Source organism: Salvelinus namaycush, unplaced genomic scaffold, assembly GCF_016432855.1.
Source record: "Salvelinus namaycush isolate Seneca unplaced genomic scaffold, SaNama_1.0 Scaffold440, whole genome shotgun sequence".
Taxonomy (NCBI): Eukaryota; Metazoa; Chordata; class Actinopteri; order Salmoniformes; family Salmonidae; genus Salvelinus; species Salvelinus namaycush.
The window spans coordinates 60,325-132,413 of NW_024061132.1; the positions used below are offsets into that span (position 1 = coordinate 60,325).

The 72,089-nt window shown below is 47.3% G+C and overlaps 2 protein-coding genes across 2 annotated transcripts; both read right to left on the reverse strand.

Annotated features, from left to right (window-relative positions):
• Positions 1–25,323: 25,323 nt before the first annotated feature.
• Positions 25,324–26,921, reverse strand: LOC120041323 (small ubiquitin-related modifier 3-like). Its single transcript, XM_038986262.1, has 4 exons — positions 26,798–26,921; positions 25,833–25,961; positions 25,598–25,669; positions 25,324–25,478 (listed from the first exon to the last, which is right to left on the reverse strand). The coding sequence occupies exons 1-4, from the start codon at positions 26,816–26,818 to the stop codon at positions 25,371–25,373; spliced, it is 330 nt and encodes a 109-aa protein (XP_038842190.1). The 5' UTR covers positions 26,819–26,921; the 3' UTR covers positions 25,324–25,370.
• Positions 26,922–34,714: 7,793 nt separating this feature from the next.
• On the reverse strand, positions 34,715–57,259 carry LOC120041325 (unconventional myosin-X-like). Its single transcript, XM_038986263.1, has 8 exons — positions 57,057–57,259; positions 56,074–56,210; positions 46,813–46,936; positions 43,283–43,453; positions 40,963–41,088; positions 40,131–40,292; positions 38,828–39,019; positions 34,715–36,273 (listed from the first exon to the last, which is right to left on the reverse strand). Exons 1-8 carry the CDS (start codon positions 57,228–57,230, stop codon positions 36,169–36,171), a joined length of 1,191 nt encoding a protein of 396 aa, XP_038842191.1. The 5' UTR covers positions 57,231–57,259; the 3' UTR covers positions 34,715–36,168.
• Between the last annotated feature and the right edge of the window lie 14,830 nt (positions 57,260–72,089).

Here is a 72,089-nt window from a genome sequence, read left to right on the forward strand (position 1 = left end):
CAAAGAAGGGCCAGAAGTATACAGAATGGTGTCGTCTGCATAGAGGTGGATCAGAGACTCACCAGCAGCAAGAGCGACATCATTGATATATACAGAGAAAAGAGTCGGCCCGAGAATTGAACCCTGTGGCACCCCCATAGAGACTGCCAGAGGTCCGGACAACAGGCCCTCTGATTTGACACCCTGAACTCTAGTAGTTGGTGAACCAGGCGAGGCAGTCATTAGAGAAACCAAGGCTGTTGAGTCTGCCGATAAGAATACGGTGATAGACAGAGTTGAAAGCCTTAGCCAGGTCGATGAAGACGGCTGCACAGTACTGTCTTTTATCGATGGCGGTTATGATATCATTTAGGACCTTGAGCGTGGCTGAGGTGCACCCGTGACCAGCTCGGAAACCAGATTGCATTGCGGAGAAGATACGGTGGGAATCGAAATGGTCGGTAATCTGTTTGTTAACTTGGCTTTCGAAGACCTTAGAAAGGCAGGGTAGGATAGATATAGGTCTGTAGCAGTTTGGGTCTAGAGTGTCTCCCCCTTTGAACCCCCGACACGAAAGAGAGGTTGGACAGACTAGTAATAGGGGTTGCAACAATGGTGGCGGATAATTTTAGAAAGAGAGGGTCCAGATTGTCTAGCCTGGCTGATTTGTAGTGATCCAGATTTTGCAACTTTTTCAGAACATCTTCTGTCTGGATTTGAGTGAAGGGGGGGGGGTCGGGCAAGTTGCTGTGGGGAGCGCAGGGCTTTTGACCGGGGTAGGGGGAGCCAGGTGGATAGCATGGCCAGCCGTAGAAAAATGCTTATTGAAATTCTCAATTATCGTAGATTTATCGGTGGTGACAGTGTTTCCTATCCTCAGTGCAGTGTGCAGCTGGGAGGAGGTGCTCTTATTCTCCATGGACTTTACAGTGTCCCAGAACTTTCTGGAATTAGTGCTACAGGATGCAAATTTCAGTTTGAAAAAGCCTAACTGACTGTGTGTATTGGTTCCTAACTTCTCTGAAAAGTTTCATATCGCGGGGACTATTCGAAGCTAGTGCAGTACGCCACAGGGTGTTTTTGTGCTGGTCAAGGGCAGTCAAGTCTGGAGTGAACCAAGGGCTACATCTGTTCTTAGTTAAAAAAAATTTGGGGGGGGGGGCGCTGTAGTAGGGGGTGACAGAGCGAGACAGAGAGCGAGACAGAGAGCGAGACAGAGAGCGAGACAGAGAGCGAGACAGAGAGCGAGACAGACAGACAGACAGAGAGAGACGGGCTGGAGATTGGATTTCAATCTAAATCAGGGCCGCCCTGCTTCTGGTGAATCAAAGAGCCCGTCAGTTCTACCAGCCACCACCACAGACCACTGTAATACATCAGATCCCATCTACTCTGCTAGGCCATGGAGGGATAGAGCAAGAGTCTTCGTCCCAAATGGAACCCTATTCCCTATATAGGGCCCCTGGTCAAAAGTAGTACACTATATAGGGAATAGGGTTCCATTTGGGCCTCTCCCAGGGATAGTGATCTGTCCTCCCAGCAGCCAGCAGGCTGATAAAGTGCTTCCTGTTTGCAATGTGTTATCTTGTGGCTAGCCTCAATTTCCCCCTGAGCCCTCACCATGCCACATCACATGCCACAGGAGAGAAATGTTACAGTCGCAGATACACCATAGACTATCAGGGCTAAGGGGGGGCTGCCAGAAGATCCTGTTTTAACGCTTTCCCCTCGGACCACCCAGGCCTGAGCCATCCAGTACCTCACATCACAGTTCTCAGATATGGCGGAGAAGAGAAACGTCAACGTTACAGATGAAGCACAGAATAAAGGCCTCTGGGAGAAGATCTGGGCAGACGGTGGGTGAGGCAGTGGGGCTGACAAGAAGCGAGGGCTTTTAAAAGAGGCCCGCGGGGGTTTAATCTCTTTGATTATGCTTCTACTGCTGACTGGCAGTGTAGCAAAACAAAGCAACTGCTCATGTTCAACAACATACTAGAAGTATCACGTTCCAAGAGTCATTTTTACTGAATGGGATTCACACCTTAGAGGTTAACACCCAATATTGGATGTTTCAAACTGTCAGGATCTGGCCTTTGTGGGGGTGAAAAGCAAGGTAAGGTACAATGTCCCAGTCTATGCCCTACAGGGACACGTACTAAACACACACACATAGGCCTTCTCACAGTATCTAGCTGGCTCTCTGCCAGGACAGAACAATAGTGCCAGGTTAGTCTCTACTGTCTTACAAACACGTAAGAAACCTCAGAGTGGTGTCCAGGGACTGCCGGCCTCTAATTATCACAACCAACTCATCGTCAGACAAGCCACAGCAGAGGCACTAGTTACAGCACAGAACAGGGCTCTCCTCTCCACACCTGGGTTCAAATACTATTTGAAATCATTGACAATACTTTATCTGGGCTTGATTGAGCTTACCTGGCTTAGGAACCAATAACATTGTCAAAACACCACCCAATCTGGCACATTCATGCAGGCCAAAGCAAATGCCACAAGTATTTGAAGGATTTCAAACAGTATTTGAACCCAGATGTGGTGCTCTCTTCCCCCTGGGATCAGCACACCACCACCACTGATTATGTCCGCTCTCATATTGAGGTGTCCCAGCTATTAGCAGATATTAACAGGTATTAACAGGTATTAGCAGGTATTAACAGATATTGGCTGGGCAGAGCAGGTATTAACAGAGCAGGTATTAACAGAGCAGGTATTAACAGAGCAGGTATTAACAGGTATTAACAGAGCAGGTATTAACAGGACAGGTATTAACAGGTATGTGCAGAGCAGATATTAACAGGTATTAACGAGTATTAACAGAGCAGACAGCAGCAACAGAACAGAGGCTGTCGAGCCCTACGGGTTCTCTCTGGGTTCTCTATGGGTCCTGAGCTCCATGGGTTCTCTATGGGTCCTGAGCTCCATGGGTTCTCTATGGGTCCTGAGCTCCATGGGTTCTCCATGGGTCCTGAGCTCCATGGGTTCTCCATGGACCCTGAGCTCTCTGGGTTCTTTACGGACCCTGAGCTCCCTGGGTTCTCTACGGACCCTGAGCTCCCTGGGTTCTCTACGGACCCTGAGCTCCCTGGGTTCTCTACGGACCCTGAGCTCCCTGGGTTCTCTACGGACCCTGAGCTCCCTGGGTTCTCTACGGACCCTGAGCTCCCTGGGTTCTCTACGGACCCTGAGCTCCCTGGGTTCTCTACGGACCCTGAGCTCCCTGGGTTCTCTACGGACCCTGAGCTCCCTGGGTTCTCTACGGACCCTGAGCTCCCTGGGTTCTCTACGGGTCCTGAGCTCCCTGGGTTCTCTACGGGTCCTGAGCTCCCTGGGTTCTCTACGGGTCCTGAGCTCCCTGGGTTCTCTACGGGTCCTGAGCTCTCTGGGTTCTCTACGGGTCCTGAGCTCTCTGGGTTCTCTACGGGTCCTGAGCTCTCTGGGTTCTCTACGGGTCCTGAGCTCTCTGGGTTCTCTACGGGCCCTGAGCTCTCTGGGTTCTCTACGGGCCCTGAGCTCTCTGGGTTCTCTACGGGCCCTGAGCTCTCTGGGTTCTCTACGGGCCCTGAGCTCTCTGGGTTCTCTACGGGCCCTGAGCTCTCTGGGTTCTCTACGGGCCCTGAGCTCTCTGGGTTCTCTACGGGCCCTGAGCTCTCTGGGTTCTCTACGGGCCCTGAGCTCTCTGGGTTCTCTACGGGCCCTGAGCTCTCTGGGTTCTCTACGGGCCCTGAGCTCTCTGGGTTCTCTACGGGCCCTGAGCTCTCTGGGTTCTCTACGGGCCCTGAGCTCTCTGGGTTCTCTACGGGCCCTGAGCTCTCTGGGTTCTCTACGGGCCCTGAGCTCTCTGGGTTCTCTACGGGCCCTGAGCTCTCTGGGTTCTCTACGGGCCCTGAGCTCTCTGGGTTCTCTACGGGCCCTGAGCTCTCTGGGTTCTCTACGGGCCCTGAGCTCTCTGGGTTCTCTACGGGCCCTGAGCTCTCTGGGTTCTCTACGGGCCCTGAGCTCTCTGGGTTCTCTACGGGCCCTGAGCTCTCTGGGTTCTCTACGGGCCCTGAGCTCTCTGGGTTCTCTACGGGCCCTGAGCTCTCTGGGTTCTCTACGGGCCCTGAGCTCTCTGGGTTCTCTACGGGCCCTGAGCTCTCTGGGTTCTCTACGGGCCCTGAGCTCTCTGGGTTCTCTACGGGCCCTGAGCTCTCTGGGTTCTCTACGGGCCCTGAGCTCTCTGGGTTCTCTACGGGCCCTGAGCTCTCTGGGTTCTCTACGGGCCCTGAGCTCTCTGGGTTCTCTACGGGCCCTGAGCTCTCTGGGTTCTCTACGGGCCCTGAGCTCTCTGGGTTCTCTACGGGCCCTGAGCTCTCTGGGTTCTCTACGGGCCCTGAGCTCTCTGGGTTCTCTACGGGCCCTGAGCTCTCTGGGTTCTCTACGGGCCCTGAGCTCTCTGGGTTCTCTACGGGCCCTGAGCTCTCTGGGTTCTCTACGGGTCCTGAGCTCTCTGGGTTCTCTACGGGTCCTGAGCTCTCTGGGTTCTCTACGGGTCCTGAGCTCTCTGGGTTCTCTACGGGTCCTGAGCTCTCTGGGTTCTCTACGGGTCCTGAGCTCTCTGGGTTCTCTACGGGTCCTGAGCTCTCTGGGTTCTCTACGGGTCCTGAGCTCTCTGGGTTCTCTACGGACCCTGAGCTCTCTGGGTTCTCTACGGGCGCTGAGCTCTATGGGTTCTCTATGGGTCCTGAGCTCTCTGGGTTCTCTATGGGTCCTGAGCTCTCTGGGTTTTCTATGGGCGCTGAGCTCTATGGGTTCTCTACGGGTCCTGAGCTCTATGGGTTCTCTACGGGTCCTGAGCTCTCTGGGTTCTCTACGGGTCCTGAGCTCTCTGGGTTCTCTATGGGTCCTGAGCTCTCTGGGTTCTCTATGGGTCCTGAGCTCTCTGGGTTTTCTATGGGCGCTGAGCTCTATGGGTTCTCTATGGGTGCTGAGCTCTCTGGGTTCTCTACGGGTCCTGAGCTCTATGGGTTCTCTACGGGTCCTGAGCTCTCTGGGTTCTCTACGGGTCCTGAGCTCTATGGGTTCTCTACGGGTCCTGAGCTCTCTGGGTTTTCTATGGGCGCTGAGCTCTCTGGGTTCTCTATGGGTCCTGAGCTCTCTGGGTTTTCTATGGGCGCTGAGCTCTCTGGGTTCTCTATGGGTCCTGAGCTCTCTGGGTTCTCTATGGGTCCTGAGCTCTCTGGGTTCTCTATGGGTCCTGAGCTCTCTGGGTTCTCTATGGGTCCTGAGCTCTCTGGGTTCTCTATGGGTCCTGAGCTCTCTGGGTTCTCTATGGGTCCTGAGCTCTCTGGGTTCTCTATGGGTCCTGAGCTCTCTGGGTTCTCTATGGGTCCTGAGCTCTCTGGGTTCTCTATGGGTCCTGAGCTCTCTGGGTTTTCTATGGGCGCTGAGCTCTCTGGGTTTTCTATGGGCGCTGAGCTCTATGGGTTCTCTATAGGTCCTGAGCTCTCTGGGTTCTCTACGGGTCCTGAGCTCTCTGGGTTCTCTATGGGTCCTGAGCTCTCTGGGTTTTCTATGGGCGCTGAGCTCTATGGGTTCTCTATGGGTCCTGAGCTCTCTGGGTTCTCTACGGGTCCTGAGCTCTATGGGTTCTCTACGGGTCCTGAGCTCTCTGGGTTCTCTACGGGTCCTGAGCTCTATGGGTTCTCTATGGGTCCTGAGCTCTCTGGGTTTTCTATGGGCGCTGAGCTCTATGGGTTCTCTATGGGTCCTGAGCTCTAAGGGTTCTCTATGGGTCCTAGTTCAAATCGAGTGCACTACATAGTGTAAAGGGTGGCATTGAAGACAGTCTATCCTGTTGCTGCCGTCTGTTGTTAACACTGACGTTGAGTCCCAAATGGAACCATATTCCTGTTATAGTGCACTAGCCTGTAGGGGCCCCTGGTAGTGCACTAGCCTGTAGGGGCCCCTGGTAGTGCACTAGCCTGTACGGGGCCCCTGGTAGTGCACTAGCCTGTACGGGGCCCCTGGTAGTGCACTAGCCTGTACGGGGCCCCTGGTAGTGCACTAACCTGTAGGGGGCCCCTGGTAGTGCACTAACCTGTAGGGGGCCCCTGGTAGTGCACTAACCTGTAGGGGGCCCCTGGTAGTGCACTAGCCTGTACGGGGCCCCTGGTAGTGCACTAGCCTGTACGGGGCCCCTGGTAGTGCACTAGCGAGTTGTGAGTTGGGGAAGTGAGTTGGGGAAGTCAGACAGCAACATGGACTGTCCCATCAGACTGAGTTGGGGAAGTCAGACAGCAACATGGACTGTCCCATCAGACTGAGTTGGGAAGTCAGACAGCAACATGGACTGTCCCATCAGACTGAGTTGGGGAGTCAGACAGCAACATGGACTGTCCCATCAGACTGAGTTGGGGAAGTCAGACAGCAACATGGACTGTCCCAGGACCATTCTTCAAAAAGTGTCTACTTTGAAGAATCTCAAATATATATAACACTTTTTTTGGTTACTACATGATTCCATATGTGTTATTTCATAGTTTTGATGTCTTCACTATTATTCTACAATGTAGAAAACCCCTGGAATGAGTTGGTGTGTCCAAACTCAAATGATATGTTGACTTACTGTTTGGGTGAAACATGTCACAGGTGAACCTCATTTTAGGAGGGCTGAGAGGGTAGTCTGACGGGAAGGAGAGGAGGGCTGGAAATACTCCGCCCTCAAAACACGTGTCCTCAGGACCCCTGGTTAGAAAACACACGGGACGCAGGTCAGGTTAGTTATGCCGGAGAAGTGATGACGTGATAAATCATTTACAGCTCAACGGGTGATACATTCTGCATCTGCACATTTTTTCGTCATATGGATTAGAAATGGAAAGCGTTTTTCTATGGACATGGGTCAGATGTCAAAAGGTCAGGGTTAAAAAAAATAAAAAAAAATAAAAAGGAAACTTAGCTTAATCGTGAACCAAATATTACACAGGCACTTCTGATCTGAGCAGAAAAGTAGCAGAAAGCTGTGAAATCCAAGAGAAACATTTTAACGCCACCATGATGTGTCTTGACATCAGCTTCATGTTGAACCACTATCCGGTAGACCAAACCACTCAACAGCCTAAAACCTACTAGGTGCCGCTCTGTTCTCCAAGGGGGAGGTGCTGCTCTGTCCTCCAAGGGGGAGGTGCCGCTCTGTTCTCCAAGGGGGAGGTGCCGCTCTGTTCTCCAAGGGGGAGGTGCTGCTCTGTCCTCCAAGGGGGAGGTGCCGCTCCGTTCTCCAAGGGGGAGGTGCTGCTCTGTCCTCCAAGGGGGAGGTGCCGCTCCGTTCTCCAAGGGGGAGGTGCCGCTCTGTTCTCCAAGGGGGAGGTGCTGCTCTGTCCTCCAAGGGGGAGGTGCCGCTCTGTTCTCCAAGGGGGAGGTGCCGCTCTGTTCTCCAAGGGGGGGGTGCCGCTCCGTTCTCCAAGGGGGAGGTGCTGCTCTGTTCTCCAAGGGGGAGGTGCTGCTCTGTCCTCCAAGGGGGAGGTGCCGCTCCGTTCTCCAAGGGGGAGGTCCCGCTCTGTTCTCCAAGGGGGAGGTGCCGCTCCGTTCTCCAAGGGGGAGGTGCCGCTCTGTTCTCCAAGGGGGAGGTGCCGCTCTGTTCTCCAAGGGGGAGGTGCTGCTCTGTCCTCCAAGGGGGAGGTGCCGCTCCGTTCTCCAAGGGGGAGGTGCCGCTCTGTTCTCCAAGGGGGAGGTGCCGCTCTGTTCTCCAAGGGGGAGGTGCCGCTCTGTTCTCCAAGGGGGAGGTGCCGCTCCGTTCTCCAAGGGGGAGGTGCCGCTCTGTTCTCCAAGGGGGAGGTGCCGCTCTGTTCTCCAAGGGGGAGGTGCTGCTCTGTCCTCCAAGGGGGAGGTGCTGCTCTGTTCTCCAAGGGGGAGGTGCTGCTCTGTCCTCCAAGGGGGAGGTCCAGCTCTGTTCTCCAAGGGGGAGGTGCCGCTCTGTTCTCCAAGGGGGGAGGTGCCGCTCCGTTCTCCAAGGGGGGAGGTGCCGCTCCGTTCTCCAAGGGGGGAGGTGCCGCTCCGTTCTCCAAGGGGGGAGGTGCCGCTCCGTTCTCCAAGGGGGAGGTGCCGCTCCGTTCTCCAAGGGGGAGGTGCCGCTCCGTTCTCCAAGGGGGGAGGTGCCGCTCCGTTCTCCAAGGGGGAGGTGCCGCTCCGGTCTCCAAGGGGGGAGGTGCCGCTCTGTTCTCCAAGGGGGGAGGTGCCGCTCTGTTCTCCAAGGGGGGAGGTGCCGCTCTGTTCTCCAAGGGGGAGGTGCCGCTCTGTTCTCCAAGGGGGAGGTGCCGCTCTGTTCTCCAAGGGGGGAGGTGCCGCTCTGTTCTCCAAGGGGGAGGTGCCGCTCTGTTCTCCAAGGGGGAGGTGCCGCTCTGTTCTCCAAGGGGGGAGGTGCCGCTCTGTTCTCCAAGGGGGAGGTGCCGCTCTGTCCTCCAAGGGGGAGGTGCCGCTCCGTTCTCCAAGGGGGGAGGTGCCGCTCCGTTCTCCAAGGGGGAGGTGCCGCTCCGTTCCCCAAGGGGGAGGTGCCGCTCCGTTCCCCAAGGGGGAGGTGCCGCTCCGTTCTCCAAGGGGGGAGGTGCCGCTCTGTCCTCCAAGGGGGGAGGTGCCGCTCTGGTCTCCAAGGGGGGAGGTGCCGCTCTGTTCTCCAAGGGGGAGGTGCCGCTGATGTAAGGCTCTGCGGACAGCCAGTGGCTGCGTACCAAATGGAAATGTTCCCACAAGGCAGTGCTTTCATTAGACTGCTGTATCACATGCTGGGGCAGGCAGGGTATTCAGGGGAGGATTAGGCAGAGATGCTAATTATAAGGATCAAAACCCTTCATAGACCCTCTACACTGTGGTCACATAACACAGGACACTTAGTCAGATATACAATCATCTCTACACCAAGAGGTTTTGCACTGGCTGGGTACCCTAGAATTTCCCTTTAAATGTACATTATTCATATTACAATTAGTTTTCAATAGGTTTAAAAGCATGGCTACTGGCTAGACAAGGAAACGGGACGGACAGTATAACAGGAGGGACAGTATAACTGGAGGGACAGTATAACAGAGGGGGGACAGTATAACAGGAGGGACAGTATAACAGAGGGGGGACAGTATAACAGAGGGACAGCATAACTGGAGGGACAGCATAACAGAGGGGGGACAGTTTAACGGGAGGGACAGCATAACGGGAGGGGCAGTATAACTGGAGGGACAGTATAACAGAGGGGGGACAGTATAACAGAGGGACAGCATAACTGGAGGGACAGCATAACAGAGGGGGGACAGTATAACAGAGGGGGGACAGTATAACAGAGGGACAGTATAACAGGAGGGACAGCATAACTAGAGGGACAGTATAACTGGAGGAACAGTATAACAGAGGGGGGACAGCATAACAGAGGGGGGACAGTATAACAGAGGGGGGACAGTATAACAGAGGGGGGACAGTATAACAGAGGGGGGACAGTATAACAGAGGGGGGACAGTATAACAGAGGGACAGTATAACAGAGGGACAGTATAACAGGAGGGACAGCATAACAGGAGGGACAGCATAACAGGAGGGACAGCATAACAGGAGGGACAGCATAACAGGAGGGACAGTATAACAGGAGGGACAGCATAACAGGAGGGACAGCATAACAGGAGGGACAGTATAACAGAGGGGGGACAGTATAACAGGAGGGACAGTATAACAGGAGGGACAGTATAACAGGAGGGACAGTATAACAGGAGGGACAGTATAACAGGAGGGACAGTAAAACCAGAGGGACAGTATAACAGGAGGGACAGCATAACAGGAGGGACAGCATAACAGGAGGGACAGTATAACAGGAGGGACAGTATAACAGGAGGGACAGCATAACAGGAGGGACAGCATAACAGGAGGGACAGTATAACAGGAGGGACAGTATAACAGGAGGGACAGTATAACAGGAGGGACAGTATAACAGGAGGGACAGTATAACAGGAGGGACAGTATAACAGGAGGGACAGTATAACAGAGGGGGGACAGTAAAACCAGAGGGACAGCATAACAGGAGGGACAGCATAACAGGAGGGACAGTATAACAGGAGGGACAGTATAACAGAGGGGGGACAGCATAACAGGAGGGACAGTATAACAGGAGGGACAGCATAACAGGAGGGACAGCATAACAGAGGGGGGACAGCATAACAGGAGGGACAGTATAACAGGAGGGACAGCATAACAGGAGGGACAGTATAACAGAGGGGGGACAGTATAACAGGAGGGACAGTATAACAGAGGGGGGACAGTAAAACCAGAGGGACAGCATAACAGAGGGGGGACAGTAAAACCAGAGGGACAGCATATTAGGAGGGGCAGTATAACAGGAGGGGCAGTATAACAGGAGGGACAGTATAACAGGAGGGACAGCATAACGGGAGGGGCAGCATAACAGAGGGGGGACAGTATAACAAGAGGGACAGTATAACAAGAGGGAGAGTATAACAGAGGGGGGACAGTATAACAGGAGGGGCAGTATAACAGGAGGGGCAGTATAACTGGAGGGACAGTATAACAGGAGGGGCAGTATAACTGGAGGGACAGCATAACAGGAGGGGGGACAGCATAACAGGAGGGGGGACAGCATAACAGGAGGGGGGACAGCATAACAGGAGGGACAGCATAACAGGAGGGACAGCATAACAGGAGGGACAGTATAACAGGAGGGACAGTATAACAGGAGGGACAGTATAACAGAGGGGGGACAGCATAACAGGAGGGACAGCATAACAGGAGGGACAGTATAACAGGAGGGACAGTATAACAGAGGGGGGACAGTATAACAGGAGGGACAGCATAACAGGAGGGACAGTATAACAGGAGGGACAGTATAACAGAGGGGGGACAGCATAACAGGAGGGACAGCATAACAGGAGGGACAGTATAACAGGAGGGACAGTATAACAGGAGGGACAGTATAACAGAGGGGGGACAGCATAACAGGAGGGACAGTATAACAGGAGGGACAGTATAACAGGAGGGACAGTATAACAGAGGGGGGACAGTATAACAGGAGGGACAGTATAACAGAGGGGGGACAGTATAACAGGAGGGACAGCATAACAGGAGGGACAGCATAACAGAGGGGGGACAGTATAACAGAGGGGGGACAGTATAACAGGAGGGACAGCATAACAGAGGGGGGACAGTATAACAGAGGGGGGACAGTATAACAGGAGGGACAGCATAACAGAGGGGGGACAGTATAACAGGAGGGACAGTATAACAGGAGGGACAGCATAACAGAGGGGGGACAGCATAACAGGAGGGACAGCATAACAGGAGGGACAGCATAACAGAGGGGGGACAGTATAACAGGAGGGACAGTATAACAGGAGGGACAGCATAACAGAGGGGGGACAGCATAACAGGAGGGACAGCATAACAGGAGGGACAGCATAACAGGAGGGACAGTATAACAGGAGGGACAGTATAACAGAGGGGGGACAGCATAACAGGAGGGACAGTATAACAGGAGGGACAGTATAACAGAGGGGGGACAGCATAACAGGAGGGACAGTATAACAGGAGGGACAGTATAACAGGAGGGACAGCATAACAGGAGGGACAGTATAACAGGAGGGACAGTATAACAGAGGGGGGACAGCATAACAGGAGGGACAGCATAACAGAGGGGGGACAGTATAACAGGAGGGACAGCATAACAGAGGGGGGACAGTATAACAGGAGGGACAGTATAACAGAGGGGGGACAGTATAACAGGAGGGACAGTATAACAGGAGGGACAGCATAACAGGAGGGACAGTAAAACTGGAGGGACAGCATAACAGGAGGGACAGCATAACAGGAGGGACAGCATAACAGGAGGGACAGCATAACAGGGGGGACAAAACATGGCTTTGCATGTCATCATTGTTACTTAATATACAGTAATATACAATTCATAAAGTACTCAGACCCCTTCACTTTCCATATTTTGTTATTTTGTTATGGTGGTGGCAGCATGCTTCACCGTAGGGGTGGTGCCAGGTTTCCTCCAGATATGATGCTTGGCATTCAGGCCAAAGAGTTCAATCTTGATTTCATCAGACCAGAGAATCTAGTTTCTCATGGTCTGAGAGTCTTTAGGTGGCTTTTGGCAAACTCCAAGCAGGCAGTCATGTGCCTTTTACTGAAGAGTGGCTTCCGTCTGGCCACTCTACCATAAAGGCCTGATTGGTGGAGTGCTGCAGAGATGGTTGTCCTTCTGGAAGGTTCTCCCATCTCCACAGAGGAACTATGGAGCTCTGTCAGAGTGATCATCGGGTTCTTGGTCACCTCCCTGACCAAGGCCCTTCTCCCCCGATTGCTCAGTTTAGGTGGGGGTCCAGCTCTAGGAAGAGTCTTGGTGGTTCCAAACTTCTTCCATTTAAGAATGATGGAGGCAACTGTGTTCTTGGGGACCTTCAATGCTGCAAACATTTATTGGTCCCCTTCCCCAGATCTGTGCCTCAACACAATGCTGTCTCGGAGCTCTACGGACAATTCCTTCAACCTCATGGCTTGGTTTTTGCTCTGACATGCACTGTCAACTGTAGGACCTTAGATAGGCAGGTATGTGCCATTCTAAAAATCAGGACAGTCACAGTTCACCACTTCACCCCCAAAAAACAACGATTAAAACATCCATAAATCAATAACTGGATGGAATTCTCCACCGCATTTAAAAGATAGACTCAGCGAAATGACGTTGCCACGAGCAGCACCAGAGATATGGAGACGGAACAGTTCACTGTCACACAGTATCTGAGCACGTGCACGGGTTGGCGTCACGCCGTGTACAGCGTCGTAGCCAAGGAACTAAAACAGAAGAGAAGTTGAGCTGCGCGTTTCAATGCTCTTAGCTGTAATGTAATGCTAGAAATTAGGTTACTTTTTTTTTTTTAAATCTACGTCGCATCACTGAATCTACCTTTAACTTCTTTGATATAGGGGGCAGCATTTTCACTTTTGGATGAATTGCGTGCCCATAGTGAACTGCCTCATACTCTGTCCCAGATGCTAATATATGCATATTATTATTACTATTGGATAATAAAAAAAACACTCTGACGTTTCTAAAACTGTTTGAATGATGTCTGTGAGTATAACATAACTCATATGGCAGGCAAAAACCTGAGAAAAAAATCCAAACAGGAAGTGAGAATTCTGAGACTGGTCGATGTTAAAGTCATCGCCTATTCAATTCCCTGTAATATATGGATCTGTTTGCACTTCCTACGCCTTCCACTAGATGTCAACAGTCTGTAGAACGCTGAATGAAGCCTATACTGTGATGTGGGGCCGGATGGGAGGTGTTTCAGTCATTGGTCCGTCAGAACGCCAGTTCTTGGTCACGCGCTTTCCTCATGATATCGCCATGCGTTCCATAACTTCTACAGACACGAAGGAATGCTCCGGTTGGAACGTTATTGGATATATATGATAACAACACCTATCCCAGAGAAGTTAACAGGCAAATCGTTGGGGGGCTTTAAGGCCTGCCAATCAATCATTAATCATCAAACTTCACAGCCAATCAGCTGTCCCATCTAATTTCCTTAAGAGTTAAAACCCGGGACGGACACGGCAACATCCGTGTTTTGATTGGCTGAGTTAGAAGCACTTAAACAAATCCTTATCCGATCACCCAGCCACCAGATCAGCTGATTGACAGTCAGGTTCTGATCATATCAATTCTGTTAGTTGCACTCCTTGTTCCTAATAGCCTGAGTCCCAGTCTGTTTGTGCCATCATACCACCAACTCTTTGTCACACACTGTCATGCCAAACATCAGAGTTGACAAGTGCACAAACGTATATCTGGGTTCAGGCTACCTCATTTGCTGAACTAAATATCTTACTCATAGAACTTAAAAAGGCCAAACTGAGGAAGGCCTTAAAAATGGTCAAAGACCCCAGCCACCGACTGCTCTCTCTACTACCGCATGGCAAGCGGTACCGAATTGCCAAGTCTAGGACAAAAAGGCTTCTCAACAGGTTTTACCCCCAAAGCCATAAGACTTCTGAACTAGGTAGTCAAATGACTACCCAGACTATTTGCATTGTGTGGATGAAAGGCGGGTGGGTTTAGAGATCATTAAATATTGTGTGGATGAAGGGTGGGTTGAATAAAGAAAAACAATACACCCCAAAAAATCCATAAATGTATAATTCTCGTACAATTTATATCTATTGCCTACATTTAGTGCATAAACCTAAGCTTTAAGGCCTAACTTTACGCGAACCAAATAGCTTACAATCACATTCGGGAATGGGCAGAAACAGTTCATGTCGATCCACTGAGCCAAAAAGGACGATGCCGGAGATTAATTCAATAAGAGAAAAGCTGTGAAATGGAGAGTTGAAAATAAAGAGAAGGGAGGGACAGAAAAGTAACGTTTGGATGATAGCAGTGCTGGCTATGTTATGTGTGATGATGTGAGGAGCTATACATATAGCTAGACGGTACATCAAATAGGCCTATGGCATGTCAAGGGAACTGTAGCCTTCTGTTTAGATGGGTTAAATGGAAACTGAAATCTGGACACTGTCTATAACCTCTCGCATTTTAATATGAACTCCTGCAGAATGAGTATTTCTTGCAGTAAAATGATACACCAAAATGTACATTTTGACTTGGGAACAGGAGTGGGGAAATTTGATATCTTTCTTTTAGCATCTTGAGAGAATGTGAATGTGCAGTTAGCACCTCTACAGACGGACTTTATCAGCATCATACCAGCTGATGGTATTTCAACCAGAAAATATGGATCCAAGACGAACTGAAATCTGATCAGAAACACGTTGGGTCGTTTTCACAGCTTCCTATTTCCTTACAACTGGTCAAACTGATTTTTCACCGAAAAGCTCTTTTTATTTTTTTTGTTATTGCATTTTCTACCCGGTCCCTAAACGTGTTTGTTCCGCGAAAGAAGCAGAAATGACAGATTTACTGATGCCAACTAGATTGAGGCATTAAGGCATCATTCTGTTGAGTAAGAGTTTATTTCGTCTTCTAGGGCAACATATAATGACTGAAGAGAATCTGCATGCATCTAATTACAGACTAAACTGACTAAGAAATTGCCTACCAAAATGTTGCCTACCAAAATGTTGCCTACCAAAATGTTGAAAATAAGCAGAAATATATCATATTAATGCACCCGTCAAAAAAATTATTCCACCGTCTCTGACCGCTCCACCGTCTCTGACCGCTCCACCGTCTCTGACCGCTCCACCGTCTCTGACCGCTCCACCGTCTCTGACTGTAGCCTACAGCTCATTTTCTATATTAGTGGATTAGGGTTAGGTGCGGGCCCTGTTCACCGCTTCTGACCAGAACCCTACGGGCCCTGTTCACTATATAGGCCAGTGTCATTTGAGACACAGCTCTTCTGTTGAACCTCCTGACCTCAACTCTCAGGTACTAATACCCATAGCCTTAGTGGCCTGGGACGGCGAGAGGCCTGGGACGGCGAGAGGCCTGGGACGGCCAGAGGCCTGGCCTGGGACTGCCAGAGGCCTGGCCTGGGACTGCCAGAGGCCTGGCCTGGGACTGCCAGAGGCCTGGCCTGGGACTGCCAGAGGCCTGGCCTGGGACTGCCAGAGGCCTGGCCTGGGACTGCCAGAGGCCTGGCCTGGGACTGCCAGAGGCCTGGCCTGGGACTGCCAGAGGCCTGGCCTGGGACTGCCAGAGGCCTGGCCTGGGACTGCCAGAGGCCTGGCCTGGGACTGCCAGAGGCCTGGCCTGGGACTGCCAGAGGCCTGGCCTGGGACTGCCAGAGGCCTGGCCTGGGACTGCCAGAGGCCTGGGACTGCCAGAGACCTGGGACTGCCAGAGACCTGGGACTGCCAGAGACCTGGGACTGCCAGAGGCCTGGGACTGCCAGAGGCCTGGCCTGGGACTGCCAGAGACCTGGGACTGCCAGAGACCTGGGACTGCCAGAGGCCTGGGACTGCCAGAGACCTGGGACTGCCAGAGACCTGGGACTGCCAGAGACCTGGGACTGCCAGAGACCTGGGACTGCCAGAGGCCTGGCATGGGACTGCCAGAGGCCTGGGACTGCCAGAGGCCTGGGACTGCCAGAGACCTGGGACTGCCAGAGGCCTGCCAGAGGCCTGGGACTGCCAGAGGCCTGGGACTGCCAGAGGCCTGGGACTGCCAGAGGCCTGGGACAGCGAGAACGTTAACAGCTGTTACTTACTACACACTGCTGTTAGTTCCTGGAGAGCTGTGCATAGATGAGTAGATATCACGAAATCAAACAGTGAAGAATGCTCTCGGTTGGTATCTCATGTCAGAGAGTTTCCCAGGGTATTGTGTAAGACAAATCACCAGGGCAAACTGAGGGGTTAGCTCCCTGCTACAGTATAACAGTCTCAAAACTATTTACATTGTTGTGTGTGTGTGTGTGTCCCCACCTGGACAGCAGGCCAAAACGATTGAAAATAGGTGTATATTAGGACTTTGAATAAAAGTAACACGTTTTTTTAATGTTACATCCATCCCAAGGTGTCTTCATCCGAGGAAATGATCCATTGAATACGGAAGACAATCAATAACAGGATGAAACTAGAGAAAGGCTACTAACAGTTCAATATCATCGTTTTCAATACCTTAACTTGAGAATATATAGACCCTAATATAAAAGACTACGAGACAAGCCTGGGCATCAGTCGGACCAATACCAGGACAGAGAGAGAGACACATCTACAGCCCCACAACTCTACACTGAAATCTCTCTGCCATTTCTGTCATGGTCAGATGTGGATTACTGTTGTGACTAGTTGGTATCAACATAACAATGCCCATACATACATGTCCTCGATCCATTTTAAAATCAGTTAGTCAACAGTTTTAAGGCTGGATATTTTTTATTATTGTTTTAAGGTTGGATTGTGGGTCTCGTGCTCATTAATCAAACAGCCAACAGCCACCTTTCTGACATGGAACCCAAACCGGCTGCGAGTGTGCGCCATCGTGCATAAATGTATTTTGTCCCCCCACACCAAACGCGATCACGACTCGCAGGTTAAAATATCAAAACAAACTCTGAACCAATGACATTAAATTTGGGGACAGGTCGAATAGCATTAAACATTTATGGAAATTTGTCTAATTTGTCTTATTTAGCTAGCTTGCTGTTGCTAGCTAATTTGTCTTATTTAGCTAGCTTGCTGTTGCTAGCTAATTTGTCCTATTTAGCTAGCTTGCTGTTGCTAGCTAATTTGTCCTATTTAGCTAGCTTGCTGTTGCTAGCTAATTTGTCCTATTTAGCTAGCTTGCTGTTGCTAGCTAATTTGTCCTATTTAGCTAGCTTGCTGTTGCTAGCTAATTTGTCCTATTTAGCTAGCTTGCTGTTGCTAGCTAATTTGTCCTATTTAGCTAGCTTGCTGTTGCTAGCTAATTTGTCCTATTTAGCTAGCTTGCTGTTGCTAGCTAATTTGTCCAATTTAGCTAGCTTGCTGTTGCTAGCTAATTTGTCCAATTTAGCTAGCTTGCTGTTGCTAGCTAATTTCTCCTGGGATATAAACATTGAGTTGTTATTTTACCTGAAATGCACAAGGTCCTCTACTCCGACAATTAATCCACACATAAAACGGCCAACCAAATCGTTTCTAGTCATCTCTCCTCCTTTCAGGCCTTTTCTTCTCTTGACTTTATATTGCGATTGGCAACTTTCATAAATTAGGTGCATTACCGCCACCGACCTCTTTCGTCTTTCAGTCACCCATGTGGGTATAACCAATGAGATGGCACGTGGGTACCTGCTTCTATAAACCAATGAGGAGATGGGAGAGGCAGGACTTGCAGCGCGATCTGCGTCAGAAATAGAACTGACTTCTATTTTAGCCCGTGGCAACGCAGATGCTCGTTGGCGCGCGCAAGCAGTGTGGTTGCAATAATTAAATAAAAAATAATATAGATTTCTAAATTTATTTTGTAACGCGAGCGGTGTAGTCAGCCTGTTAAGCATCACAGGATCAGAGCTGCAAACAGAGTAATAGATGAAACCTGGGGAATCCCCACACTATGAGCTCATAGACCCCCCCAATTCAACTATGGAGTTCAAAGCCAGTTCCCAATGCACCCCTCCTCCCCAATCTTCCCATCTGGTCAAGAAAGCTCAGAATTCATCAGGTTACCCACTAGTTGGACATGAAAATACACAGAATTCATCAGGTTACCTACTAGTTGGACATGAAAATATACAGAATTCATCAGGTTACCCACTAGTTGGACATGGAAATACACAGAATTCATCAGGTTACCCACTAGTTGGACATGAAAATACACAGAATTCATCAGGTTACCCACTAGTTGGACATGGAAATACACAGAATTCATCAGGTTACCCACTAGTTGGACATGGAAATACACAGAATTCATCAGGTTACCCACTAGTTGGACATGTAAATACACAGAATTCATCAGGTTACCCACTAGTTGGACATGAAAATACACAGAATTCATCAGGTTACCCACTAGTTGGACATGGAAATACACAGAATTCATCAGGTTACCTACTAGTTGGACATGCAAATACACAGAATTCATCAGGTTACCCACTAGTTGGACATGAAAATACACAGAATTCATCAGGTTACCCACTAGTTGGACATGGAAATACACAGAATTCATCAGGTTACCCACTAGTTGGACATGGAAATACACAGAATTCATCAGGTTACCCACTAGTTGGACATGGAAATACACAGAATTCATCAGGTTACCCACTAGTTGGACATGAAAATACACAGAATTCATCAGGTTACCCACTAGTTGGACATGGAAATACACAGAATTCATCAGGTTACCCACTAGTTGGACATGGAAATATACTTTTCTGGACTGATTATCATTCACAAGTACTACATAACCCACTGAATAGACCAAATAAAAGGAGTTTGTTTTAGTTATGTTCCTATAGTTAAGTACTAGTGAACATTTGTTTAGTTGTTTAAATACTTACATAATTAAAGCCTCCCACTCAAAGAAGTTCTCTTCATTTGCAGGGCCTGTCAAGAACATGGAAATGTGATGTCATGATACGAGTCTGACTTAGTTGTTTCTGTAGCTACTAGCTAGTTAGGCTACAGTCCATGACACGACAGTAACATAACTGGTTTCTAGTCAAAACATCAACCAGAGATACACTACATGGTCACAGTAACACTACTGACTGAATGGTTTCTAGTCAAAACATCAACCAGAGATACACTACATGGTCACAGTAACACTACTGACTGAATGGTTTCTAGTCAAAACATCAACCAGAGATACACTACATGGTCACAGTAACACTACTGACTGAATGGTTTCTAGTCAAAACATCAACCAGAGATACACTACATGGTCACAGTAACACTACTGACTGAATGGTTTCTAGTCAAAACATCAACCAGAGATACACTACATGGTCACAGTAACACTACTGACTGAATGGTTTCTAGTCAAAACATCAACCAGAGATACACTACATGGTCACAGTAACACTACTGACTGAATGGTTTCTAGTCAAAACATCAACCAGAGATACACTACATGGTCACAGTAACACTACTGACAATGGTTTCTAGTCAAAACATCAAACAGAGATACACTACATGGTCACAGTAACACTACTGACAATGGTTTCTAGTCAAAACATCAACCAGAGATACACTACATGGTCACAGTAACACTACTGACTGAATGGTTTCTAGTCAAAACATCAACCAGAGATACACTACATGGTCACAGTAACACTACTGACTGAATGGTTTCTAGTCAAAACATCAACCAGAGATACACTACATGGTCACAGTAACACTACTGACAATGGTTTCTAGTCAAAACATCAAACAGAGATACACTACATGGTCACAGTAACACTACTGACTGAATGGTTTCTAGTCAAAACATCAACCAGAGATACACTACATGGTCACAGTAACACTACTGACAATGGTTTCTAGTCAAAACATCAACCAGAGATACACTACATGGTCAAAAGTATGTGGACACCCCTTCACATTAGTGGACTCGGCTATTTCCGCCACACCCGTTGCCGGCAGGTGTTTAAAATTGAGCACACAGCCATGCAATCTCCATAGACAAACATTGGCAATAGAATGGCCTTGCTGAAGAGCTCAGTGAGTAACAAACATGGCACTGTCATAGGATGCCACCTTTCCAACAAGTCAGTTCGTCAACTTTCTTCCCTGCTAGAGCTGCCCCCGGTCAACTGTAAGTGATTTTATTGTGAAGTGGAAATGTCTAGGAGCAACAACAGCTGAGCCGTGAAGTGGTAGGCCACACAAGCTCACAGAACGGAACCGCTGAAGAGTGGAAAAGACGTGTAAAAAGCGTCTGTCCTCAGTTGCAACACTCACTACTGAGTTCCAAACTGCCTCTGGAAGCAACGTCAGCACAAGAATTGTTCGTCGGGAGCTTCATGAAATGGGTTTCCGTGGCCGAGCAGCCGCACACAAGATCACCACGCGCAATGCCAAGCGGGGTGTAAAGCTCACTGCCATTGGACTCTAGAGCCGTGAAAACGCGTTCTCTGGAGTGATGAATTACGCTTCACCATCACCTGGCAGTCCGACAGACGAATCTGGGTTTGACCGATGCCAGGAGAACGGTACATGCCCCAATGCATAGTGCCAACTGTAACGTTTGGTGGGGGAGGAATAATGGTTCGGGCCCCTTAGTTCCAATGAAGGGAAATCGTAACGCTACAATGACATTGTAGACGATTCTGTGCTTCCAACTTTGTGGCAACAGTTTGGGGAAGGCCCTTTCCTGTTTCAGCATGACAATGCCACTGTGGACAAAGCGAAGTCCATACAGAAATTGTTTGCTGAGATCGGTGTGGAAGAACTTGACTAGCCTGTACAGAGTAGGAATTGAATTGGAACGATGACTGCGAGTCAGGCGTAATCGCCTAACATCAGTGTCCAACCTCACTAATGCTGTTCAATGGAAGTCCCCGCAGCAATGTTCTACTACCTCCATTGGGCCGACAAACCAGTGCTCCTGCACATTGGCTAACCGGCCTATCTGCATTGTGTCCCACCACTCCCTCTTTTACGCTACTGCTACTCTCTGTTCCTCATATATGCATAGTCACTTTAACCATATCTACACATACATACTACCTCAATCAGCCTGACTAACTGGTGTCTGTATGAAGCCTCGCTACTTTTATAGCCTGTCTTCTTATTTCTTTACTTACCTATTGTTCACCTAACACCTTTTTTGCACTATTTGTTACGTGACGAAAAAAACTTTGATTTGACATCCAGTAGAAAGCCTTCCCAGAAGAGTGGAGGCTGTTATAGCAGCAAAGGGGGAACCAACTCGATATTAATGCCCATGATTTTGGAATGAGATGTTCGACGAGCAGGTGTCCACATACTTTTGAAAATGTAGTGTATGTTAGCTAATTGGTAATAGGCTTATATAATCTCTCACCTGCAACGATCCCCTCGGGTGGGTTTAGAGTCAGCTCTAGGATAGGGGCGAAAGTACACATTACTGTCATGATGTAACGTTAAATATGTAACGTTATTTAAGCGCTAGTCATTTAGATAGAGGCCACAGACTAGCTACACATTTACACCCAGGAAGGCAAGTAAAAGGGTGACGTGGCAATCAGCTAATTCAAATGTAAAAATGTCTGAAACTAGTCTACTGATTCTCCTAAGTTTCACTTTAATGGAAGGCAGGCTAACCGCCAGTTGCAAAACATCTCCATTTGGCTAACGATGCTAGCTAGCTAATGTTAATGACGCTAGCTAGTTAGCAGCCAGTTTATGAGTTAATGTGGCTAGCTAGCTCTCCAATATACTGAAAACTCACGCTTATACTCAGCCATCAGTCTTTTTAACGCAGTACCAGCCATTTGTAAAGAATATAGACTCAAACTCAAAAATAAAAACAGAAAAAAAACAATCACGCCTGTCTTTTGGTTGACAACGCAGCTGCTAACAGCTGATCAACTGCGCATGTCCACACTTCTGGTTTGTAGAAGTAACAAAGAGCTCCCGAGATGCAACAGCGCCACCTGTTGGAAGTACTCTAGGTTTACATATAAACACCGTTGTGTCAGAGAATCGTTGTCTGTTTGCTAAAAAAACATCACTACATATACTAGCTTGGATTACTATGTACTTTTTATTTGTAAAGATGTGTTCTAATTACTTACTTTTATTTCTTATTCATTTTTTTTTTTTTTTAACTGCATTGTTGGTTAGGGGCTCGTAAATAAGCATTTCACTTTAAGGTCTACTCTACACCTGTTGTATTTGGTGCATGTGACTAATACAATTTGATATTGCCTACGATTCCTAATGTGGCCTAGGAAGTTAGCTACAGTCTTTCAGCACTCCACAAAACATGCAAACAAGGAAGCCGAGTACCAGGAAGCTGAATACCAGGTAGTCAAGTACCAAATTATATTCATTGTATACAGTAGTAAATGACAACAAATAATATACAAGTCACTAGAGAACCAGAAGGATCAGAGGACCTTGTGTTCCCTCATCACTAGAGAACCAGAAGGATCAGAGGTCCTTGTGTTACCTCATCATTAGAACCTTGGGTTACCTCATCACTAGAGAACCAGAAGGATCCGTGGACCTTGTGTTACCTCATCACTAGAGAACCAGAAGGATCAGTGGTCCTTGTGTTACCTCATCACTAGAGAACCAGAAGGATCAGTGGTCCTTGTGTTACCTCATCACTAGAGAACCAGAAGGATCAGTGGACCTTGTGTTACCTCATCACTAGAGAACCAGAAGGATCAGTGGACCTTACCAACTTCAAGCTCCAAATCAACACAGTGCAGAATGTGATTGTCTCTGCAGGTGGAGGAGAAATTCATTTAGTCTGCTTATTGCTAACAGTGAATAAGAAAAAAAGGAAGTCAAAAAAGGTTGAAGTCTGGGTGGATTCCCTTTTATTTTGTCATAAAATATCAGTGATGCAGTGGGGGTTGGGTAAAATTCTGGAGAAATCCACCAAGTACAGCTCAACTACTCCCCTTCCGTCTGGGTGGAGAGGGGGATAAACAGAAAGCCGTCTGAAAAGGTAAGTTGCATCCTTCCTCTTCAAGTGACGTTAAAAATAGACATTTCTGCTCACAATACTGTTCATTTAGCATTTGGTCTAGAGACAGCCATGCACCATTCAATCGTATGGCCATACAGGGTGAGAAATGAGAAAATGGATCATTTGGCCCATATATTTAGCAAACTGTACTAAAAAACAAAAAAAATAGACAACAAAACTAATATACAAGTCACTTGAGAACCAGAAGGATCAGTGGACCTTGTGTTACCTCATCACTAGAGAACCAGAAGGATCAGTGGACCTTGTGTTACCTCATCACTAGAGAACCAGAAGGATCAGTGGACCTTGTGTTACCTCATCACTAGAGAACCAGAAGGATCAGAGGACCTTGTGTTACCTCATCACTAGAGGACCTTGTGTTACCTCATCACTAGAGGACCTTGTGTTACCTCATCACTAGAGGACCTTGTGTTACCTCATCACTAGTGGACCTTGTGTTACCTCATCACTAGTGGACCTTGTGTTACCTCATCACTAGTGGACCTTGTGTTACCTCATCACTAGTGGACCTTGTGTTACCTCATCACTAGTGGACCTTGTGTTACCTCATCACTAGTGGACCTTGTGTTACCTCATCACTAGTGGACCTTGTGTTACCTCATCACTAGTGGACCTTGTGTTACCTCATCACTAGTGGACCTTGTGTTACCTCATCACTAGTGGACCTTGTGTTACCTCATCACTAGTGGACCTTGTGTTACCTCATCACTAGTGGACCTTGTGTTACCTCATCACTAGTGGACCTTGTGTTACCTCATCACTAGTGGACCTTGTGTTACCTCATCACTAGTGGACCTTGTGTTACCTCATCACTAGTGGACCTTGTGTTACCTCATCACTAGTGGACCTTGTGTTACCTCATCACTAGTGGACCTTGTGTTACCTCATCACTAGTGGACCTTGTGTTACCTCATCACTAGTGGACCTTGTGTTGTGTTACCTCATCACTAGTGGACCTTGTGTTACCTCATCACTAGTGGACCTTGTGTTACCTCATCACTAGTGGACCTTGTGTTACCTCATCACTAGTGGACCTTGTGTTACCTCATCACTAGTGGACCTTGTGTTACCTCATCACTAGTGGACCTTGTGTTACCTCATCACTAGTGGACCTTGTGTTACCTCATCACTAGTGGACCTTGTGTTACCTCATCACTAGTGGACCTTGTGTTACCTCATCACTAGTGGACCTTGTGTTACCTCATCACTAGTGGACCTTGTGTTACCTCATCACTAGTGGACCTTGTGTTACCTCATCACTAGTGGACCTTGTGTTACCTCATCACTAGTGGACCTTGTGTTACCTCATCACTAGTGGACCTTGTGTTACCTCAACCTGTGGTAGATTGATGCACATCCCAAATGGCGCCCTATTCACTATATAGTGCACAACTTTTGGTCAAAAAGTAGTGCACTTTAAAGGGAATAGGGTGCCATTAGGGTCAGAATCTGAATGACAGTTGGAACCCCCCCCCACATCACCTTAGTCCTGTGTGTGAAACAAATACATATTCTCAAAAACAGTTCTAGTTCATCCTCGTTGTGAATATAAACAAGAAATGGATCGGTGGCATGAAATCCAGCTTGTGATCATGACAAATAGGACCATGGCTACGTCCCAATTCACTACCCCGTACTCGTTCACTCAATCTCAGGCATTTAAATGGAATGGACTGGTGTGAGGAGTATGGTGGTGGAATCTCCCTTTAGTCATGCTGCAACAATGCAATGCTTTAAAAAGCATGAAGGGGGATTGAACGAGTGGGTAGAGAATGTGAATGTAACCCATTTAACAGTCCGTCTTTCTTAACGTCATGGTTTTCCATTGTAAACAGAACCCTGCCTCCCCTCACAACATTTTAGGGCTTGGGGGGGGGAAGCGGATCGATCAAACAAAAAATATATTTATAACGCTGAACGATTATTGAAGAAAAAAAAAATGGTTTGAGTGATGCTGCTCTTCAAGTGTATCTGTCCTCAGAGAGGGAGGAGGAGCCTCAGAGAGGAGAGGGAGGAGGAGCCTCAGAGAGGAGAGGGAGGAGGAGCCTCAGAGAGGAGAGGGAGGAGGAGCCTCAGAGAGGAGAGGGAGGAGGCGCCTCAGAGAGGAGAGGGAGGAGGAGCCTCAGAGAGGAGAGGGAGGAGGCGCCTCAGAGAGGAGAGGGAGGAGGCGCCTCAGAGAGGGAGGAGGCGCCTCAGAGAGGGAGGAGGCGCCTCAGAGAGGGAGGAGGCGCCTCAGAGAGGGAGGAGGCGCCTCAGAGAGGGAGGAGGCGCCTCAGAGAGGGAGGAGGCGCCTCAGAGAGGGAGGAACCGCCAGTCTGTTGTTGAAATACATCAATAGTATCCTCATCTTCCATCTCAAGCTGTCAACAGAAATACATGGTCATTACGTCAGCAAAATAGGTCTCTCGTCTTTGGTACATTCATTAGTAACTTAGTTCTTCTGAATCTATTATGAAAGTGAAAGGAAACTGTCACCTACCTGTGCAGGTGTGTCAGTCTCGTTAATCGGCTGTCCGTCAAACCTAAACCTTATCTGTCTAATTGACAAACCCTGAAATAAAGAGGTTATAAAATTAAAATAAAACATTGTCAGGCAAGTTACTGTGGTCAGGAGTTGCCCTGCAAGGTTGTCCAATCAGTCTCAAAGCTTTACATTGTTTTAGGTGAGCAGAAGATTAAAATCAGATGAATGTAAACTTGAAGGAAAGCCTCACCTGTCTTTCGCAGTAGGCCTTCATCAGCTTGCTGAGCGGAGTGTGCCTTTTAATTTTGAATTGGACTACTGACCCATCTTGACCTGCAACCTTAAGGTTGATGTGGTCGTTTTCAGTTTTCACTCCTTCCTGAAACAGAAAGGATGCATTTCAGAGACAATAGTTAAACGTTACATAGATGATCATATAACATGGTTCATGTCAAGCATTAGGGACTGAGCAAACGTTTAGGATTTGGTTTCATTTAAGCAAAAGTATCTCAACACGCATTGTAACATGTTAGCTAGCTAGTTAAGCCAAATGTCATTTGTGATAGCGGAGGCTAGCGATTCACACTGCTAACGGTTGTTTTGTGTTGTACTTTTATTTTTTACCAGGGAGTAAGTACCATTATCGCTTTTGCAAAGCGAGCCCTGCGTCTAACAAGTTGGCGAACATGGGTGATGAGTTCAGACTGGCGGTGAGCAATATGCTAGCCTGGCGTCAAACATGTGTTTGTGTTTACCTTTTTAGTTAGCAATGTTAGGCATGCTATCCTAGCTAGCTAGCTAATACATTGAGTGAAATTGGCCAGCCATCAATGAGGTGGCAGCTCCGGTGGGGTTCAGGCTAACGTTAGCTAGGTCAAAAAGCCGCAAAGAGCAAACGTCGGGCCCTATTCCAATGCGCACAGAAAAGTCACAATGGCGCTGTTTCAATTAAACCATCACTTTACAATAGAAGAGTAGATATGTACAATGGAATAGACTACATCTGGGCATACATATATCAGATAGTTGACTAGCTAGACATTTTTCTACACGCAAAACGTTGCACGGCCACAAATCCGCAAATCATCGAACCTTTGTTTTCTCTTTTTACCCGCTCAAATGCGGAATCTGCCATGTAAACACACACAAACTCGACTGGCAACAATGCAATGAAATATGGAAAATATTCAATCATAGAAACACAACATGGCTTACCTTTGGCTTTTCTTCAGACATTGTGTAGCTAGTTATTGCTCAACGATGTACTAATTTACAGACAGCTAAATATTTGCGCTTTTTCACTTCTCTCAGTCTTCTCCGTTTCGACCAGGAGCGCGCATAATGCTTTAAACTCTAATTGGCTCACGGGGATCACGTGTCTGTATTTTCTAGGGACCGTGCACATGAGCGCGCAAAATCTGTTTTATACGCGCTCCCGAGAATTACGCACGACCCAGACAACCCTTTTTTTAATCCCCAATTTCGTGATATCCAATTGCGAGTATTGCTGCAACAAGATCTGTAAATCAATTTATGAACTGTGTAAAGATTACAAAAATAAACAGCGCAATAATAAAAAATAAAAATAGATTTTTCAAATTGTTTAGAGCGGAGGAAAATCTCTAATATCAAATTGAACATCTTTAATCTAGCATAAAGAATAGTATAACACAAACAGAAATGCATCACAAAACCTTAACTATTTGACTGGTTTTAGACAGCTTTTGATACGAAATGGTAGTCACACACACAGTTGCGGTTCTAGCTGGTATGGCTCCCTGGACGAACACCTTAATAACATTAAAAAATATATACAAAAATAAGACTCAAATATCAAAAAGAAGTAACAAAGACAAATGGAAACAAATCTGTGTTGATTTGGCACTCGAGCATTTGTGGTTTATTTGGTAGCATTTCGCAGTGTGACTGATTTTACTAATTGCATTCGTAACTGTAAAAAGTTAGAGGTGCGCTATTTGATAGATTCCCCCGCACCTGTCCCCATGTCGTACTTCTGAGTGGGAGACTTTCCCAGGTAGTGACCTGCCTAGCTCATCAACTAGTATCAGGAAGCCCACTCCGACAAAAGTTTATTGACCCACTGTCCCACACGGTGACATGCTATCATTGACGTGACGTTAAAATGAGCGATAGAAAACCGATCGCCCAAATGTCACCATTCCCGCGCCGCCCCCGGCAAGATGCCGCCCTGGGCGCCTGCCCATGTCGCCTATACCTAAATCCGTCACTGCACACACAACAAGAACAGGAAAATTAAGGGAACACAGACACTGGAGATGTCAATATTTGATTTCATGAAACACACAGCAATATTAAACTGTCTCTTTAAAATATGTAAATCAGAAGCTGTAACAATGATAGAAAAAATATGAACTAATAAAAAGTATGACGTAAACAAGAAAAAAACTGACATATTATTGAATGTTAGTTGAAATGATTGACAATTATCTGTCTAAATGGACTGTTCTTAAATCGTTGCATTTTAGGCACATGAATGGGAAGAGGAATCCGAAACGTTCGCCCCAACTTTCTTCCAATACATTTTCAGAGATGTTTGTCTAAATACCAGGGATCCAGTGTTGAAGACAATAACACAAGGAGTGATGCTGGGTTATATTCTGATATCCAAACATTAAAAAACAAAAATGAAATGTTAAGATAGCAGTCATTCCTAAACCGAATACACCACTCAGACCAACTGACTCTCCTAGCCTGGCTACCCATCCACACCACTCAGACCAACTGACTCTCCTAGCCTGGCTACCCATCCACACCACTCAGACCAGCTGACTCTCCTAGCCTGGCTACCCATCCACACCACTCAGACCAACTGACTCTCCTAGCCTGGCTACCCATCCACACCACTCAGACCAGCTGACTCTCATAGCCTGGCTACCCATCCACACCACTCAGACCAGCTGACTCTCCTAGCCTGGCTACCCATCCACACCACTCAGACCAGCTGACTCTCCTAGCCTGCCTACCCATCCACACCACCCAGACCAACTGACTCTCCTTGCCTATCCTCCACCAATCAGGCCCTTTTGGTAGAGAGGCAAGATGGAAGCCACTCATCAGTAAAAGGCAGATGACATTCCGCTTGGAGTTTGCCATCTCTGGAGAAACCTGAAAATAGCTGTGCAGCAATGCTCCTCATGCAACCTGAGAGGATCTGCCGCGGAATGAGAGAAACTCCCCAAATACAGGTGTGCCAAGCTTGTAGTGTCATACCCAAGAAGACTCAATGCTGTAATCTGCCAAAGGTGCTTCAACAAAGTACTGAGTAAAGGGTCTGAATACTTATGTAAATGTCATACATAAAAATATAAACATATATGTTCTTCATACTTCTGCACTTTAGATCAAGTAATTATGCTTTCATTATTTCATTATCATACTGTAGCCTCTCTGTAGTGTCTTTTAGGGAGTCCACGGTAGTTTTCAATATCTTATTTTCCATAATTTTGTTACTGTAATTTTTAAAGGCCTCAACCTTACCCAGTAACACAGGTAATAGTTCCAGTTGTTTTAACTGCTCTTTCGTGATGGTAAGCAATGCTCTATCTTCTGGAGACAGTTATAAAGACCCCCTCCTCCAATGACTGGCTATAGCAGACCCCCTCCTCCAATGACTGGCTATAACAGACCCCCTCCAATGACTGGCTATAGCAGACCTCCTCCTCCAATGACTGGCTATAGCAGACCCCCTCCTCCAATGACTGGCTATAGCAGACCTCCTCCTCCAATGACTGGCTATAGCAGACCTCCTCCTCCAATGACTGGCTATAGCAGACCTCCTCCTCCAATGACTGGCTAAAGCAGACCCCCTCCAATGACTGGCTAAAGCAGACCCCCTCCAATGACTGGCTAAAGCAGACCCCCTCCTCCAATGACTGGCTACAGCAGACCCCCTCCTCCAATGACTGGCTACAGCAGACCCCCTCCAATGACTGGCTAAAGCAGACCCCCTCCTCCAATGACTGGCTACAGCAGACCTCCTCCTCCAATGACTGGCTATAGCAGACCTCCTCCTCCAATGACTGGCTATAGCAGACCTCCTCCTCCAATGACTGGCTATAGCAGACCCCCTCCTCCAATGACTGGCTAAAGCAGACCCCCTCCAATGACTGGCTAAAGCAGACCCCCTCCTCCAATGACTGGCTACAGCAGACCCCCTCCAATGACTGGCTAAAGCAGACCCCCTCCTCCAATGACTGGCTACAGCAGACCTCCTCCTCCAATGACTGGCTATAGCAGACCCCCTCCTCCAATGACTGGCTACGGCAGACCCCCTCCTCCAATGACTGGCTACGGCAGACCCCCTCCAATGACTGGCTACAGCAGACCCCCTCCAATGACTGGCTACAGCAGACCCCCTCCTCCAATGACTGGCTACAGCAGACCCCCTCCTCCAATGACTGGCTAAAGCAGACCCCCTCCTCCAATGACTGGCTATAGCAGACCCCCTCCTCCAATGACTGGCTATAACAGACCTCCTCCTCCAATGACTGGCTATAACAGACCCCCTCCTCCAATGACTGGCTATAGCAGACCCCCTCCTCCAATGACTGGCTATAACAGACCCCCTCCTCCAATGACTGGCTATAGCAGACCCCCTCCTCCAATGACTGGCTATAACAGACCCCCTCCTCCAATGACTGGCTATAGCAGACCCCCTCCTCCAATGACTGGCTATAGCAGACCCCCTCCTCCAATGACTGGCTATAGCAGACCCCCTCCTCCAATGACTGGCTATAGTAGACCCCCTCCTCCAATGACTGGCTATAACAGACCCCCTCCTCCAATGACTGGCTATAACAGACCCCCTCCTCCAATGACTGGCTATAACAGACCCCCTCCTCCAATGACTGGCTATAACAGCATTTTAAATTCCAGTTATCAGCATAGAGAACAAGATGCAGACACCAAACAGGCTTTACAATTAATCCTCCAACTAACAAACCAGCAGTTATATCAGCATATAATCCCACAAGGTACAGACAACAAACAGGTTATGAAATACAGTCATTTATTAAAGCATTTTGTAAATCCAGTTACAACAAAAATATTTACCAGATATTTTTACTCTCTCCAGCCGCGGGGAACCGTGGTCGAATCACATTTGTCATAATGTGGAATGCTTACTTACAAGTCCTTGACTCTTATTTGTCTTAAAACTGCATTGTTGGTTAAGAAAAATTATTTACTAAATAAACTAAAGTAAAAAATAAAATGGGTCTGGTACAGGTGTGGCTCCCAGCAGCTGAAATGGGCCCCTATTCCCTATATAGTGCACTGTCATGATATCACAATATATAGTGCACTGTCATGATATCACAATATATAGTGCACTGTCATGATATCACAATATATAGTGCACTGTCATGATATCACAATATATAGTGCACTGTCATGATATCACAATATATAGTGCACTGTCATGATATCACAATATATAGTGCACTGTCATGATATCACAATGTAATCACCACACTGTCATGATATCACAATGTAATCACCACACTGTCATGATATCACAATGTAATCATCACACTGTCATGATACCACAATGTAATCATCACACTGTCATGATACCACAACGTAATCACACTGTCATGATACCACAACGTAATCATCACACTGTCATGATACCACAACGCAATCATCACACTGTCATGATACCACAACGTAATCACCACACTGTCATGATACCACAACGTAATCACCACACTGTCATGATACCACAATGTAATCACAACACTGTCATGATACCACAATGTAATCACCACACTGCCATGATATCACAATGTAATCACCACACTGTCATGATATCACAATGTAATCATCACACTGTCATGATATCACAATGTAATCACACTGTCATGATATCATAATGTTCTCATCACACTGTCATGATATCACAATGTAATCATCACACTGTCATGGTATCACAATGTAATCATCACACTAGCATGATACCATAATGTAATCACCACACTGTCATGATACCACAATGTTATCACCACACTGTCATGATACCATAATGTAATCACAGTCATGATACCACAATGTAATCACCACACTGTCATGATACCACAATGTAATCACCACACTGTCATGATACCACAATGTAATCACCACACTGTCATGATACCACAATGTAATCACCACTGTCATGATATCACAATGTTATGTTATCATCACCACACTGTCATGTTATCACAATGTAATCACCACACTGTCATGTCATCACACTGTCATGATACCACAATGTAATCACCACACTGTCATGATACCACAATGTAATCACCACACTGTCATGATACCACAATGTAATCACCACACTGTCATGATACCACAATGTAATCACCACACTGTCATGATACCACAATGTAATCACCACACTGTCATGATACCACAATGTAATCACCACACTGTCATGTCATCACACTGTCATGATACCACAATGTAATCACCACACTGTCATGTCATCACACTGTCATGATACCACAATGTAATCACCACACTGTCATGTCATCACACTGTCATGATACCACAATGTAATCACCACACTGTCATGTCATCACACTGTCATGATACCACAATGTAATCACCACACTGTCATGTCATCACACTGTCATGATACCACAATGTAATCACCACACTGTCATGTCATCACACTGTCATGATACCACAATGTAATCATCACACTGTCATGTTGTCACACTGTCATGATACCACAATGTAATCATCACACTGTCATGATATCATAATGTTGTCACACTGTCATGTTGTCACACTGTCATGTTGTCACACTGTCATGTTGTCACACTGTCATGATGTCACACTGTCATGTTGTCACACTGTCATGATGTCACACTGTCATGTTGTCACACTGTCATGATGTCACACTGTCATGATATCATAATGTTGTCACACTGTCATGTTGTCACACTGTCATGTTGTCACGTTGTCACACTGTCATGTTGTCACGTTGTCACACTGTCATGATGTCACACTGTCATGATGTCACACTGTCATGTTGTCACACTGTCATGTTGTCACACTGTCATGATATCATCATGTTGTCACACTGTCATGTTGTCACACTGTCATGATGTCACACTGTCATGATGTCACACTGTCATGTTGTCAAACTGTCATGTTGTCACACTGTCATGTTGTCACACTGTCATGTTGTCACACTATAGCCCGGTTTACTGCATGTGATGTTGATCTTTTTTCCAGTTCTCAGCCCAGGGCTTTGTGCAGTGTAAAGCCAGACCGCCTCCATCTTAGCCTCTGTCACTGTCTTTCACCTTACAGGGCTGGGTGTAGGAGGCTACCTCCATCTTAGCCTCTGTCACTGTCTTTCACCTTACAGGGCTGGGTGTAGGAGGCTACCTCCATCTTAGCCTCTGTCACTGTCTTTCACCTTACAGGGCTGGGTGTAGGAGGCTACCTCCATCTTAGCCTCTGTCACGGTCTTCCACCTTACAGGGCTGGGTGTAGGAGGCTACCTCCATCTTAGCCTCTGTCACTGTCTTTCACCTTACAGGGCTGGGTGTAGGAGGCTACCTCCATCTTAGCCTCTGTCACCGTCTTTCACCTTACAGGGCTGGGTGTCGGAGGCTACCTCCATCTTAGCCTCTGTCACTGTCTTTCACCTTACAGGGCTGGGTGTAGGAGGCTACCTGCCTCTATCACTGTCTTTCATCTTACAGGGCTGGGTGTAGGAGGCTACCTGCCTCTGTCACTGTCTTTCACCTTACAGGGCTGGGTGTAGGAGGCTACCTCCATCTTAGCCTCTGTCACCTTACAGGGCTGGGTGTAGGAGGCTACCTCCATCTTAGCCTCTGTCACTGTCTTTCACCTTACAGGGCTGGGTGTAGGAGGCTACCTCCATCTTAGCCTCTGTCACTGTCTTTCACCTTACAGGGCTGGGTGTAGGAGGCTACCTCCATCTTAGCCTCTGTCACGGTCTTTCACCTTACAAGGCTGGGTGTAGGAGGCTACCTCCATCTTAGCCTCTGTCACGGTCTTTCACCTTACAGGGCTGGGTGTAGGAGGCTACCTCCATCTTAGCCTCTGTCACGGTCTTTCACCTTACAGGGCTGGGTGTCGGAGGCTACCTCCATCTACTCTGACCTGTATGGCTCCATCTGTTACACTGCGCTACACGACTCACTGTGTTTGGCTGGTGAGTCCTCCTGACCCTCTCTTCCTGACTATTAGAATTACACATAAATATCCCAACCACCCTCCCATGACGACACACAATAGCAGGGATCATCCACTACATTCAACCGCGGGACGATTTTGTTTCTTGAGCGAATGGATGGTCAGGGGGCTGGAACATAAATTCTAAATACTTTGTAGACTGCAAATTGACCGCAAGAATCCCAAACAGATATAATATTTGACTAAAACATAACATTTAAAACCTTGCTTACATTTGTTTACAAATCACATATATACACACTGAGTGTACAAAATATTATGAACACCTGGTCTTTCCATGACATAGACTGACCAAGTGACAACTGTGGGGAAGCGTTGGAGTCAACATGGGCCAGCATCCCTGTGAAACACTTGACACCTTGTAGCGTCCATGCCCCCTACGAATTGAGCCTGTTCCCGAGGGTAAACGGGGAGTGAAACGCAATATGAGAAGGTGTTCTTAATGTTTTGTCCAGTCAATGTCTCTCTTAGGCGTGGGAATATCATGCATTTCGCTACACTCACATTAACATCTGCTAACCATGTGTATGTGACAAATAAAATTTGATTTGGATTTGATTTGATTTGAATACTTTAGAACAGATATCCAAAATTGTAATAATTTGGAGCTGAGGTGCAGGTGTTTTTTTTACAGTCATGTGTCCAACAATTAAAAAAATTATTATTTGCTCGTAAAAGTTGAGGTGCCAAACGGGTAACCCTGCTCTATCGCTCGTGACCAACAATAGCTCAGTAACAGAAGTACCAGGAAGTACCTTCCTGCTCGTTTCATCAACACATCACACTCTCTTTCAACAGTTTCAGGTCACAAAACATTACACTCTCTTTCAACAGTTTCAGTCAGAAAACATCACACTCTCTTTCAACAGTTTGTCAGAAAACATTTAATTACAAGGACAAAACTGGTTTCAAATCAAAAATAGTAAATAAAACATTTAAATGAAAAATACCTCAGACTAAATTCTATCACAACGTTCTTCAGAATTAAGCTAAATGTTCTATATTAAACCACTGCCTTTATTGTAAATAAATAATAACCTAAATATAGTAGTAATGGATTATGTATTGGTTTGTTCTAGTTATATTTAACTTATAAAATACAAGTGTTATTTCACCAGTTAGTTAAAAACCTGCTTCTCAGGCACTGGGTAGAAAGGCTAGCTTTGGGCACACCAGTCTGCTTTTTCTGCTCTTTCACCAACTTCCTTATGGAATTGTCATTTCAAACATATTTAGCGTCATAATCAGAGTAGGCAAAAGCAGAAACAGATCTGGGACCAGGCTATAGAACAGCAGCCTCTGCCTCCAGCATTATAACTGGTTATAACCATCGAGCTATGAACCCTGACATAACCCTGGCTCGGGGACGCCATTCTTGAAAGTGAAAACCTATTACTTACAGTCCAAAGAATAACAACATGGATGGAAACAGCAAACCCTATTTAAGGCATCAAAATGTAAAGAGGTTCAACTCCCTGGTTCTGTGGTTGGTTTGGGATTCAACTCCTATTGCTCAGAAAACCTGAGGGAAAAGTCTTTCAACCTTTACTTTAGACGAATAACTTCTTCTCATTGTAAATATATAACGGTATAGTTGGGTGCCCAGACAATAACATATGTTATAATAATAATAATAATAACACTTGCCAAATTATAAAAATAGACACAATATTCTTATAAGGAAAGGGGAGCTAGTCACGGGAAGGCTTGACAGTGAGACATTTCTCACTCAATCTGAATCTCAATCCATTGGAAAGGAATTTGAAAATGGTAGAACTTGAATACAAAAGGAAATTTTAAATGTGATATCCTGATTGGTTCATACTATTGATAAATTGATGTAAATAGTAGCAGAAGGTAACGTGATATCCACTCTGTCGACAGCTATAGAATAGTAATATTTAAAACGGTTGAGGAACGCAGTACAGCCTTTAGCGCTACACATTCTAGAATGTTCTGAATGTTGGCTTGGCGCACCACACTGAGGGACACCGGAGTCGGACGAGTTCTGGAGTAGCAGCCTGACGTCAGTTATCCAGACATCTGAGTTGAAGAGAACAGTCCTGTCTTCATGGACTTTTAGTCTTGAAGCTTGTCTTCACGGACCCTGCTGGTTAGCCTTGTAGTGCTAGCCTTTTAGCCTTGTAGTGCTAGCCTTTTAGCCTTGTAGTGCTAGCCTTTTAGCCTTGTAGTGCTAGCCTTTTAGCCTTGTAGTGCTAGCCTTTTAGCCTGTAGTGCTAGCCTTTTAGCCTTGTAGTGCTAGCCTTTTAGCCTTCTGGTCAGGGGCGGTGGGGGAAGCCAACTGGGTTGTGTTTTGTCTCACATCACCTGATCCAGTTGGTTCCGTCGCTGGACCCAGATCTGACGCTACATCTCTTCTTTACTATCATGTTGATGTAGGCTTTCATGATCTTGATGATCTCTCCAACCTGAAACACCACAGATGAGAGTTTTAACAGCAGGGAAAACAAACGAACGATGCACACTGAACAGATACTTGTTTAAAAAGCATCATAACAGCCAAGGCTTTTGTTGGTTGACGTTCTGAAATGCTAGCCTGGGGTGATCTGGTGTTATAAACAGATCTGGGACCAGGCTACTGGTCATTTATAATCTGGTGTTATAAACAGACCTGGGACCAGGCTACTGGTCATTTATAATCTGGTGTTATAAACAGACCTGGGACCAGGCTACTGGTCATTTATAATCTGGTGTTATAAACAGACCTGGGACCAGGCTACTGGTCATTTATAATCTGGTGTTATAAACAGACCTGGGACCAGGCTACTGGTCATTTATAATCTGGTGTTATAAACAGATCTGGGACCAGGCTACTGGTCATTTATAATCTGGTGTTATAAACAGACCTGGGACCAGGCAACTGGTCATTTATAATCTGGTGTTATAAACAGATCTGGGACCAGGCTACTGGTCATTTATAATCTGGTGTTATAAACAGACCTGGGACCAGGCTACTGGTCATTTATAATCTGGTGTTATAAACAGACCTGGGACCAGGCTACTGGTCATTTATAATCTGGTGTTATAAACAGACCTGGGACCAGGCTACTGGTCATTTATAATCTGGTGTTATAAACAGACCTGGGACCAGGCTACTGGTCATTTATAATCTGGTGTTATAAACAGATCTGGGACAAGGCTACTGGTCATTTATAATCTGGTGTTATAAACAGACCTGGGACCAGGCTACTGGTCATTTATAATCTGGTGTTATAAACAGATCTGGGACCAGGCTACTGGTCATTTATAATCTGGTGTTATAAACAGACCTGGGACCAGGCTACTGGTCATTTATAATCTGGTGTTATAAACAGACCTGGGACCAGGCTACTGGTCATTTATAATCTGGTGTTATAAACAGACCTGGGACCAGGCTACTGGTCATTTATAATCTGGTGTTATAAACAGACCTGGGACCAGGCTACTGGTCATTTATAATCTGGTGTTATAAACAGATCTGGGACCAGGCTACTGGTCATTTATAATCTGGTGTTATAAACAGACCTGGGACCAGGCAACTGGTCATTTATAATCTGGTGTTATAAACAGATCTGGGACCAGGCTACTGGTCATTTATAATCTGGTGTTATAAACAGACCTGGGACCAGGCTACTGGTCATTTATAATCTGGTGTTATAAACAGACCTGGGACCAGGCTACTGGTCATTTATAATCTGGTGTTATAAACAGACCTGGGACCAGGCTACTGGTCATTTATAATCTGGTGTTATAAACAGACCTGGGACCAGGCTACTGGTCATTTATAATCTGGTGTTATAAACAGATCTGGGACAAGGCTACTGGTCATTTATAATCTGGTGTTATAAACAGACCTGGGACCAGGCTACTGGTCATTTATAATCTGGTGTTATAAACAGACCTGGGACCAGGCTACTGGTCATTTATAATCTGGTGTTATAAACAGACCTGGGACCAGGCTACTGGTCATTTATAATCTGGTGTTATAAACAGACCTGGGACCAGGCTACTGGTCATTTATAATCTGGTGTTATAAACAGACCTGGGACCAGGCTACTGGTCATTTATAATCTGGTGTTATAAACAGACCCGGCTACTACTGGTCATTTATAATCTGGTGTTATAAACAGATCTGGGACCAGGCTACTGGTCATTTATAATCTGGTGTTATAAACAGATCTGGGACCAGGCTACTGGTCATTTATAATCTGGTGTTATAAACAGACCAGGGACCAGGCTACTGGTCATTTATAATCTGGTGTTATAAACAGACCTGGGACCAGGCTACTGGTCATTTATAATCTGGTGTTATAAACAGATCTGGGACCAGGCTACTGGTCATTTATAATCTGGTGTTATAAACAGATCTGGGACCAGGCTACTGGTCATTTATAATCTGGTGTTATAAACAGACCAGGGACCAGGCTACTGGTCATTTATAATCTGGTGTTATAAACAGACCTGGGACCAGGCTACTGGTCATTTATAATCTGGTGTTATAAACAGATCTGGGACCAGGCTACTGGTCATTTATAATCTGTTGTTATAAACAGACCTGGGACCAGGCTACTGGTCATTTATAATCTGTTGTTATAAACAGACCTGGGACCAGGCTACTGGTCATTTATAATCTGGTGTTATAAACAGATCTGGGACCAGGCTACTGGTCATTTATAATCTGGTGTTATAAACAGATCTGGGACCAGGCTACTGGTCATTTATAATCTGGTGTTATAAACAGACCTGGGACCAGGCTACTGGTCATTTATAATCTGGTGTTATAAACAGATCTGGGACCAGGCTACTGGTCATTTATAATCTGGTGTTATAAACAGATCTGGGACCAGGCTACTGGTCATTTATAATCTGGTGTTATAAACAGATCTGGGACCAGGCTACTGGTCATTTATAATCTGGTGTTATAAACAGACCTGGGACCAGGCTACTACTTCTATAATGTTGTATTATGGTGTAATACTGTACCAGAGGTGTCTCAAAGAACATCTCTCTGTCATCCACTGTGATCTTATAGGTAGTGGCCTGGGGAGCTCCGAAGAAGATGATGTGTTCGTAGGGGAACGTCTCTAGAGGTTTGGGTTCTCCTCTCTTGTAGACCGACACGTTCTCTGCACTCACACTCAGCCACAGGTCGTGAGGAAAGCCTCCCTCTTTACACTGAGGAAACAGAGAGAGAGAGACATACACAGACAGGTCAGAAAACAAGTATGATCAAATACATTTACAAAGCCAGGCGATGGAAACCAGCAACCTATTTCCATTCATTTGTCTTCTTTTTCCCTTCTGCCCGTTACCGCCCCTTCTGCCCGTTACCGCCCCTTCTGCCCGTTACCGCCCCTTCTGCCCGTTACCGCCCCTTCTGCCCGTTACCGCCCCTTCTGCCCGTTACCGCCCCTTCTGCCCGTTAGCTCCCCTTCTGCCCGTTAGCTCCCCTTCTGCCCGTTAGCTCCCCTTCTGCCCGTTAGCTCCCCTTCTGCCCGTTACCGCCCCTTCTGCCCGTTACCGCCCCTTCTGCCCGTTACCGCCCCTTCTGCCCGTTACCGCCCCTTCTGCCCGTTACCTCCCCTTCTCTGAATCCACTGATTCGGTCACTCATCTGTAGAATGTTTTTGTATTTCCCCTGTATGCTTAAATTCAGTTTGTTCAGTTTCCTGTCTGTTACAACTGCAAGGCGACACATTTTCTTTTCATAACAAAGAAAGTCTTTAAAAACATATTTTTTTTAACATCCATTGTGAATGACAACAGTTGGTCTCTCAATGTGAAAAATGTTTCCAACACTCCCCCTCGATACCCACCAAGCTGTTGGTGTACGAATGTGTCCAAATGGCAGAGGGAGCCACATTTCTAACAAGCCTGCAGAGGCCTGACCACCGTGCCACCATAGATGGAGCCCCATCTGTGCAAAAGCCCACTATTTAATCCCATGGATCGGGGATTTCAGGAAAAAGCATTAGGAGCATGCCCCAATCCACATCGACGAGACCGAAGTGGAGAAGGTGAAAAGCTTAATGTTCCTCGGAGTACACATCACTGACATCTGAAATGGCCCACACACACACTCACACACAGACAGTGTGGTGAAGAACGCGCAACATCGGCTTGTCACCTAAGACCCTCACAAACTTTTATAAATACACATATGAGAGCATCCTGTCGGGCTGTAACACCGCCTGGTACGGCAACTGCACCGCCCGCCAACACAGGGCTCTGTAGCTTGATGTCCACCCCCTGGACAGGACGCTAGTCTGTGTTGTCATGTAGTTACCTCTACGTCGAACAGTGTGGACCCATATCCGGGCCACTCCTTTATGATGTTCATGTATTTGAGCATGGCAGTGTGCTGGTCCAGTCCCTGAAGTCTGGACCACTTCTCTACGATGGAGGTTCTGGTGGCTGAAGTCTCCTCCTTCACCCACATCTCCAGCATCTGAACAAGAACAATACTTTATTAGTACCTTCCTCAAGGGCTAGGCTACCCGTTCCTCTTCTAACCGCTAGGCTACCCGTTCCTCCTCTAACCGCTAGGCTACCCGTTCCTCCTCTAACCGCTAGGCTACCCGTTCCTCCTCTAACCGCTAGGCTACCCGTTCCTCCTCTAACCGCTAGGCTACCCGTTCCTCCTCTAACCGCTAGGCTACATGTTCCTCCTCTAACCGCTAGGCTACATGTTCCTCCTCTAACCGCTAGGCTACATGTTCCTCCTCTAACCGCTAGGCTACATGTTCCTCCTCTAACCGCTAGGCTACATGTTCCTCCTCTAACCGCTAGGCTACATGTTCCTCCTCTAACCGCTAGGCTACATGTTCCTCCTCTAACCGCTAGGCTACATGTTCCTCCTCTAACCGCTAGGCTACATGTTCCTCCTCTAACCGCTACGCTACATGTTCCTCCTCTAACCGCTAGGCTACATGTTCCTCCTCTAACCGCTAGGCTACATGTTCCTCCTCTAACCGCTAGGCTACCTGTTCCTCCTCTAACCGCTAGGCTACCTGTTCCTCCTCTAACCGCTAGGCTACCTGTTCCTCCTCTAACCGCTAGGCTACCTGTTCCTCCTCTAACCGCTAGGCTACCTGTTCCTCCTCTAACCGCTAGGCTACCTGTTCCTCCTCCATCTTCTGTTTCTTCATGGAGCCTGTCTTCAGCCCGCTGCGGCGCAGGGTCCCGTCCAGGAAGCTGGTACGCCTCCGCTCAAGGGTTTGGCCCACAGGCCCCGCCGCGCCCACCTACACAAAACAACCCCACTTTATTAGTCCGCCTACACAACCCCACGTTGCTAGTCCGCCTACACAACCCCACGTTGCTAGTCCGCCTACACAACCCCACGTTGCTAGTCCGCCTACACAACCCCACGTTGCTAGTCCGCCTACACAACCCCACGTTGCTAGTCCGCCTACACAACCCCACGTTGCTAGTCCACCTACACAACCCCACGTTGCTAGTCCACCTACACAACCCCACGTTGCTAGTCCGCCTACACAACCCCACGTTGCTAGTCCGCCTACACAACCCCACGTTGCTAGTCCGCCTACACAACCCCACGTTGCTAGTCCGCCTACACAACCCCACGTTGCTAGTCCGCCTACACAACCCCACGTTGCTAGTCCGCCTACACAACCCCACGTTGCTAGTCCGCCTACACAACCCCACGTTGCTAGTCCGCCTACACAACCCCACGTTGCTAGTCCGCCTACACAACCCCACGTTGCTAGTCCGCCTACACAACCCCACGTTGCTAGTCCGCCTACACAACCCCACGTTGCTAGTCCGCCTACCAAACCCACGTTGCTAGTCCGCCTACACAACCCCACGTTGCTAGTCCGCCTACACAACCCCACGTTGCTAGTCCGCCTACACAACCCCACGTTGCTAGTCCGCCTACACAACCCCACGTTGCTAGTCCGCCTACACAACCCCACGTTGCTAGTCCGCCTACACAACCCCACGTTGCTAGTCCGCCTACACAACCCCACGTTGCTAGTCCGCCTACACAACCCCACGTTGCTAGTCCGCCTACACAACCCCACGTTGCTAGTCCGCCTACACAACCCCACGTTGCTAGTCCGCCTACACAACCCCACGTTGCTAGTCCGCCTACACAACCCCACGTTGCTAGTCCGCCTACACAACCCCACGTTGCTAGTCCGCCTACACAACCCCACGTTGCTAGTCCGCCTACACAACCCCACGTTGCTAGTCCGCCTACACAACCCCACGTTGCTAGTCCGCCTACACAACCCACCACGTTGCTAGTCCGCCTACACAACCCCACGTTGCTAGTCCGCCTACACAACCCCACGTTGCTAGTCCGCCTACACAACCCCACGTTGCTAGTCCGCCTACACAACCCCACGTTGCTAGTCCGCCTACACAACCCCACGTTGCTAGTCCGCCTACACAACCCCACGTTGCTAGTCCGCCTACACAACCCCACGTTGCTAGTCCGCCTACACAACCCCACGTTGCTAGTCCGCCTACACAACCCCACGTTGCTAGTCCGCCTACACAACCCCACGTTGCTAGTCCGCCTACACAACCCCACGTTGCTAGTCCGCCTACACAACCCCACGTTGCTAGTCCGCCTACACAACCCCACGTTGCTAGTCCACCTACACAACCCCACGTTGCTAGTCCGCCTACACAACCCCACGTTGCTAGTCCACCTACACAGCCCCACGTTGCTAGTCCACCTACACAACCCCACGTTGCTAGTCCACCTATACAACCCCACGTTGCTAGTCCACCTACACAACCCCACGTTGCTAGTCCACCTATACAACCCCACGTTGCTAGTCCACCTATACAACCCCACGTTGCTAGTCCGCCTACACAACCCCACGTTGCTAGTCCACCTACACAACCCCACGTTGCTAGTCCACCTACACAACCCCACGTTGCTAGTCCACCTATACAACCCCACGTTGCTAGTCCACCTACACAACCCCACGTTGCTAGTCCACCTATACAACCCCACGTTGCTAGTCCACCTACACAACCCCACGTTGCTAGTCCACCTACACAGCCCCACGTTGCTAGTCCACCTACACAACCCCACGTTGCTAGTCCACCTATACAACCCCACGTTGCTAGTCCACCTATACAACCCCACGTTGCAAGCCGCAAAGGGTCAATCTGCAGAGCACCACCCCCTGGATAGAGTGTAACTAACCTAAATTCAGTGGGATTTGTCCCCAGCAAAGACAACATACAGCAACATACATATGCATACATCAGAGATACATACAGTGCAATCAGAAAGTAGTCAGACCCCTTTACTTTGTCCACATTTTGTTACATTACAGCCTTACTATAAAATCTATTAAATATCCCCCCCCCCCCCCCCCATCAATCTACACACAATACCCCATAATGACAAAGTGAAAACAGGTTTTTAGGGCTTACGGAAAAATATATAAGTACCTTGGTGAAATGCAGGATGCGTGTGCGTAGCCTCCCTACAGGGTAGACGTTGTCCAGAGACCAGCTGCCCCGGGCCTTGTCCCCGTGGAGGAACTGGAGCCTGAGAGCAGCCAGGTGCTGCAGGGTGTCTTCTGGGGCCGGGAAATGACCGTTGGTCAGAGACTCATGGGCCTGGACGAGACATATTTTTTAATTCACCTTTATTTAACCAGGTAGGACAGTTGAGAACAAGTTCTCATTTACAACTGCGACCTGGCCAAGATAAAGCATAGCGGTGTGACAAAAACAACACAGAGTTACACGTGGAATAAACAAAAGTACAGTCAATATCACAATAGAAAAATCTATATACAGTGTGTGCAAATGAAGTAAGGCAATAAATAGGCCATAGTGGCGAAGTAATTATAATTTAGCAATTTATACTGGAGTGATAGATGTGCAGATGAGGATGTGCAAGTAGAAATACTGGTGTGCAAAAGAGCAGAAAAACTAAAACGAATATGGGGATGAAGTAGTTGGATGGGCTGTGTACAGATGGGCTGTGTACAGCTGCAGCGATGGGTAAGCTGCTCTGACAGCTGATGTTTAAAGTTAGTGAGGGAGATATAAGTCTCCAACTTCAGTGATTTTTGCAATTCGTTGCAGTCATTGGTATCAGAGAACTGGAAGGAAAGGCGGCCAAAGGAGGTGTTGGCTTTGGGGATGACCAGTGAAATATACCTGCTGGAGCGCATGCTACGGGTGGGTGTTGCTATGGTGACCAGTGAGCTGAGATAAGGCGGAGCTTTACTTAGCAAAGAGTTATAGATGACCTGGAGCGGGTGGGTTTGGTGACGAATATGTAGCGAGGACCAGCCAACGAGAGCATACAGGTCGCAGTTGTGGGTAATATATATGGGGTGTCAAGGATCGGTAGTCAAGGATCGGTAGGATGGTCAGTTTTACGAGGGTATGTTTGGCAGCATGAGTGAAGGAGGCTTTGTTATGAAATAGGAAGCCGATTCTAGATTTAAGTTTGGATTGGAGATGCTTAATATGAGTCTGGAAGGAGGGTTTACAGTCTAACCAGACACCTACAGTGGGGAGAACAAGTATTTGATACACTGCCGATTTTGCAGGTTTTCCTACTTACAAAGCATGTAGAGGTCTGTAATTTTTATCATAGGTACACTTCAACTGTGAGAGACGGAATCTAAAACAAAAATCCAGAAAATCACATTGTATGATTTTTAAGTAATTAATTTGCATTTTATTGCATGACATAAGTATTTGATCACCTACCAACCAGTAAGAATTCCGGCTCTCACAGACCTGTTAGTTTTTCTTTAACTTCTTTCAGCTAGGGGGCAGAATTTTTATGTTTGGAAAAATAACGTTCCTAAGGTAAACAGACTATTCCTCAGGTCCAGATGCTAGAATATGCATATAATTGACAGATTAGGATAGCAAACACTCTAAAGTTTCCAAAACGGTCAAAATATTGTCTGTGAGTATAACAGAACTGATTTTGCAGGCGAAAACCTGAGGAAATCCAACACGGAAGTGCCTTTTATTTGGAAAAATCCCTGTTCCGTTGCCTGCCCCTCCATTTAAAGGGATATCAACCAGATTCCTTTTCCAATGGCTTCCTCAGGCTCCTCACAGCCTCGGCATACGACACCTTCTGCACTACTCTGATCATGGCAAACTCAACCTGCCTCTCTCTCGCCAGACACCTCTAATCTCCAGCACCATGGGAACCCTTACAGTTAACTCACAACTTTTCCCACCCATACTACACATTAGTGGAGGCTGCTGAGGGGATGGCGGCTCATAATAATGGCTGGAACGGAATGAATTGCACTGCATTCCAGCCATTATACAGTTATGACTACATGGAACTCTAATCTAAGTGCTTTAATATGTTTGGATCCCAGGAACTAATGGGGATCCATAATAAACCCCAGGAAGAGTAGCTGCTGCCTTGGCAGGAACTAATGGGGATCCATAATAAACCCCAGGAAGAGTAGCTGCTGCCTTGGCAGGAACTAATGGGGATCCATAATAAACCCCAGGAAGAGTAGCTGCTGCCTTGGCAGGAACTAATGGAGATCCATAATAAACCCCAGGAAGAGTAGCTGCTGCCTTGGTAGGAACTAATGGGGATCCATAATAAACCCCAGGAAGAGTAGCTGCTGCCTTGGCAGGAACTAATGGGGATCCATAATAAATACAAATAAATATGAGCCATCCTCCCTCAGCAGCCTCTACTGCTGCACATTCCTTTGTCTCATGCTCTTCTGCACACTTCTCACATCTAGAAATCTTCCTTTTACACACTGCTGCAACATGACCATAAGCTTGGCACCTAACACACCATAATGGGTTCAGGACAAAATCTCTCACTGGATAACTGACACATCCTAACTTGACTTTGTTGGTTAAAGACTCTGCATCAAAACTCAGCAGGACAGACATTCTCTGTTTCACCACGCTCTCTACTGGGTCTGCGCCGCACCAAACGGCAGGTACCACAGACACCGGGAATCTTCCATTTCAGTTGATCCTCCTTAATGCCACCCCAGTTATCACTTCTTTCAACGGCGCCCTGCTCCAGAGAGCAAATCACAGTTCTTGTCCCTAAATGCGTGGGGACAAGAACTGCTCCCTCTGGATGGAAAAAAACGCCCCCAAAAAATCACCACAAGTCCACTTTAAGTTACTTTGACTCAACAGTCCTGAACCTCTTCTCCACCCAACCTGACACCATATATGGATCAGCCAGAAGGCAAGAATCGATTCTCTCTGAAAATCCCACTGGGCCAGAATCATCATCGTCATCCTTTCCTTTCATTCCACTCTCCTTGCAGTACCGAATCTGCCCCTCCATTTTTAAAACCTTCAGCCTCTTTCAAACTCCATCAACTTTACGTTCTGAGCTACTAAAGTACTGTTTTTGTACTTAAGGCATGACATCATTGCTTTCCCCTGGGTTTTCCCTTGTTCCCTCGACCCTGCGCCATTTTCTCGCAACATCCACTCTTGTCCCAAGTTTTTTTTTTTTTATGTTTTATTATTTCTTGAACTTGTCCCCTTTCTTCCTCATGTTTTCTTCTGAGCTACTGAAATACATGTATTTTTTTTTTTTTTTTTTTTTTTAACTTGATGCCTATCAACCTCATGTCCTTGTCCTCCATATTTGAACCCCCTCAGCACCTCAGAGTATTACAAGGAGTCGCCCCTTTAACAACATTGCAACACTCTGAATCTTGTATCTGAGTAGTAGCATGTAGCAATCTTAACATTCAAGAGACAAAGGTCAGTGAATTGATACAGCTATTCTGGCCCTACTAAAGGTTTCTATGGGAATGGGGCGCTTGCTTAAGCCTTCCCCCCCAAAAAAGGAAAGAGGACAGAAAAATTGCAAGAAGATGGATTGCAAACTAAGATGGTGGATATGATATGGAAAAGACTCTAAAGCACAACATTGTAAGACACTTTTCTACTCGGGTGCTTTCTAATAATAATAGAACAAAATGGAAGTAACTGACCTGTTCGAACATGAAGGCGAACTCCACCCCTTCCTTGGGCACGCTCTCTACATCCAGGAAACAGTAGAGTTTGAAGTAGAGCTTCCACTGTCCCTCCTCCTCCACCTCCTCACTGCCTGACAGCCTGGAAATCAATCAGTGAATCACTCAATCAACTAAACCAATCACTCAATCAACCAAACCAATCACTCAAACAACTAAACCAATCAGTCAACCAACCAAATCAATTTCAGACCCTTGTTTTAGCAGAACTATAGTAATAATATCAAAGAGGTTTGTGGGTAATGTAGATTGGTCCCAGATCTGTTTGTGCTGTCCTGCTAACTTTTCCCTATGTTCAACAAGCTTTCTCAGTGTCCAACAAGCTTTCTCAGTGTCCAACAAGCTTTCTCAGTGTCCAACAAGCTTTCTCAGTGTCCAACAAGCTTTCTCAGTGTCCAACAAGCTTTCTCCACCCGTAACCTTGTTCTGAACACCTCCAAAACAAAGGTCATGTGGTTTGGTAAGAAGAATGCCCCTCTTCCCACGGGTGTGATTACTACCTCTGAGGGTTTAGAGCAGGGGTGTCAAACTCATTCCACAGAGGGCCTAGTGTCTGCAGGTTTTTGGTTTTTCCTTTCAATAAAGCCCTAGACAACCAGGTGTGGGGAGTTCCTAACTAATTAGTGATGTTAATTCATCAATCAAGTACAAGGGAGGAGCGAAAACCCGCAGACACTCGGCCCCCCGTGGAATGAGTTTGACACCTGTGGTTTAGAGCTTGAGGTAGTCACCTCATGCAGGTACTTGGGAGTATGGCTAGACGGTACACTGTCCTTCTCTCAGCACATATCAAAGCTGCAGGCTCAAGTTACATCTAGACTTGGTTTCCTCTATCGTAATCGCTCCTCTTTCTACCAAACTAACCCTGATTCAGACGACCATCCTACCCATGCTAGATTACGGAGACATCATTTATAGATCAGCAGGTGAGGGTGCTCTCGAGCGGCTAGATGTTCTTTACCATTCGACCATCAGATTTGCCACCAATGCTCCTTATAGGACACATCACTGCACTCTATACTCTTCTGTAAACTGGTCATCTCTGTATACCCGTCGCAAGACCCACTGGTTGATGCTTATTTATAAAACCTCTTAGGCCTCACTCCCCCCTATCTGAGATACCTACTGCAGCTCTCATCCTCCACATACAACACCCGTTCTGCCAGTAACATTCTGTTAAAGGTCCCCAAAGCACACACATCTCTGGGTTGCTCGTCTTTTCAGTTCACTGCAGCTAGCGACTGGAACGAGCTGCAACAAACACACAAACTGGACAGTTTTATCTCCATCTCTTCATTCAAAGACTCAATCATGGACACTCTTACTGACAGAGGTGGCTGCTTCGCGTGATGTATTGTTGTCTCTATCTTCTTGACCTTTGTGCTGTTGTCTGAGCCTATAATGTTTGTACCATGTTGTTGCCATGTTGTGTTGCTACCATGTTGTTGTCATGTTGTGTTGTTACCATGTTGTTGCCATGTTGTGTTGCTACCATGTTGTTGTCATGTTGTGTTGCTACCATGTTGTTGTCATGTTGTGTTGCTACCATGTTGTTGTCATGTTGTGTTGCTACCATGCTGTGTTGTCATGTTGTGTTGTTACCATGTTGTTGTCATGTTGTGCTGCTACCATGTTGTTGTCATGTTGTGTTGCTACCATGTTGTTGTCATGTTGTGTTGCTACCATGTTGTGTTGCTACCATGTTGTTGTCATGTTGTGCTGCTACCATGTTGTTGTCATGTTGTGTTGCTACCATGTTGTTGTCATGTTGTGTTGCTACCATGTTGTTGTCATGTTGTGTTGCTACCATGTTGTTGTCATGTTGTGTTGCTACCATGTTGTTGTCATGTTGTGTTGCTACCATGCTGTGTTGTCATGTTGTGTTGCTACCATGTTGTTGTCATGTTGTGCTGCTACCATGTTGTTGTCATGTTGTGTTGCTACCATGTTGTTGTCATGTTGTGTTGCTACCATGTTGTTGTCATGTTGTGTTGCTACCATGTTGTTGTCATGTTGTGTTGCTACCATGTTGTTGTCATGTTGTGTTGCTACCATGTTGTTGTCATGTTGTGTTGCTACCATGTTGTTGTCATGTTGTGTTGCTACCATGTTGTTGTCATGTTGTGTTGCTACCATGTTGTTGTCATGTTGTGTTGCAGCCATGTTGTTGTCATGTTGTGCTGCTACCATGTTGTTGTCATGTTGTGTTGCTACCATGTTGTTGTCATGTTGTGTTGCTACCATGTTGTTGTCATGTTGTGTTGCTACCATGTTGTTGTCATGTTGTGTTGCTACCATGTTGTTGTTATATTGTGTTGCTACCATGTTGTTGTTATGTTGTGTTGCTACCATGTTGTTGTCATGTTGTGTTGCTACCATGCTGTTGTTGTGTTGCTAACATGCTGTGTTGTCATGTGCTGCTGCCATGTTGTTGTCATGTTGTGTTGCTACCATGTTGTTGTTGTGTTGCTACCATGTTGTTGTCATGTTGTGTTGCTACCATGTTGTTGTCATGTTGTGTTGCTACCATGTTGTTGTCATGTTGTGTTGCTACCATGTTGTTGTCATGTTGTGTTGCTACCATGTTGTTGTTATATTGTGTTGCTACCATGCTGTGTTGTCATGTTGTGTTGCTACCATGTTGTTGTCATGTTGTGTTGCTACCATGCTGTTGTTGTGTTGCTACCATGTTGTTGTCATGTTGTGTTGCTACCATGTTGTTGTCATGTTGTGTTGCTACCATGTTGTTGTTATATTGTGTTGCTACCATGTTGTTGTCATGTTGTGTTGCTACCATGTTGTTGTTATGTTGTGTTGCTACCATGCTGTTGTTGTGTTGCTACCATGTTGTTGTCATGTTGTGTTGCTACCATGTTGTTGTCATGTTGTGTTGCTACCATGTTGTTGTCATGTTGTGTTGCTACCATGTTGTTGTCATGTTGTGTTGCTACCATGCTGTTGTTGTGTTGCTACCATGTTGTTGTCATGTTGTGTTGCTACCATGTTGTTGTCATGTTGTGTTGCTACCATGTTGTTGTCATGTTGTGTTGCTACCATGTTGTTGTCATGTTGTGTTGCTACCATGTTGTTGTCATGTTGTGTTGCTACCATGTTGTGTTGCTACCATGTTGTTGTCACCATGTTGTGTTGCTACCATGTTGTCGTCATGTTGTGTTGCTACCATGTTGTCGTCATGTTGTGTTGCTACCATGTTGTCGTCATGTTGTGTTGCTACCATGTTGTCGTCATGTTGTGTTGCTACCATGTTGTTGTCATGTTGTGTTGCTACCATGTTGTTGTCATGTTGTGTTGCTACCATGTTGTTGTCATGTTGTGTTGCTACCATGTTGTTGTCATGTTGTGTTGCTACCATGTTGTTGTCATGTTGTGTTGCTACCATGTTGTTGTCATGTTGTGTTGCTACCATGTTGTTGTCATGTTGTGCTGCTACCATGCTGTGTTGTCATGTTGTGTTGCTACCATGTTGTGCTGCTACCATGCTGTGTTGTCATGTTGTGTTGCTACCATGCTGTGTTGTCATGTTGTGCTGCTACCATGCTGTGTTGTCATGTTGTGCTGCTACCATGCTGTGTTGTCATGTTGTGCTGCTACCATGCTGTGTTGTCATGTTGTGCTGCTACCATGCTGTGTTGTCATGTTGTGCTGCTACCATGCTGTGTTGTCATGTTGTGCTGCTACCATGCTGTGTTGTCATGTTGTGCTGCTACCATGCTGTGTTGTCATGTTGTGCTGCTACCATGCTGTGTTGTCATGTTGTGCTGCTACCATGCTGTGTTGTCATGTTGTGCTGCTACCATGCTGTGTTGTCATGTTGTGCTGCTACCATGCTGTGTTGTCATGTTGTGCTGCTACCATGCTGTGTTGTCATGTTGTGCTGCTACCATGCTGTGTTGTCATGTTGTGCTGCTACCATGCTGTGTTGTCATGTTGTGCTGCTACCATGCTGTGTTGTCATGTTGTGCTGCTACCATGCTGTGTTGTCATGTTGTGCTGCTACCATGCTGTGTTGTCATGTTGTGCTGCTACCATGCTGTGTTGTCATGTTGTGCTGCTACCATGCTGTGTTGTCATGTTGTGCTGCTACCATGCTGTGTTGTCATGTTGTGCTGCTACCATGCTGTGTTGTCATGTTGTGCTGCTACCATGCTGTGTTGTCATGTTGTGCTGCTACCATGCTGTGTTGTCATGTTGTGCTGCTACCATGCTGTGTTGTCATGTTGTGCTGCTACCATGCTGTGTTGTCATGTTGTGCTGCTACCATGCTGTGTTGTCATGTTGTGCTGCTACCATGCTGTGTTGTCATGTTGTGCTGCTACCATGCTGTGTTGTCATGTTGTGCTGCTACCATGCTGTGTTGTCATGTTGTGCTGCTACCATGCTGTGTTGTCATGTTGTGCTGCTACCATGCTGTGTTGTCATGTTGTGCTGCTACCATGCTGTGTTGTCATGTTGTGCTGCTACCATGCTGTGTTGTCATGTTGTGCTGCTACCATGCTGTGTTGTCATGTTGTGCTGCTACCATGCTGTGTTGTCATGTTGTGCTGCTACCATGCTGTGTTGTCATGTTGTGCTGCTACCATGCTGTGTTGTCATGTTGTGCTGCTACCATGCTGTGTTGTCATGTTGTGCTGCTACCATGCTGTGTTGTCATGTTGTGCTGCTACCATGCTGTGTTGTCATGTTGTGCTGCTACCATGCTGTGTTGTCATGTTGTGTTGCTGCCATGCTGTGTTGTCATGTTGTGTTGCTACCATGTTGTTGTCATGTTGTGTTGCTACCATGTTGTGTTGCTACCATGTTGTTGTCATGTGTTGCTACCATGTTGTTGTCATGTTGTGTTGCTACCATGCTGTGTTGTCATGTTGTGTTGCTGCCTTGCTGTGTTGTCATGTTGTGCTGCTACCATGCTGTGTTGTCATGTGCTGCTACCATGCTGTGTTGTCATGTGTTGCTACCATGCTGTGTTGTCATGTGTTGCTACCATGCTGTGTTGTCATGTTGTGCTGCTACCATGCTGTGTTGTCATGTGTTGCTACCATGTTGTTGTCATGTTGTGCTGCTACCATGTTGTGTTGTCATGTTGTGTTGCTGCCTTGCTGTGTTGTCATGTGTTGCTACCATGTTGTGTTGTCATGTTGTGCTGCTACCATGCTGTGTTGTCATGTGTTGCTACCATGCTGTTGTCATGTGTTGCTACCATGTTGTCATGTTGTGTTGCTGCCTTGCTGTTATGTTGTGTTGCTGCCTTGCTGTTGTTGTGTTGCTGCCTTGCTGTTGTCATGTTGTGTTGCTGCCTTGCTGTTGTCATGTTGTGTTGCTGCCTTGCTGTTGTCATGTTGTGTTGCTGCCTTGCTGTTGTCATGTTGTGTTGCTGCCTTGCTGTTGTCATGTTGTGTTGCTGCCTTGCTGTGTTGTCATGTTGTGCTGCTACCATGTTGTGTTGTTGTCATGTTGTGGTGCTACCATGCTGTGTTGTCATGTTGTGGTGCTACCATGCTGTGCTGTCATGTTGTGGTGCTACCATGCTGTGTTGTCATGTTGTGGTGCTACCATGCTGTGTTGTCATGTTGTGGTGCTACCCTGCTATGTTGTCATGTTGTGGTGCTACCATGCTGTGTTGTCATGTTGTGGTGCTACCATGCTGTGTTGTCATGTTGTGGTGCTACCATGCTGTGTTGTCATGTTGTGGTGCTACCATGCTGTGTTGTCATGTTGTGGTGCTACCATGCTGTGTTGTCATGTTGTGGTGCTACCATGCTGTGTTGTCATGTTGTGGTGCTACCATGCTGTGTTGTTGTCATGTTGTGCTGCTACCATGCTGTGTTGTCGTCATGTTGTGCTGCTACCATGTTGTGTTGTTGTCATGTTGTGCTGCTACCATGTTGTGTTGTTGTCATGTTGTGTTGCTACCATGCTGTGTTGTCATGTTGTGCTGCTACCATGTTGTGTTGTCATGTGTTGCTGCCATGCTGTGTTGTCATGTTGTGCTGCTACCATGTTGTGTTGTCATGTGTTGCTGCCATGCTGTGTTGTCATGTTGTGCTGCTACCATGCTGTGTTGTCATGTTGTGCTGCTACCATGCTGTGTTGTCATGTTGTGCTGCTGCCATGCTGTGTTGTCATGTGGTGTTGCTACCATGCTGTGTTGTTGTCATGTGGTGCTGCTACCATGTTGTGTTGTTGTCATGTTGTGCTGCTACCATGTTGTTGTCATGTTGTGGTGCTACCATGCTGTGTTGTCATGTGGTGCTGCCTTGCTGTGTTGTTGTCATGTGGTGCTACCATGTTGTGTTGTTGTCATGTGGTGCTACCATGTTGTGTTGTTGTCATGTGGTGCTACCATGTTGTGTTGTTGTCATGTTGTGGTGCTACCATGTTGTGTTGTTGTCATGTTGTGGTGCTACCATGCTGTGTTGTCATGTTGTGGTGCTACCATGTTGTGTTGTTGTCATGTGGTGCTACCATGTTGTGTTGTTGTCATGTGGTGCTACCATGCTGTGTTGTTGTCATGTTGTGGTGCTACCATGCTGTGTTGTTGTCATGTTGTGGTGCTACCATGTTGTGTTGTTGTCATGCTGTGGTGCTACCATGTTGTGTTGTTGTCATGTGGTGCTACCATGCTGTGTTGTTGTCATGTTGTGGTGCTACCATGCTGTGTTGTCATGTGGTGCTACCATGCTGTGTTGTTGTCATGTTGTGGTGCTACCATGCTGTGTTGTTGTCATGTTGTGGTGCTACCATGCTGTGTTGTCATGTGGTGCTGCCATGCTGTGTTGTCATGTGGTGCTGCCATGCTGTGTTGTCATGTGGTGCTGCCTTGCTGTGTTGTCATGTGGTGCTGCCTTGCTGTGTTGTCATGTGGTGCTACCATGCTGTGTTGTTGTCATGTGGTGCTGCCTTGCTGTGTTGTCATGTGGTGCTGCCTTGCTGTGTTGTCATGTGGTGCTGCCTTGCTGTGTTGTCATGTGGTGCTGCCTTGCTGTGTTGTCATGTGGTGCTGCCTTGCTGTGTTGTCATGTGGTGCTACCATGCTGTGTTGTCATGTTGTGCTGCTACCATGCTGTGTTGTCATGTGCTGCTACCATGCTGTGTTGTCATGTGGTGCTGCTATGTTGTTGTCATGTGCTGCTACCATGCTGTGTTGTCATGTGGTGCTGCCATGCTGTGTTGTCATGTGGTGCTGCTGCCATGCTGTGTTGTCATGTGCTGCTACCATGCTGTGTTGTCATGTGGTGCTGCCATGCTGTGTTGTCATGTGGTGCTACCATGCTGTGTTGTCATGTGCTGCTACCATGCTGTGTTGTCATGTGCTGCTACCATGCTGTGTTGTCATGTGGTGCTACCATGTTGTGTTGTTGTCATGTGGTGCTACCATGTTGTGTTGTTGTCATGTGGTGCTACCATGCTGTGTTGTTGTCATGTTGTGGTGCTACCATGCTGTGTTGTTGTCATGTTGTGGTGCTACCATGCTGTGTTGTTGTCATGTTGTGGTGCTACCATGCTGTGTTGTCATGTGGTGCTACCATGCTGTGTTGTCATGTGGTGCTACCATGCTGTGTTGTCATGTGGTGCTACCATGCTGTGTTGTTGTCATGTTGTGGTGCTACCATGCTGTGTTGTTGTCATGTTGTGGTGCTACCATGCTGTGTTGTCATGTGGTGCTGCCATGCTGTGTTGTCATGTGGTGCTGCCTTGCTGTGTTGTCATGTGGTGCTGCCTTGCTGTGTTGTCATGTGGTGCTACCATGCTGTGTTGTTGTCATGTGGTGCTGCCTTGCTGTGTTGTCATGTGGTGCTGCCTTGCTGTGTTGTCATGTGGTGCTGCCTTGCTGTGTTGTCATGTGGTGCTGCCTTGCTGTGTTGTCATGTGGTGCTGCCTTGCTGTGTTGTCATGTGGTGCTACCATGCTGTGTTGTCATGTTGTGCTGCTACCATGCTGTGTTGTCATGTGGTGCTGCTATGTTGTTGTCATGTGGTGCTGCTATGTTGTTGTCATGTGCTGCTACCATGCTGTGTTGTCATGTGGTGCTGCCATGCTGTGTTGTCATGTGGTGCTACCATGCTGTGTTGTCATGTGCTGCTACCATGCTGTGTTGTCATGTGCTGCTACCATGCTGTGTTGTCATGTGCTGCTACCATGCTGTGTTGTCATGTGCTGCTACCATGCTGTGTTGTCGTCTTAGGTCTCTTGTCATGATGTGTGTTTTGTCCTATATTTTTAATCCCAGCCCCCGTCCACGCAGGAGGCCTTTTGGCTATTGGTAGGCCGTCATTGTAATTTAGCATTTGTTCTTAACTGACTTGCCGAGGTTAAAGGTTAAATCAAAATAAATCAAACTGTCAATGGCCATAGGGATTGACAAGGCAGCACTAACAGATCAGGAACCAGGCTACTCTCTGTGCATCTCTCTCTCCAGTTGAACTCTCACCTCTCAAACAGATCAGGGACCAGGCTAATCTCTGTGCATCTCTCTCTCCAGTTGAACTCTCACCTCTCAAACAGATCAGGGACCAGGCTAATCTCTGTCTGTCTGTCTGTCTGTCTGTCTGTCTGTCTGTCTGTCTGTCTGTCTGTCTGTCTGTCTGTCTGTCTGTCTGTCTGTCTGTCTGTCTGTCTGTCTGTCTGTCTGTCTGTCTGTCTGTCTGTCTGTCTGTCTGTCTGTCTGTCTGTCTGTCTGTCTGTCTGTCTGTCTGTCTGTCTGTCTGTCTGTCTGTCTGTCTGTCTGTCTGTCTGTCTGTCTGTCTGTCTGTCTGTCTGTCTGTCTGTCTGTCTGTCTGTCTGTCTGTCTGTCTGTCTGTCTGTCTGTCTGTCTGTCTGTCTGTCTGTCTGTCCTGTCTGTCTGTCTGTCTGTCTCTGTCTCTCTCTCTCTCTCTCTCTCTCTCTCTCTCTCTCTCTCTCTCTCTCTCTCTCTCTCTCTCTCTCTCTCTCTCTCTCTCTCTCTCTCTCTCTCTCTCTCTCTCTCTCTCTCTCTCTCTCTCTCTCTCTCTCTCTCTCTCTCTCTCTCTCTCTCTCTCTCTCTCTCTCTCTCTCTCTGTCTCTGTCTCTGTCTCTGTCTCTGTCTCTGTCTCTGTCTCTGTCTCTCTCTCTGTCTCTGTCTCTGTCTCTGTCTCTGTCTCTCTCTCTCTCTCTGTGTCCTCTCTCTCTCTCTCTCTCTCTCTCTCTCTCTCTCTCTCTCTCTCTCTCCAGCTGAACTCTGACCTCTCAAACTTGGCGAGTACGTCAGTAACGATGACTCTGCTCTCCACAGCCCGGTCTGTAGTGTTGTTGTGTTCAAACAGGGCAAACATGTTTCTACTGTCCTCCATGGCCAGGCCTCGGATCAACTTCTCCACCACCTGGGGACAGGCAGGACAGAGGGACATTAACACATCTGACTAAACCTCACCACCTGGACACAGGCAGGACAGAGGGACATTAACACATCTGACTAAACCTCACCACCTGGGGACAGGCAGGACAGAGGGACATTAACACATCTGACTAAACCTCACCACCTGGGGACAGGCAGGACAGAGGGACATTAACACATCTGACTAAACCTCACCACCTGGACACAGGCAGGACAGAGGGACATTAACACATCTGACTAAACCTCACCACCTGGGGACAGGCAGGACAGAGGGACATTAACACATCTGACTAAACCTCACCACCTGGACACAGGCAGGACAGAGGGACACAGCCTGGAGAAAATGGATGTACCAATGAAGGATTTCCCCAGGCAGAAATTACAGTTATTTTTTACAGCTGCTACTCATTGTGGAAAACAGATTTATTTTACCTCTCCAGCGGTGGTGTGTGAGCTGATGTAAAGCCTTAGACTGTTTAGATGTGGGAGCATCGTATTATAATAACATCGTAATTATGTTAGCCTCCTCTTGGGTAAATGTAGTGGGTCTCATGGTGGGTGTCTTTTAGGTTCACTTCCTGTCTTTACGTTTGGTGTGGGTTTTAATTATGTTAGCCTCCTCTTGGGCAAATGTAGTGGACACTCATGTTGGGTGTCTTTTAGGTCCCAGTTGTTGTTGCTAGTCAACTTCCAGTGGACCCCCCATGAGTGTCTTTCAGAACCCCTCCTAAAACCCCAGCTGTTTGGTTGTTGTTCAATTACAGTTTTTTTAGTTCCCTCTTCTGTCGGAGCTACTATTTTTGGTTTTCTTGCTGGGGAACGTAACACTAACCTCTCCAGCGGTGGTGTGTGAGTTGATGGAGATCTTGCAGGATCCTCCTCCGTGGCAGTAGACCGTAGTAGTCATTTCCTGCCGGGTCAGTAAGGCTACGATCTCCTCCTGAGACGGAACATAGTCCCTGACCTTGGTCCTCTTCAGAGACTCACCTATGAAATGGGCAAACATGTCCACCTCTGTTCCAGGAAACTGCTCCTTCACCCTGGAGACAACAAACAGAGGGTTACTGAGGATGAGCAAATCAACGTTACCGATGTCTTACTGTCCAGTTTACTCATCCATACAAATCAATCACAGAAAATATGTCTATTTGTATTAGAAGCTATAGGGAGGGGACACTTTCTGCTTGTGGCTCAAAGCTGAAGTGGTAATTAAAGGGACCATGTGCAAATAAAAACCCATTTTCAGAGAGTGAACTGTTTCCACCAGAGTTAGCTAAACACAGCAAATTTTCATCCACACTCCCTAACTAAATACACAGCAGTATAGTAGGATAACAGATTAAAATACAACAAATGCAGGATTTAAAGTCACTAGTGCTTTAATTAAAAGAGGAGAGAGGAGGGAATTCCATTTCCTGATGCCTGAGGTGGAGAACGCTGACTGTTCCTTCGTTGAGGAATGACAGTGTCCTCTAGCTTGTGGAGGTCCGGCTGACTCCTCTGTTTTGTTCAGAGCTTAATATGACAAAATCTTTCAGAGGTGGGGCTACAACATTATTGATGATCTTATAAACTAGACAGACATCTGAGAAAAAGGAAGTTGTCCAAATTGAACAGATTGTACTTGTTGAGAATATCCCAGTAACAGTAATGATGTGATTTCCTGTCCAGGATCTTAAGTACTTGTTTACATAGAGATCGAAGGGGTTTAACTGATGTTTAAGTGGCTTGAGACCAGCCGCCGATACAATAGGACAGGTGACAGAAAATCATTGAATGTAAATTAATCTTGGCTGTCTCTGTAGAAAGAGTTCCTTAAGTAAATCTGTGTAAGAAGACTATTTTGTATGTGTTTTTACAGTTCAAAGTAGGGTCTAGGATAACGCCCAGATATTTAAGTAAATAGCTACCATTTCCCCCCCACATTGAGGAGGCAGTAGTGGTTGAGCCTTTCAACCACTTTCGACAATGATACCGTTAGTTTGCTTGCCACTTCATCAGCATTTTGTCCATGTGTATAATTAACTGCATCATCCACGGCCTGGTAGAGACTAAATAACAAAGGGCCCAGGATTGAACCCTGTGGTACTCCCATAGTGTGGTCCCTTGGCGATGGTAGGTCACATTGCATCCGGTCAGCCGGATATGATTTGATTGAGACTCAATCCATTTTAAAACACTTGATGAGATGTTGAAGTTGGACCGCTTGGAGACGAGGACATTGTGGTTAACAGTGTCAAAGGATTTTCTGAGGAGAACTGCACCTACAACATCCCCTTTGTCCAGCTTGGCCTCGTTCATCTCTAGGAGATGGTAACATACTGTCTCTGAGTGGTTCACCCTAAACCCAAACCGGTCTTGTTCACCTCTAGGAGATGGTACTGTCTCTGAGTGGTTCACCCTAAACCCAAACCGGTCTTGTTCACCTCTAGGAGATGGTAACATACTGTCTCTGAGTGGTTCACCCTAAACCCAAACCGGTCTTGTTCACCTCTAGGAGATGGTAACATACTGTCTCTGAGTGGTTCACCCTAAACCCAAACCGGTCTTGTTCACCTCTAGGAGATGGTACTGTCTCTGAGTGGTTCACCCTAAACCCAAACCGGTCTTGTTCACCTCTAGGAGATGGTACTGTCTATGAGTGGTTCACCCTAAACCCAAACCGGTCTTGTTCACCTCTAGGAGATGGTACTGTCTCTGAGTGGTTCACCCTAAACCCAAACCGGTCTTGTTCACCTCTAGGAGATGGTAACATACTGTCTCTGAGTGGTTCACCCTAAACCCAAACCGGCCTTGTTCACCTCTAGGAGATGGTACTGTCTCTGAGTGGTTCACCCTAAACCCAAACCGGTCTTGTTCACCTCTAGGAGATGGTACTGTCTCTGAGTGGTTCACCCTAAACCCAAACCGGTCTTGTTCACCTCTAGGAGATGGTAACATACTGTCTATGAGTGGTTCACCCTAAACCCAAACCGGTCTTGTTCCCCTCTAGGAGATGGTAACATACTGTCTCTGAGTGGTTCACCCTAAACCCAAACCGGTCTTGTTCCCCTCTAGGAGATGGTACTGTCTCTGAGTGGTTCACCCTAAACCCAAACCGGTCTTGTTCACCTCTAGGAGATGGTAACATACTGTCTCTGAGTGGTTCACCCTAAACCCAAACCGGTCTTGTTCCCCTCTAGGAGATGGTACTGTCTCTGAGTGGTTCACCCTAAACCCAAACCGGTCTTGTTCACCTCTAGGAGATGGTAACATACTGTCTCTGAGTGGTTCACCCTAAACCCAAACCGGTCTTGTTCCCCTCTAGGAGATGGTACTGTCTCTGAGTGGTTCACCCTAAACCCAAACCGGTCTTGTTCACCTCTAGGAGATGGTAACATACTGTCTCTGAGTGGTTCACCCTAAACCCAAACCGGCCTTGTTCCCCTCTAGGCGATAGTAAAATACTGTCTCTGTTGAGTGGTTCACCCTAAACCCAAACCGGTCTTGTTCACCTCTAGGAGATGGTAACATACTGTCTGAGTGGTTCACCCTAAACCCAAACCGGTCTTGTTCATCTCTAGGAGATGGTAACATACTGTCTCTGAGTGGTTCACCCTAAACCCAAACCGGTCTTGTTCACCTCTAGGAGATGGTAACATACTGTCTCTGAGTGGTTCACCCTAAACCCAAACCGGTCTTGTTCATCTCTAGGAGATGGTAACATACTGTCTCTGAGTGGTTCACCCTAAACCCAAACCGGCCTTGTTCCCCTCTAGGAGATGGTAACATACTGTCTCTGAGTGGTTCACCCTAAACCCAAACCGGTCTTGTTCACCTCTAGGAGATGGTAACATACTGTCTCTGAGTGGTTCACCCTAAACCCAAACCGGTCTTGTTCACCTCTAGGAGATGGTACTGTCTCTGAGTGGTTCACCCTAAACCCAAACCGGTCTTGTTCACCTCTAGGAGATGGTACTGTCTCTGAGTGGTTCACCTTAAACCCAAACCGGTCTTGTTCACCTCTAGGAGATGGTAACATACTGTCTCTGAGTGGTTCACCTTAAACCCAAACCGGTCTTGTTCACCTCTAGGAGATGGTACTGTCTCTGAGTGGTTCACCCTAAACCCAAACCGGTCTTGTTCACCTCTAGGAGATGGTAACATACTGTCTCTGAGTGGTTCACCCTAAACCCAAACCGGTCTTGTTCACCTCTAGGAGATGGTACTGTCTCTGAGTGGTTCACCCTAAACCCAAACCGGTCTTGTTCACCTCTAGGAGATGGTACTGTCTCTGAGTGGTTCACCCTAAACCCAAACCGGTCTTGTTCACCTCTAGGAGATGGTACTGTCTCTGAGTGGTTCACCCTAAACCCAAACCGGTCTTGTTCACCTCTAGGAGATGGTACTGTCTCTGAGTGGTTCACCCTAAACCCAAACCGGTCTTGTTCACCTCTAGGAGATGGTAACATACTGTCTCTGAGTGGTTCACCCTAAACCCAAACCGGTCTTGTTCACCTCTAGGAGATGGTAACATACTGTCTCTGAGTGGTTCACCCTAAACCCAAACCGGTCTTGTTCACCTCTAGGAGATGGTACTGTCTCTGAGTGGTTCACCTTAAACCCAAACCGGTCTTGTTCACCTCTAGGAGATGGTACTGTCTCTGAGTGGTTCACCCTAAACCCAAACCGGTCTTGTTCACCTCTAGGAGATGGTACTGTCTCTGAGTGGTTCACCCTAAACCCAAACCGGTCTTGTTCACCTCTAGGAGATGGTAACATACTGTCTCTGAGTGGTTCACCCTAAACCCAAACCGGTCTTGTTCACCTCTAGGAGATGGTACTGTCTCTGAGTGGTTCACCCTAAACCCAAACCGGTCTTGTTCACCTCTAGGAGATGGTAACATACTGTCTCTGAGTGGTTCACCCTAAACCCAAACCGGTCTTGTTCACCTCTAGGAGATGGTAACATACTGTCTCTGAGTGGTTCACCCTAAACCCAAACCGGTCTTGTTCACCTCTAGGAGATGGTAACATACTGTCTCTGAGTGGTTCACCCTAAACCCAAACCGGTCTTGTTCACCTCTAGGAGATGGTACTGTCTCTGAGTGGTTCACCCTAAACCCAAACCGGTCTTGTTCACCTCTAGGAGATGGTACTGTCTCTGAGTGGTTCACCCTAAACCCAAACCGGTCTTGTTCCCCTCTAGGAGATGGTAACATACTGTCTCTGAGTGGTTCACCCTAAACCCAAACCGGCCTTGTTCACCTCTAGGAGATGGTACTGTCTCTGAGTGGTTCACCCTAAACCCAAACCGGCCTTGTTCACCTCTAGGAGATGGTACTGTCTCTGAGTGGTTCACCCTAAACCCAAACCGGTCTTGTTCACCTCTAGGAGATGGTAACATACTGTCTCTGAGTGGTTCACCCTAAACCCAAACCGGTCTTGTTCATCTCTAGGAGATGGTAACATACTGTCTCTGAGTGGTTCACCCTAAACCCAAACCGGTCTTGTTCATCTCTAGGAGATGGTAACATACTGTCTCTGAGTGGTTCACCCTAAACCCAAACCGGTCTTGTTCACCTCTAGGAGATGGTAACATACTGTCTCTGAGTGGTTCACCCTAAACCCAAACCGGTCTTGTTCCCCTCTAGGAGATGGTAACATACTGTCTCTGAGTGGTTCACCCTAAACCCAAACCGGTCTTGTTCCCCTCTAGGAGATGGTACTGTCTCTGAGTGGTTCACCCTAAACCCAAACCGGTCTTGTTCACCTCTAGGAGATGGTAACATACTGTCTCTGAGTGGTTCACCCTAAACCCAAACCGGTCTTGTTCACCTCTAGGAGATGGTAACATACTGTCTCTGAGTGGTTCACCCTAAACCCAAACCGGTCTTGTTCACCTCTAGGAGATGGTACTGTCTCTGAGTGGTTCACCCTAAACCCAAACCGGCCTTGTTCACCTCTAGGAGATGGTACTGTCTCTGAGTGGTTCACCCTAAACCCAAACCGGTCTTGTTCACCTCTAGGAGATGGTAACATACTGTCTCTGAGTGGTTCACCCTAAACCCAAACCGGTCTTGTTCCCCTCTAGGAGATGGTACTGTCTCTGAGTGGTTCACCCTAAACCCAAACCGGTCTTGTTCACCTCTAGGAGATGGTACTGTCTCTGAGTGGTTCACCCTAAACCCAAACCGGTCTTGTTCACCTCTAGGAGATGGTAACATACTGTCTCTGAGTGGTTCACCCTAAACCCAAACCGGTCTTGTTCACCTCTAGGAGATGGTACTGTCTCTGAGTGGTTCACCCTAAACCCAAACCGGCCTTGTTCACCTCTAGGAGATGGTACTGTCTCTGAGTGGTTCACCCTAAACCCAAACCGGTCTTGTTCACCTCTAGGAGATGGTACTGTCTCTGAGTGGTTCACCCTAAACCCAAACCGGCCTTGTTCACCTCTAGGAGATGGTAACATACTGTCTCTGAGTGGTTCACCCTAAACCCAAACCGGTCTTGTTCACCTCTAGGAGATGGTACTGTCTCTGAGTGGTTCACCCTAAACCCAAACCGGTCTTGTTCACCTCTAGGAGATGGTAACATACTGTCTCTGAGTGGTTCACCCTAAACCCAAACCGGTCTTGTTCCCCTCTAGGAGATGGTACTGTCTCTGAGTGGTTCACCTTAAACCCAAACCGGTCTTGTTCACCTCTAGGAGATGGTAACATACTGTCTCTGAGTGGTTCACCCTAAACCCAAACCGGTCTTGTTCACCTCTAGGAGATGGTAACATACTGTCTCTGAGTGGTTCACCCTAAACCCAAACCGGTCTTGTTCCCCTCTAGGAGATGGTACTGTCTCTGAGTGGTTCACCCTAAACCCAAACCGGTCTTGTTCATCTCTAGGAGATGGTAACATACTGTCTCTGAGTGGTTCACCCTAAACCCAAACCGGTCTTGTTCACCTCTAGGAGATGGTACTGTCTCTGAGTGGTTCACCCTAAACCCAAACCGGTCTTGTTCACCTCTAGGAGATGGTAACATACTGTCTCTGAGTGGTTCACCCTAAACCCAAACCGGTCTTGTTCACCTCTAGGAGATGGTAACATACTGTCTCTGAGTGGTTCACCCTAAACCCAAACCGGTCTTGTTCCCCTCTAGGAGATGGTAACATACTGTCTCTGAGTGGTTCACCCTAAACCCAAACCGGTCTTGTTCACCTCTAGGAGATGGTACTGTCTCTGAGTGGTTCACCCTAAACCCAAACCGGTCTTGTTCACCTCTAGGAGATGGTAACATACTGTCTCTGAGTGGTTCACCCTAAACCCAAACCGGTCTTGTTCACCTCTAGGAGATGGTAACATACTGTCTCTGAGTGGTTCACCCTAAACCCAAACCGGTCTTGTTCACCTCTAGGAGATGGTACTGTCTCTGAGTGGTTCACCCTAAACCCAAACCGGTCTTGTTCACCTCTAGGAGATGGTAACATACTGTCTCTGAGTGGTTCACCCTAAACCCAAACCGGCCTTGTTCACCTCTAGGAGATGGTACTGTCTCTGAGTGGTTCACCCTAAACCCAAACCGGTCTTGTTCACCTCTAGGAGATGGTACTGTCTCTGAGTGGTTCACCCTAAACCCAAACCGGCCTTGTTCACCTCTAGGAGATGGTACTGTCTCTGAGTGGTTCACCCTAAACCCAAACCGGCCTTGTTCACCTCTAGGAGATGGTACTGTCTCTGAGTGGTTCACCCTAAACCCAAACCGGCCTTGTTCACCTCTAGGAGATGGTACTGTCTCTGAGTGGTTCACCCTAAACCCAAACCGGTCTTGTTCACCTCTAGGAGATGGTAACATACTGTCTCTGAGTGGTTCACCCTAAACCCAAACCGGTCTTGTTCACCTCTAGGAGATGGTACTGTCTCTGAGTGGTTCACCCTAAACCCAAACCGGTCTTGTTCCCCTCTAGGAGATGGTAACATACTGTCTCTGAGTGGTTCACCCTAAACCCAAACCGGTCTTGTTCCCCTCTAGGAGATGGTACTGTCTCTGAGTGGTTCACCCTAAACCCAAACCGGTCTTGTTCACCTCTAGGAGATGGTAACATACTGTCTCTGAGTGGTTCACCCTAAACCCAAACCGGTCTTGTTCACCTCTAGGAGATGGTACTGTCTCTGAGTGGTTCACCTTAAACCCAAACCGGTCTTGTTCACCTCTAGGAGATGGTACTGTCTCTGAGTGGTTCACCCTAAACCCAAACCGGTCTTGTTCACCTCTAGGAGATGGTACTGTCTCTGAGTGGTTCACCCTAAACCCAAACCGGTCTTGTTCACCTCTAGGAGATGGTAACATACTGTCTCTGAGTGGTTCACCCTAAACCCAAACCGGTCTTGTTCACCTCTAGGAGATGGTACTGTCTCTGAGTGGTTCACCCTAAACCCAAACCGGTCTTGTTCACCTCTAGGAGATGGTAACATACTGTCTCTGAGTGGTTCACCCTAAACCCAAACCGGTCTTGTTCACCTCTAGGAGATGGTACTGTCTCTGAGTGGTTCACCCTAAACCCAAACCGGTCTTGTTCACCTCTAGGAGATGGTACTGTCTCTGAGTGGTTCACCCTAAACCCAAACCGGTCTTGTTCACCTCTAGGAGATGGTACTGTCTCTGAGTGGTTCACCCTAAACCCAAACCGGTCTTGTTCACCTCTAGGAGATGGTAACATACTGTCTCTGAGTGGTTCACCCTAAACCCAAACCGGTCTTGTTCACCTCTAGGAGATGGTAACATACTGTCTCTGAGTGGTTCACCCTAAACCCAAACCGGTCTTGTTCACCTCTAGGAGATGGTACTGTCTCTGAGTGGTTCACCCTAAACCCAAACCGGCCTTGTTCACCTCTAGGAGATGGTACTGTCTCTGAGTGGTTCACCCTAAACCCAAACCGGTCTTGTTCACCTCTAGGAGATGGTAACATACTGTCTCTGAGTGGTTCACCCTAAACCCAAACCGGTCTTGTTCACCTCTAGGAGATGGTAACATACTGTCTCTGAGTGGTTCACCCTAAACCCAAACCGGTCTTGTTCACCTCTAGGAGATGGTAACATACTGTCTCTGAGTGGTTCACCCTAAACCCAAACCGGTCTTGTTCACCTCTAGGAGATGGTAACATACTGTCTCTGAGTGGTTCACCCTAAACCCAAACCGGTCTTGTTCACCTCTAGGAGATGGTACTGTCTCTGAGTGGTTCACCCTAAACCCAAACCGGTCTTGTTCACCTCTAGGAGATGGTACTGTCTCTGAGTGGTTCACCCTAAACCCAAACCGGTCTTGTTCACCTCTAGGAGATGGTACTGTCTCTGAGTGGTTCACCCTAAACCCAAACCGGCCTTGTTCCCCTCTAGGAGATGGTAACATACTGTCTCTGAGTGGTTCACCCTAAACCCAAACCGGTCTTGTTCACCTCTAGGAGATGGTACTGTCTCTGAGTGGTTCACCCTAAACCCAAACCGGTCTTGTTCACCTCTAGGAGATGGTAACATACTGTCTCTGAGTGGTTCACCCTAAACCCAAACCGGTCTTGTTCACCTCTAGGAGATGGTAACATACTGTCTCTGAGTGGTTCACCCTAAACCCAAACCGGTCTTGTTCACCTCTAGGAGATGGTAACATACTGTCTCTGAGTGGTTCACCCTAAACCCAAACCGGTCTTGTTCCCCTCTAGGAGATGGTACTGTCTCTGAGTGGTTCACCCTAAACCCAAACCGGTCTTGTTCACCTCTAGGAGATGGTACTGTCTCTGAGTGGTTCACCCTAAACCCAAACCGGTCTTGTTCACCTCTAGGAGATGGTACTGTCTCTGAGTGGTTCACCCTAAACCCAAACCGGCCTTGTTCACCTCTAGGAGATGGTACTGTCTCTGAGTGGTTCACCCTAAACCCAAACCGGTCTTGTTCACCTCTAGGAGATGGTAACATACTGTCTCTGAGTGGTTCACCCTAAACCCAAACCGGTCTTGTTCACCTCTAGGAGATGGTAACATACTGTCTCTGAGTGGTTCACCCTAAACCCAAACCGGTCTTGTTCACCTCTAGGAGATGGTAACATACTGTCTCTGAGTGGTTCACCCTAAACCCAAACCGGTCTTGTTCACCTCTAGGAGATGGTAACATACTGTCTCTGAGTGGTTCACCCTAAACCCAAACCGGTCTTGTTCACCTCTAGGAGATGGTACTGTCTCTGAGTGGTTCACCCTAAACCCAAACCGGTCTTGTTCCCCTCTAGGAGATGGTAACATACTGTCTCTGAGTGGTTCACCCTAAACCCAAACCGGTCTTGTTCACCTCTAGGAGATGGTAACATACTGTCTCTGAGTGGTTCACCCTAAACCCAAACCGGTCTTGTTCACCTCTAGGAGATGGTAACATACTGTCTCTGAGTGGTTCACCCTAAACCCAAACCGGCCTTGTTCACCTCTAGGAGATGGTACTGTCTCTGAGTGGTTCACCCTAAACCCAAACCGGTCTTGTTCATCCTCTAGGAGATGGTAACATACTGTCTCTGAGTGGTTCACCCTAAACCCAAACCGGTCTTGTTCACCTCTAGGAGATGGTAACATACTGTCTCTGAGTGGTTCACCCTAAACCCAAACCGGTCTTGTTCCCCTCTAGGAGATGGTACTGTCTCTGAGTGGTTCACCCTAAACCCAAACCGGTCTTGTTCACCTCTAGGAGATGGTAACATACTGTCTCTGAGTGGTTCACCCTAAACCCAAACCGGTCTTGTTCACCTCTAGGAGATGGTACTGTCTCTGAGTGGTTCACCCTAAACCCAAACCGGTCCTTGTTCACCTCTAGGAGATGGTACTGTCTCTGAGTGGTTCACCCTAAACCCAAACCGGTCTTGTTCACCTCTAGGAGATGGTACTGTCTCTGAGTGGTTCACCCTAAACCCAAACCGGTCTTGTTCACCTCTAGGAGATGGTAACATACTGTCTCTGAGTGGTTCACCCTAAACCCAAACCGGCCTTGTTCCCCTCTAGGAGATGGTAACATACTGTCTCTGAGTGGTTCACCCTAAACCCAAACCGGCCTTGTTCACCTCTAGGAGATGGTAACATACTGTCTCTGAGTGGTTCACCCTAAACCCAAACCGGTCTTGTTCACCTCTAGGAGATGGTACTGTCTCTGAGTGGTTCACCCTAAACCCAAACCGGTCTTGTTCACCTCTAGGAGATGGTAACATACTGTCTCTGAGTGGTTCACCCTAAACCCAAACCGGTCTTGTTCACCTCTAGGAGATGGTAACATACTGTCTCTGAGTGGTTCACCCTAAACCCAAACCGGTCTTGTTCACCTCTAGGAGATGGTAACATACTGTCTCTGAGTGGTTCACCCTAAACCCAAACCGGCCTTGTTCACCTCTAGGAGATGGTAACATACTGTCTCTGAGTGGTTCACCCTAAACCCAAACCGGTCTTGTTCCCCTCTAGGAGATGGTACTGTCTCTGAGTGGTTCACCCTAAACCCAAACCGGTCTTGTTCACCTCTAGGAGATGGTACTGTCTCTGAGTGGTTCACCCTAAACCCAAACCGGTCTTGTTCACCTCTAGGAGATGGTAACATACTGTCTCTGAGTGGTTCACCCTAAACCCAAACCGGTCTTGTTCACCTCTAGGAGATGGTAACATACTGTCTCTGAGTGGTTCACCCTAAACCCAAACCGGTCTTGTTCACCTCTAGGAGATGGTACTGTCTCTGAGTGGTTCACCCTAAACCCAAACCGGTCTTGTTCACCTCTAGGAGATGGTAACATACTGTCTCTGAGTGGTTCACCCTAAACCCAAACCGGTCTTGTTCACCTCTAGGAGATGGTAACATACTGTCTCTGAGTGGTTCACCCTAAACCCAAACCGGTCTTGTTCACCTCTAGGAGATGGTAACATACTGTCTCTGAGTGGTTCACCCTAAACCCAAACCGGTCTTGTTCACCTCTAGGAGATGGTACTGTCTCTGAGTGGTTCACCCTAAACCCAAACCGGTCTTGTTCACCTCTAGGAGATGGTACTGTCTCTGAGTGGTTCACCCTAAACCCAAACCGGTCTTGTTCCCCTCTAGGAGATGGTAACATACTGTCTCTGAGTGGTTCACCCTAAACCCAAACCGGTCTTGTTCACCTCTAGGAGATGGTACTGTCTCTGAGTGGTTCACCCTAAACCCAAACCGGTCTTGTTCACCTCTAGGAGATGGTAACATACTGTCTCTGAGTGGTTCACCCTAAACCCAAACCGGTCTTGTTCACCTCTAGGAGATGGTACTGTCTCTGAGTGGTTCACCCTAAACCCAAACCGGTCTTGTTCACCTCTAGGAGATGGTACTGTCTCTGAGTGGTTCACCCTAAACCCAAACCGGTCTTGTTCCCCTCTAGGAGATGGTACTGTCTCTGAGTGGTTCACCCTAAACCCAAACCGGTCTTGTTCACCTCTAGGAGATGGTACTGTCTCTGAGTGGTTCACCCTAAACCCAAACCGGTCTTGTTCACCTCTAGGAGATGGTACTGTCTCTGAGTGGTTCACCCTAAACCCAAACCGGCCTTGTTCACCTCTAGGAGATGGTACTGTCTCTGAGTGGTTCACCCTAAACCCAAACCGGTCTTGTTCACCTCTAGGAGATGGTAACATACTGTCTCTGAGTGGTTCACCCTAAACCCAAACCGGTCTTGTTCACCTCTAGGAGATGGTAACATACTGTCTCTGAGTGGTTCACCCTAAACCCAAACCGGTCTTGTTCCCCTCTAGGAGATGGTACTGTCTCTGAGTGGTTCACCCTAAACCCAAACCGGTCTTGTTCACCTCTAGGAGATGGTAACATACTGTCTCTGAGTGGTTCACCCTAAACCCAAACCGGTCTTGTTCACCTCTAGGAGATGGTACTGTCTCTGAGTGGTTCACCCTAAACCCAAACCGGTCTTGTTCACCTCTAGGAGATGGTACTGTCTCTGAGTGGTTCACCCTAAACCCAAACCGGTCTTGTTCCCCTCTAGGAGATGGTACTGTCTCTGAGTGGTTCACCCTAAACCCAAACCGGTCTTGTTCACCTCTAGGAGATGGTAACATACTGTCTCTGAGTGGTTCACCCTAAACCCAAACCGGTCTTGTTCACCTCTAGGAGATGGTAACATACTGTCTCTGAGTGGTTCACCCTAAACCCAAACCGGTCTTGTTCACCTCTAGGAGATGGTACTGTCTCTGAGTGGTTCACCCTAAACCCAAACCGGTCTTGTTCACCTCTAGGAGATGGTAACATACTGTCTCTGAGTGGTTCACCCTAAACCCAAACCGGTCTTGTTCACCTCTAGGAGATGGTAACATACTGTCTCTGAGTGGTTCACCCTAAACCCAAACCGGTCTTGTTCACCTCTAGGAGATGGTACTGTCTCTGAGTGGTTCACCCTAACCCAAACCGGTCTTGTTCACCTCTAGGAGATGGTAACATACTGTCTCTGAGTGGTTCACCCTAAACCCAAACCGGTCTTGTTCACCTCTAGGAGATGGTACTGTCTCTGAGTGGTTCACCCTAAACCCAAACCGGTCTTGTTCCCCTCTAGGAGATGGTAACATACTGTCTCTGAGTGGTTCACCCTAAACCCAAACCGGTCTTGTTCCCCTCTAGGAGATGGTACTGTCTCTGAGTGGTTCACCCTAAACCCAAACCGGTCTTGTTCACCTCTAGGAGATGGTAACATACTGTCTCTGAGTGGTTCACCCTAAACCCAAACCGGTCTTGTTCACCTCTAGGAGATGGTAACATACTGTCTCTGAGTGGTTCACCCTAAACCCAAACCGGTCTTGTTCACCTCTAGGAGATGGTAACATACTGTCTCTGAGTGGTTCACCCTAAACCCAAACCGGTCTTGTTCACCTCTAGGAGATGGTACTGTCTCTGAGTGGTTCACCCTAAACCCAAACCGGTCTTGTTCCCCTCTAGGAGATGGTAACATACTCTCTTGAGTGGTTCACCCTAAACCCAAACCGGTCTTGTTCCCCTCTAGGAGATGGTACTGTCTCTGAGTGGTTCACCTAAACCCAAACCGGTCTTGTTCACCTCTAGGAGATGGTACTGTCTCTGAGTGGTTCACCCTAAACCCAAACCGGTCTTGTTCCCCTCTAGGAGATGGTAACATACTGTCTCCTGATGGTTCACCCTAAACCCAAACCGGTCTTGTTCACCTCTAGGAGATGGTACTGTCTCTGAGTGGTTCACCCTAAACCCAAACGGTCTTGTTCCCCTCTAGGAGATGGTACTGTCTCTGAGTGGTTCACCCTAAACCCAAACCGGTCTTGTTCACCTCTAGGAGATGGTAACATACTGTCTCTGAGTGGTTCACCCTAAACCCAAACTGCATTGGGTGAAGAAAGCTGCTCATATTCAGATGGGCTGTTAGCTGTTCCATTAACACTTTCTTTGCAGGAAGATACTGATTGGTCTGTAGTTGATCACATCAAGATGACAGGGAGGGTGCTGATTGGTCTGTAGTTGACAGACAGGATATGAGTTTATGCACCATTCATTTGTCGTCACTAGGTTAAAAACCGGGTGACAGTCGTTGCAAGGGGTGATAGTCGGGTCTCTGATGGTAAATTGTTGGCCCAACTCAAACTGAACCAATAGAAAGTGGTGGCGATGACAGAGTTTTGACTTGGAGACTTCCATCTACCTTCAGTGGTAGGTCACCAATCTTGACATGGCCTTTTCTAGTCAGTTTATCTTACTACGAGCTATAGGGAGGGAACACATTCTGCTACTACGAGCTATAGGGAGGGAACACATTCTGCTACTACGAGCTATAGGGAGGGAACACATTCTGCTACTACAAGCTATAGGGAGGGAACACATTCTGCTACTACGAGCTATAGGGAGGGAACACATTCTGCTACTACGAGCTATAGGGAGGGAACACATTCTGCTACTACGAGCTATAGGGAGGGAACACATTCTGCTACTACGAGCTATAGGGAGGGAACACATTCTGCTACTACGAGCTATAGGGAGGGGAACACATTCTGCTACTACGAGCTAAGAAGGGAACCATTGCTTACTCACGAGCTATTAGGGAGGGACACATTCTGCTACTACGAGCTATAGGGAGGGAACACATTCTGCTAAACAAGCTATAGGGAGGGAACACATTCTGCTACTACAAGCTATAGGACGGGAACACATTCTGCTACTACAAGCTATAGGGAGGAACACATTCTGCTACTAGAGCTATAGGAGGGGAACACATTCTGCTACTACGAGCTATAGAGAGGAACACATTCTGCTTACTACGAGCTATAGGGAGGGAACACATTCTGTACTACGAGCTATAGGGAGGGAACACATTCTGCTACTACGAGCTATAGGGAGGGAACACATTCTGCTACTACGAGCTATAGAGAGGGAACACATTCTGCTTACTAGAAGCTATAGGGAGGGAACACATTCTGCTACTACAAGCTATAGGGAGGGAACACATTCTGCTTACTACGAGCTATAGGGAGGGAACACATTCTGCTACTACAAGCTATAGGGAGGGAACACATTCTGCTTACTACGAGCTATAGGGAGGGAACACATTCTGCTACTACAAGCTATAGGGAGGGAACACATTCTGCTACTACAAGCTATAGGACGGGAACACATTCTGCTACTACAAGCTATAGGACGGGAACACATTCTGCTTACTACAAGCTATAGGGAGGGAACACATTCTGCTACTACGAGCTATAGAGAGGGAACACATTCTGCTACTACGAGCTATAGGGAGGGGAACACATTCTGTACTACGAGCATAGAGAGACACATTTGTACTAGAGTAAGAGAGGGAAACACATTCTGCTACTAGAAGCTATAGGGAGGGA

What these genes read in the sequence shown, in the direction of transcription:
- LOC120041323 (XM_038986262.1), bottom strand. Translation starts at nt 26,818, where the DNA reads ATGTCTGAAGAAAAGCCAAAG. An exon ending in AGGCCTACTGCGAAAGACAG is followed by an intron (nt 25,670 to 25,832) that starts GTGAGGCTTTCC and finishes TCTTTATTTCAG; the next exon opens with GGTTTGTCAATTAGACAGAT. An exon ending in AGACTGACACACCTGCACAG is followed by an intron (nt 25,479 to 25,597) that starts GTAGGTGACAGT and finishes TTCTGTTGACAG; the next exon opens with CTTGAGATGGAAGATGAGGA.
- LOC120041325 (XM_038986263.1), bottom strand. Translation starts at nt 57,230, where the DNA reads ATGTTTGCCCATTTCATAGGTGAGTCTCTGAAGAGGACCAAGGTCAGG. An exon ending in GTACTCGCCAAGTTTGAGAG is followed by an intron (nt 46,937 to 56,073) that starts GTCAGAGTTCAG and finishes ATTGATTTCCAG; the next exon opens with GCTGTCAGGCAGTGAGGAGG. An exon ending in TGTTCTTTGAGACACCTCTG is followed by an intron (nt 36,274 to 38,827) that starts GTACAGTATTAC and finishes GTGGTGTTTCAG; the next exon opens with GTTGGAGAGATCATCAAGAT.